We start from the raw sequence: 72089 nt of genomic DNA on the forward strand, positions 1-72089 counted from the left end.
TCGAAACGCAGCCGCCGAGGCCGGGATTCGATCCCGCTTCCTTGGGCATAGTAGTCGAGCACCCTAACCACTGCGCCACCCCTGCGGGGCGCCGGATGAATTATGTGATCAGGCACTTGGAAAATGTAACATGACAATTAAGCGTTCTTCGGGTTTCAGTAGCCTTCAAGCACATTTTTGGCGACCTAGAAAAACGCCTTCGGTACTGGGTACTTCTTAGTAACGCCTGGGCTATTTCGTCCCAAATAATTGTTTCTATAGGCCTACAATAAGCAGGCGAGAAAATGAAGGAAAGAGTTAGTTGTCACTATTTTTATCAAGTGAAATTCTTCCAGTGATTTTCTTCGACATGAGTTTGAGAGATAGCTCTATAAACGAACTTTCATTCGGCGTTGGTTATGTACCGGAACTACGGTGCACGGAAACTACCGCAGGGTAATATCGCCTTTTCCTTTAAAGACGCAATGTGTTTCCCGGCCCGGCTGTATCATGACAGAAAAAAATTTGCTTTTAAGTCCTCTTATAAACGACGAAAGTTTCGTTGTGCTTGCGTACTGTGTAATACTGCTGGCTGCATAGGCCCTTTTTGACGCAACTTTCTGGTTTAAATTTAGAACTTTGCGAGCAGTATGTCATGTGTAATTGTAGGCAGGCTCAATTCTTAGCCAACATCATCCTACGTTACGATGGCTACCTGCGCTGATTGCACTACTAGCTACAGCGTAGGAGGTTGTAGTGGCGTAGGGTGTCTCGATGGAAAGCGCGGTGAAAAGTGGCGAGCAGGGCACTCCAATGCCGCATGTGTCACACAGGGTGCTTCGAGGCTAGAGTTGACATCGAGGCACCCTAGGCTAAAGCACTTCACGGGTCTGATTTTCCGTCCCCGGACCGGCCCAGGCTCGCAACGTCAATCCCGAGAAAAGCCCGGGTCCATTGCAGGGGGGAGAGCGAAGGCAGACAATCAAAGGCTATCTTTGAACACATGACTGCCTACCGAGCAATCGATTGCAGGTCCTCCGGCGGCTCTTATGAGGCTTCAAATGTCCAGTCTTCAGCTGAAGCACAAAACTGAGATGTAGAGCGCCTAACTAAAAGTTCTACCGGGCAATAACCTACAAAATATCACCAAATCGCTTAGCCTCTCATACGGTGGACATCATTATCATAAAATGTTTCGCATAATTTATGATAATGTACAAGAAACTACGAGATATTATGCAATTATATGCGATTTGTATGTGATTTCTTATGCGAATTGAGTGAGATTGGGTGAGAAAATGTGAGGTTATTGCCTCATACAATTTTTCAGTAGGGAATTCTGCTAGATCCGACGGAGTGTGCTCACTGATAGCCGAGAAATCCCAACCTAACGGTATTGTGTATATTTTAGTCGGTTATTGCTTGTGCAAACGAGACATGTGCCATGCGTTACAGCGTTCCATAAGACTTGCGCTGTTTTACAGCACGCTGCTGGGTTCACTTTTCCTCTAACTTTTTCGTTTGTGTCGTTGAACACCACCAAGAGCGCTCATCCTAAGGTACTTGGACATACCACTGAATGGCGCTGATTAAATTCTGTCTACAAATGAGTTCTGATTCGGCTTTAACAAAAATACTAGTGGTTTATTGATAAACCACTGGACAGTATTTTGCGACGGGATTCCTTCATTTCCGAAAGCAGCTGTTGCACACAGCTACCGCAAGCCCGGCCTGGGCCCGCCACTTCAAGCCTGGGCCCGTGCCAGGCCCGCAACGTGAGGCTCGAGCCCGGCCCTGGCCCGAAAAAAACAGCAATTTTCCGACCCGGTCTACCCCGCGGGCAGGGCCGGCCTGAACCCTTGCAGGCATCCTAATGTCGCAGCGCTGCTAGCGCCCTTTAGAGGAAAGCTTGCATATTAACAGCACCAGAGATCCTCCTGTAGGCGAGAGATGGCGACATCTCCTCGCACGCTCTTACCGCTCTGTCAATCAACGCTCAAAAATGAAACTCCACGCATGTGAGCATGGAGGAACGAGAGAATGGTCTCCTTCCGTACAATGAAAGCTAGGTTTGTGGTACACTCTCCTGAACCGCGGGCTCCACACCGGCGTCGAGGTTGGCTGAACCTTGCCAGCCTATTGCTCGACTTATGTGGGGTGAAATCATGCCAATGAAACGGGTCTGCTGCAACGCCAGCTACAGCAAATAAACAGCTTGTGCTATGTCATTCTTCGATAAAAACTGTCACTACGCCAATGAAAATTCATCATCACATTTTGAGAAACAAACTGTCTCCTGCGGAGGAAAAATACAGTAATATTTAGAGCTGTACTTATCTATCTCGCTTAGTAACAAATTTTACTTTCCTGCACAACTAAGCTCCGTGCAAATACAACGTCTTCTGTTATTGTGTTGCAATGTCTACTGCGGCTACTTCAAGCTGTCTGCGCAGCTTTACGGCTTTCCGCTTGCACTATCTTTCCCGGCACTCTCAGAAAAGCGACCGCGTATTCGGCTATGACTGTCCTTTTTGTTTTGCCGAGCAACGAAGTAAAATAAAGGGCATACTGATGTGCAATAGCGCCAGCAGTTCGAATCGAGCGCCACTTAAGATTGGAAACATTCTTATCGAGGCGTTTTGTACGCACACTGAACTTTCCGATCAACTAGTACGCTGCGTTTAAATTTTGTGCTTAGAAAAGCACTACAAAAGCCACCGTCCCCCTACAGCCTCCCAGAAGAGGTTTACAAACAAATCTACCGTTTAAAGGGAAACTCCGATGCTTTTTTCATCATTTTGTGTGTTTGATTGCATTACATTTTCGGCGTGTCCTGACTCCAACACAAAAAGACTTATTTCGAAATTGTAATTAGAACCATTCTTAAAAAGGAAAAACAGCAAATCGAAACTGACTCTGCTTTCATGGCCACAAACGACGTTCCAGTTGACGAAATGGTGACGTCACACACAGTATTAGAAAAACACTCATACGTGCAATGGATGGTAAAACTATAGTATGGAAACCATGAAGAACTAAATAAAATATCTGAGATAGTCCAATGCTAACCTAAAAATTTTACAAACATGCGGGAACTGAACCGTAGCGCCGATATAATGTTTGTGACGTCAGAAACGCAGTGTTGCCCGCAGAAATTGCCTCAACGAAAGCCACAAAAGCTGACCAGTTTAAAATCGTGTTGCGCGCGAATTGACCATCGCATGGCGCCGAAATTTTGCAAAATGGGTCTGGCGGAGAAGATAATCTAGATAGAAATGTCTACTAGAATATTCGGATGTCAAAAAATCTCCGGAGTTGCCCTTCAATACCTAACATTGCACTTGCGTACACATGAGCACGAGATCGCCATTGGTCCTTTCACCGAAGATTGAAATAAAAAAAAAAGTATGTTATAACGGCAAACAACGGCTCTTTTTTTTTTTTTTTTTAATTGCCGATATCCACGGGGGTTGAAAGTCCGGCAAAGTTGTTTTTTTTTTTTTTTTTCTGACAACATTGCTCTTAAGAATTTTCGAATGCGCTCATTGAAAGACCAGGTATGCGGGCACACCTTTTGCAAGGAGTCGTTTACATCGGCCTAACGACTTTATTAGACGCTCATCTGCCCTGTAATCACACATCAAATGTTATTGCTTCACACAGCTACACGTGGCAGAATTTCCCGGTTTAATCGTAGCCGTCCTTTTCTTGTCATTACAGAGAGGTATATAAATGTCTGTATAGTTATGGTTAGCGACAACCTAAGTAGCCCTCCCCCCCCCCCCTTTTTTTTTTTCTTTGTCTGCATGCATTGCAGTGCATGCATTGCAGTGATCATTAGTTCTTATCTCACAACGAAGCCTAACGCGAACAGCGAACATGTTTTTTGACGACGCAGGAAGCGCACCTCCTTCCGATGTGGGAGAGATCAGCGACAATCTTTATTACCGTGTTTTATCGACAGGCACCGAAATTTGCCATAAAAGAACCCCAATCATGTTCTCAACATAGAGCATCGCACACGCGCCAGCAAGCTCCTAAAATGCGGAATAAGATTAGGTTCGCATATGAATTAAAACCAGTCTGCAGCATAAAAAAGAGCTAAAGTTTGCAACCGATACTTCTCCTTCATAACTTTGCATAAAGAGAAAGGCACACTAATATCCCTAAAGCGGTAATTTCAACGTACTTTTGTCGTCAAACGCTGGACAGAGGAGCTTTTCATAGCTGCCTAAAGCGTAACATTTTTTAATAGTTTTTCTTCCAGCCACAAATTTATTTGCTTTGATCAGGACTAATATGCCTTGAATGAAATCTGTGTGGTGGCCTTTCTCTTTTGATAGACGAAAGTGGGGTGCTATAAGCCTGTTAGGAATCTGGCGGAATTTTTGCCAGTAAAAGAGACAGCGATAAACCTCTTTTCCTCCTGTTTAACATATAGTGGTGAACAAGATGTTATAGTTTCAACTTTCGTATGTAAATTCAAAATCATGAGATAATCAGATACCATTTTTTCATTTCTTCAATACATTAAATGCAATAACGCCCTCTTCTATAGTCACTGGGTGTCTAACTGTAAGGTTTCATTTAATTTTCCGTCTTTTTTCTTACATGGCCGCTTCCTGTAGCTTTAATTTTGCGCCTTTTCTAAACTATCAATAATTGGTTGTCACTTTGGAGTGGCATGATCAGCGAGAACTTATGTCACTGCAGATTTTATAAACAACAGGCGGAGTGAAAGCTTAATAGAGTCACCATAACTGCTTAAATAACAATTATCCAAGGTCACAGCTATAGAATAAAACCGCTTTCGGGGCTCATCAGAGTAAAGCATTCGGTGGCCTTCCAAGTTTTGAATCGCTATAGATTATGAAGACATTTGGTTCTTTGATGTTCATCTGGGCAGTCCAGATCGATAAACTAAGTTGTCGAAAAAGTCATCGTTGGCGTTAACCGAAAAATGCTCTCGATACTCTGTTATCAACATTTGCGAAGATTTTTCTCTGGCATGTAGACCTGAAGTGGCCCCATCAACTGGTCAGCGTCACGTGCTATGCACTGAACTAAACTACAGGAGCCCAGCTCGATATCTATCTTATGGATAAAAATACAGAGCTTCCAGAATTATAATTGGGAAACTGGGAATCGGTAATATACGAAAAAATAGTGATTTTAGCTGGCTGATTCAAATTCCTGTATGTGAAAATAATAGTATATGTTGTGTACATTGCCCCAAATGCACATTATTTGGACTTGTTGTCAACATTCTAATATAAACCATAGAGGCAAGAGCTTTATGGCACAGGACTTACTGTCCTCTCGTTGAGTTCGTCTTTTTCGTAATATGCACTAACGGGTTTCTCCGGCAATTGTTGAAATTCTCACGGCTCCGCATGGAAGCACGAGTTTTACCTTCGGATATGTTTTATAACAGACTGAAGGGTCGAAATGCTCTTGAAAGAACACTTACAAAGAGGACAAAACTGTAGAGTATGAAATTTTAATACATTTCGTGCATCGCCGGAGGGACCAAAATGCCAGAAGCATAGAGGAAACGATACTCGGGAAACAGGCTAGACGCTCAGACAGCTCCTTCGACTCCGTGGATCGTCGGTGTCAAGCAGTGACCGACACAAAGGCTCACATACGAAGTATACTGACAACGTAAGGTAATTGTGAAAATTGATTTTGAAAATCGCTGCCATGTTCTAGTAAAAAGGAATAATTGCTACCGACACCTTCGTAGAGTGCACAAAGCAGCTCATCAATAACTTTGATGGGGACACTGACTGTGGCTTAATATGGCGATACATATAGGTTGTCATTGTGCACAAATTCTAATATTATGTTTTCATTGGTGATGCGCAGGATTTTGTGCGTTTAAATGAGTTGAATTAGAAAAACTGATATGTCATACCTTATCTTCACTGCTGCACACAAATTTAGTCAATTTGTTGTGCTGGAAACTGAAACGATTCCCTAAAATGTTGCGTTTTGCAGACCGCCATTGGACAAGGAAGTCGCTTGAAGTAAGGCTCGCAAAAACGCTCCATAGGGCGGCGAGGGGCTGGTCCGGAGGGTGGGGGGTGAAATTGAGTTGGTTTACTCAAATAAATACCTCGAGGATCCCATAACAGCAGCCTTGCATTAAATGCAGTAAGATTGCAGGATGAAAAAAAAATACAAAATAAAGCACTCATTTTTAAGCTTACCAAGCTGCGCGGGAAGAAGGAAAAAACAAATCTCAGGATAGTGTCTGAATCAACGTGACGTAAGAGGCAAAAAGACTACTCGACATCAACGAGACAGACCGAATCATGCATACTGCCCTTCAAGGCACAGTACGGCCGAGACATGAAAAAGTAGTAATCTCCGTAACCTTATTTCACTATGAAAGATCGATGCCCATATTCCATAATAAACTGGTTCCCTCTCCCTTTGGGGTTCAGAGAAGCAAGAAACATAACTCAGTTATTGAAGCATATCAGAGTAGGTAATGAAGCACGCGTTTAGGCCATTTTTTCTTTTTTTACACAGACAAAACGACTTACAGCTGCACGCAGAGACAAGCGAAATTACTTTATGCGTCCACATTTATAAGCGCATCGTTGAATACGTCGAATACGTGACTAGTGAAAAGAAATTTTCACCTGAAAGACCGTTCCAAGTGTCTGCGATATGAGTCGAAAAAGAGTGTATGCTAGTATTTCTGTGGCGCAGAAATCGTGTAAGGCCTCCAATACGTCCTTGCGTGGCGACTATAAAACATTGACAGCGTCAGCTATTATAAGCAATGCGGTGTAGCGGCTGGTCATCCTCATCAGCAGTAGTAGCAGAAACCGGACTAAAAGGTGAAGGCCTCTTCCATATCTATCCAACAAAATGAGTTCGGTGCTAACCACTGCCACTTAATCACCACAAAGTTACTAATTCCATCCGCCAGCCTAACTTTCTGCTGCCGCCCGCTACTCTTTTCTTCCCTTCGAAAGCACTCCGTTACCATTGACCACCATCGGGTATTGTGCCATCTCATTACAAACCCTGCGCATGACCTTTTTTCTTTTTTGTTCCGGACTAAAAAACTTTTAAGTTTTCTAAGCTGCTCTGCTTGCGTCCGTTCATGTAGCCCTAATTATTACCGAAGAAATAAGGCAGAGGAATTCATCACTCTTTTTATTGCTTTATTTTGTTCTTTACTCAGTAATTATTTTCTTTGCTTCTCCGGAAGTGGGTGTGAAACAACTGATATTTATGGAAATGACTATGTAATTGCAATATTGCTATCCACTATTTTTACTATTTTCAAGTCCTGCACTTTCCAGTATTCCAAGTATGTTTATTTGGCCTGTAGTGGTTATCCGTAGCACCCGTATGTTCGTGCTTCTTTTTTTTTTTACCATACTTTTTATAGAAGTGCAAATAAACATCTACGCATGACTTGTCGCTGTCTTCCCGAGAGAAGACGAGAATGATTGGTGCCCGCTGTGATCCAGACAGGCCGTATTGGCACCCCGCTACTTCTTTGTCAGCTGTATCCACTTCGCCGGAACTCCTGGGGAATCCAGCTGAAAACGTTGCAAATGGGGCTGTACTGTAATGTATTTCTGAATGCAATTGTCAAGCTGAAAGATATTGTCTTCAGTATTGTGTTTAATATATATATATATATATATATATATATATATATATATATATATATATATATATATATATATATATATATATATATATATATATATATATATATATATATATATATATATCTGATTTACATTTGTTGATCATTATCCACGCAGCCCATTATCCATATATATATATGAGTAACTCAGAAGAAGGTTTGCGTGGATAATGATCAACAACTGTAAATCAGATTTTACATGTGTCCGCGCAAAGAGTCCGAATTGCTTATGTCCCGCATTGCCTTAATTTTGCAGCAGAAAATTCTGAAGTACGAGTCTATCAGTATGATGTGCGCATGCAAACCTGATGGATGCTTTAGGGGCGTGCTCAATGTGAAAAAAAGAAAAACAAATATAGCGAGAACAGAAGGAGACGACGTACAAAACGCTTTTCTACATGGCATGTCGTCTTGCTTTATTTTTCATCATATCCTTTTTTGCAGCCTAGCCATTGATGCTACTTTAGGTGCATGATCGGGAAGCCATATATACCGCGGCGTTCAAGGAATTCAAAGTATATGACAGAGTGTGATATGAAAGAAGCATGGTGTCTCATAAAATGTTAGTTTAAAACCAGTGCACAGACAAGAATAGTAGCAGTACAGGCGGCAGCTTAATACCACTTTGCCCTGAATAATACAAACGATAATCCTAACAGTGACTAGAGCATGCATTGCTTTTCTCGTTACAGTCATGACGGGAAGCGTGTCCGCAGATACAGAAGCGCCGGAGACGCCGGGTGTTCGACGTTTGGCAGAAAGCAAGACGACGTCACCACAGACTGTAACGATGCTTTCTACTCCCACGTTCAAACGGCTGCCCCCTAAGCATATTAAGAAGGTGACTAAACGGAAACACAAGCCGTCTCCGCGGGCCATTAATAAACTCAAACGAAAAAGTACCAGAGCCTTCACTTCCGCTACCCGTGGTTCCGGCAGAACCGCAGGCAGGAAAAATGGACAGAAGGAAGAAAGCGTCCGTAGCAAGCCCCCGGAAGGATTGACATCGTCACGAGCAGAAAGCCCCGTAACTTCTAAGGCGACGGATCCTGTGCGGCGAATTGTACCGCGAAACGCTGGTGGCGGGGAAAGCGGTGACAAAGACAGCGATGTGTCCACTCATGCCACAAAGGCGGCCACAGGTGCATTGTCATCGAGAGAATCAATGCAGATACCATCGTCGACCCCACTGCCCAGAATCCTATCTTCGCTACCAAGGACCTCCAAGAACAATTCTAGGGGCCAAAACGGCGACGTATCGTGGAACGATGGTGGTAGGGGAAAGCGGGGACGCCAACGGCAAGGCTTCCACTCTTGCCAGAGTGGCAACCACAGGTGCATTGTCCTCGCGGATACCACTGCAGATACCACCATCGACTCCGATGCCAAGGACCTTATCTTCGCCATCAAGGGCCTCCAATAACAACACATGGAGCCAAAACGGCGACACGCATGCGCATTTCACCTCAGAGGACCCTTTCACGCTCAACGACTTCATCCTGTAAAACAGCGTTGTTTTTCTGATTGCCGGGGCCGGGTGGTGTGGTATCCTTCTTTGAAGAACCAGAAAAATACCCTGGGCGATGCGATCCTTCAGCACAACTGTCTAATTACAGTAGTGATTTTACTTAATTCCACTGGTCCCATTTTCGACGAAAAATATTACTGCAGTTGTTACTTGGGAAGAAGCATCACACGGTGATTGAAGGTAATTAACTGAACTGAACCAAACAGAAATCGCACGCGCCAAAGAATGCGAAAATTTATAGCAGTGTCAGACTTCGCTAGACAAGCAGCATGTGCTGTTTCCCCTGCACTGTGTCGCACAGCTGTAAATACTCTGAGAACTCGTGCTATCATGCAAACTTAGCGCCACGTATGGCTCTACAGCTGAGGCGGTCACTGTATTCTCGATATCAAATCTTGTCGCCCGTTATTGCACAACATAGGTAACAGAGCGCCTGAGGAGAATGTATGCCGGAAGACGCGTAATCATGCAATTTTGTACAGGCGTACGAAGTAGGCGAGGAAGCAAAGGCGAATGTTAAGTATTTCCAATGCGAAAGCATTAAATGATAGAATAAATATCCGGCGTCAGTGGTAAAATCCGCTGATTGGACGACGGAGTGTGTGACGTCATGAGACCATGTGACAAGCACGAAATGAGAGTGCGCTGGTCCAGCGATATAGTCGAAAGTTGGGGCGGACGCAGTTTCAGTCGGTAGCAGCGCTTGGTTGTGTGCATACCAATTCAGGTAGTTCCACCTACAAGGCTGAAATGATCGAGCCAGAGTTAACGCCACATTGTGTATCGCCACGGGGAGCCCGGGCAAACGGTCAAGGTGATCACGGAAGTATGTCGCTTAAAACGGAGTCTCGGCAGCAGATTCCAGCAACAATGACAGAGGAAGGGAAGCAAGCCGAGCTGACTTCATAGTTCTATGCTATCAAATTCTTAACACGTAATGTAAATAAGTAGCTCCAAAATGCGGCTCTACTTTTCTACAACCTTGAAACCAAAATATCCAGGCTGCTAAGTTAAATCAAGACGCCTCGTTTTATTTCCTCTTGTGCGAACTGATACGTCTTACTCATGAAAGCATGATATCAACCACTCATGCAAGTTAAATTGGTAGCTGGTCGCACCACTTTCCCTCTGCGTCCTCAGCAGTTTAATTCGTTCAAGAAGAGTCGCAGAGGCGAAAAATTATTTATGCAAATGCATTCCTTGCCTCATGAGCGGCGTGGGCTAGAATTGTCGACAGAGCGTGCCAGCACAGTGCGTCCTCACAAAATGTTAATAACAAACATTGCCGCAACTAGATTTCTAGCCCGCGCCGAAACTAACAGACCACCTTCCCTAGCCCAGGAACGATAGCACTACATACTATCTTCGCAGCCGATAGCCCCTCGTTTAAAACTGCAACACACTCTCCCATTGTTCTGTGAACGTCATCATTTTCATCAATTTCCAACTGTAACAATCTCGCGCTGTCATCTTAACGTAGAGGTGCGCTAACAAAATACAAAGGCACAACATGCCACAACATATGACACAAGGGAACATCATTGTCCTCAAGGAGTTCTGCGTCGCTCTTTCATTTAACCTAGGTAAGTACACCATGTACGTACGCCATCTGTGAGTGTAGGTGAGGTCCGCGACTATATGTCGGGCGAATCCACCAGGCAGCGTGACACAATTCGTAATACCTTTCTGCGCGTAAGAAGACTCAACTAGAACACCTGTGTTTTTTTTTTAGGCTGCTAATTGAGTGCAGTAAATTAGGCATTGGTTTTGTCACATGCATGTTTCACGTCGGGGGCGTCCCGTTACTTGGTCGCCATGGCACCTGCAACGCCATGGAATCCATCGAAGATTTTGGTCTTCGGTATAGTTGTCCCTGCGGGGCCCAGTCCCGAGACCGCAGCTGACGCGGCGGCCTCAATAGTGGGTTTACTTGAAGTTTACTGTGTACAGCCTATGGGCGCCCATACCTTTCAAATGACAGTGAAGAGCATGGCATCCATGACTCCGACGCCGGCTGCTTCGTCATCGGCAGCGAGCGCATCCCAATTGTTCCAGTATAGGGCCACAAGTGACCATCGTGGCTTGGCGTTCCTGCCGTCATACGCTTCTAACGAAACGCTCGTCCAGGTTCTGAACCAACATGGCAAAGTCCTGTCCGTCACTGCTGGCCAGATGGGCTCTCGTAAGGGTGTTCTTACTGGGACGAGGTATGTGCGTATGGAGATGTCATCCGAGTCACCAGTATCCAACTACCTACGCGTCACTGGCCATCGCGTTACATTTGACTACAGAGGTATGTAGCGTGTTTGCCGGAGGTGTGGCTCCTAGTATCACTTTAGGGCGCAGTGCTCAGCGCCTTTTTGTGGTCGCTGTGGTGTCCATGGTCACCAAAGCGAAGGTTGTGCCCTGCCCTGCCGACCCCGCGGTGATGACCATCCGACCGTGACATGCCCTGTGCGCCGTTCCTATTCGGACGCAGCGGCAAGTGCGTTTCCCTCGCTCACACTAGTAAAACCTACAGTGCCGGCCCCCTTTGCCAACCCAGCTGGTTCAGCTGAAGGACAGAAGGATAAACAAGTAGACTCTGTGGAGGGCGCCACAACAGAAACAGAACCGTGTTCTACTCGCAGTACACCGGTGGAAGAAACGGCCAGCAGTGGTTTGACAAGCATACGGCCGGTCCAACCGAGGTTGTGGTTGCATGCGCGACCACGGCTGACGCCGCGCTGGACCCCGGATCCTCGGATGAGCCTTCTGCTTTCGAAGTATAGCTCCCTCCACATCGTCGCCGGAATCGTTGTACACGTCTAAAGTTCGCGGCGTACAGGCCAAGCATGGAGTTCGGGGAAAGAAGCTGCAGTCGGCATCGAAAGCTTTGGCACCACCAAAAATCTGTGGTGCCCTCGGAACGCCGGCTAGTCGTGTCACGAAACTTATGGTGACGCCCGCACTGCTGGCGTCTCAAAGATTCGTGGAGCCTTGGAGAGGCAAAAGGGACGCGTGAAGAAGCTACGGCATTACGAAAGGACTTAAAGGCGCAATCCGCGGCTATGACAAGGAACGGGATATGTACGATTCCAGCGGCTCTTTCATCCTTGGTGTCGACGCTCCCCGATGCTTTCTACACTCAGTGAGTATGACATGGACATGGAGCTCCAGCGAGACGGGAATAAGCGGTCTGTTCCGTCGCCCTCAGGATCGGACATGGCACGAGAAGGTTGCCCGGAGGAACATCCTCCCAAGAAGTCCCATCCACCTACTGGAGCAACGGGAAGCCCCGCTTAATATAAGTGCAAAACACCTTCGTGGTGCCACCTCAGGTCACGCATCTGTCTTATTGGCTTCCTAAACTCAATACCCGATATGGCATTAGGACACAAAATTGTTTTCTTTTTTAAATGCCGAAGGGTCCGTAACAAACGGAAGCAGACAGAAATAGTAGATTTGGCTTTAAAAACAGAATGCGATATATTGTGTCTTTAGGAAACAAATTTTACTACTCTTTTTGATGCACTGGCTTTCAAGCGCCAGTTTCATTTGGAATTGTTCTCTTCGTTCATTCGTTCACCCCTTCGCGCTCGAGTGGCATAGGAATTGTGGTGCTGAACACACGACTCTTACGCGTTGATCACTTTATATATGACGGGTTAGGGCGTGTGCTAGCATTCTATGGTTCATTTCCGGCTGCGAGGTTGCGCGTCTTGTGCATTTACGCGCCGGCGGACGCAAGCCTTACAAATAACTTCTTGAAAGGGTTGGATGTTTACTTTCTGGATGGCATCCAAGTAATAACAGTTGCCGATTTTAATTGTGTCATAGACTCACGCGTATATGTTCAAGGCCCTGGTCGAGGGCGACCGACTAGGAACGCACGTGAACTGCAGCGTCTGGTTCAGAACTTTGCGCTTCTTGATGCGCACCAACTCATACATGCATGGGTGGCGTTTCTGTTGGCCATGGCGTCGTGGTTTATCGGCGAGCAGGCTAGACCGCGCGTATGTGCCCCAGTCACTTTTTACATGTGTGACGGTTATGGATGTTCTGGCCTTGCCTCCGACGCCGATTCACATTTCTGACCACCGGCTAGTATTGCTCACTCTTTCCATTCGTAGAGCTGGCTCATTTTGTCCGTGGCGTTGTGATGTGCGCACACTTCATGATTCGCGTTCGCGAGAGAGCTTGTCTCGAGCTTAGCGCGCCTCTCTTAGTGACTGTGCTGAAAATGAGTGGGATATGCTGAAATCAATTTAGCGCATGCATAGTTCGGTAGAGGGTCGCGCACTTAGGCGTCGCCTACCTCAGGAGCTAGCAGATACGTCAACGAAGCTCCGCATTGCGTACAGGGCGGGTTGGCATTACCCTCTGATGCGTGCCTGGTGTGACGAGTTACATGGCCGGTATCAGTGCCTTACTGGAGCATCGTCCCTTTCGGCGGCTGCGTGGCGTGAGAGGCGTAGTGAATCTGCGCATCCCGAGGTGCTTCAATTTGCGCGGACAACTTACATCTGTAGCTCAGCATTGAGCAGAGCGCTCCCCTCTGTGTCCAATCAGACTCGTGACTGTATGCGTTTCTTGGCGCACCTTAAAGAAATGGCGTCTTCGGATATCACGATTGATGTAGGGGCTTTAGAGACGCGTCCAATGTTAGCTGGATTGCCACTGGTGAGCCCTGAGATGCATGATGTGCTTTGCGCACTTCCCACTTCAAAAGAAGTCAAGACAGCCTTAGAGTCAATGAAACGCGGGTCAGCTCCTGGGCCTGATGGGCTCCCTGTAGAATTTTATTTAGGTCTCTGGGACGTTGTCGGTCCAGTACTGACCAATGTTCTTCGCCAGTATTTTGAACATTTAGATTTTCAGCTAGTTTTCGGAAAGGGCGAATAATTCTGATCAGAAAGCGTGATTCTGGGTCATGTCGCCCAGAGGAATGAAGGACGATCACGCTTCTAAACGTAGACTACAATTCACTCGCAGCCATCGCCGTTCGACGCTTGAGGGATGTGATGGCCTCCTTTATTGGTTGCTATCAGGTGTGCTGTGTTCCTGGCAGGGAAGTACATAGGTTATCGTATGCCACGCGTGACGTTATTGATTACACAGAGGCGCTTAGCTAGGGGTATCCTTGTTTCTTTAGATCAAGAAAAAGCTTTTGATCGGCTAGAACATGGGTGTTATTCGGCGTTCCGGATGCTTTTCAGTTTCCGCAAAATTTCGTATATTTAATTAAAGCATCTATAATGGCACACAAAATACACTGGCGATGGATGAGTGAGAAAGTGCTCCTTTCCCTGTGACCCGCTGTGTCCGACAAGGTTGTCCCCTCTCACCTCTTTTGTTTGCTCTTAGCTTAGAGCCTTATTTGAGGGCCAACAATACAAACCAGAGTATCCGTGGCCTCCCTCTCTCAGGGTGTCAGACGCTGCGAGTAACTGCTTACGCGGATGACATCATGTTGTATCTGCGAGATGAAGCAAGCCTGCAACGCTGCCTTCATCTTTTTGGCAGATACGCCAAGGTATCTGGGGCTGCTGTGAATTTTGGCAAAAGTAAATATATTTTAATTGGCGGGCCAGAAGCACGCCTCAAAGGTGCCCTACAAATTACACAGCGACATAATCCGCATTCTTGGCATTGATTACGACGCACATGGGATAGCATCTTCGTTATCGTGTTCTGTCTTAGACGAGGTACGCAGCAAGGTGGCAACCGCTGCTGCTTTTGAACCACCCATGCTGGAGAAACGCTACCTTGTCCGCACTGTTTTCTGCAACCGAATATGGTACCTGGCACATGTAACGTATCCTCCCCTCAGGGTTTTACGTTCCCTTCAGTCTGTTGTCCGCTCATTTTATTGGGCAGGGTGCACGGAACTTGTATGCCGTGCGGCACTCGGCCAGCCGCGTCCGAAGGGTAGATTCGCCTTCACTTGTTTGTCTGTCTGCTGCCGGCTGCTGGCTCTGTGCTACCTTCTTCGTTTGGTTCAAAGAGATGAGTGCCCAGCGCAGGTGCTCGCCTACAATTTTTCAGGCACAAGTGTTAGGGAGCTTGTCCCTGATATACCGCTCAATAGGGGTCCACAGGCTTTCCAGATGCCGGTTTTTCATTCGTGTATGGTGGCCTTTCGGCGCCACGCCGGCCATGTCTGCCCGGATTTAGACATCTCGGTGAACAGAAGGTAGTAGAGTCAATAAGAATTTTACTTCTTCCTCTAGTGCCTGCAGAACGCAACCAAAGGGCGGATTCAATTTCTTGGTTACCATTCACAGCATCATTTCTGCCAGGACATTTGCGTGACTTTGTGTGGCTCTTGGAGTGGGGGGTTTTTCCCACACGAGACCGGCTGCAACGATGGACATTGTGCGGACCGCGCCGTGCCCTAACTGCCCACTTCAAGAATCTAATCGTCACATGGCTTAGCAATGCGTCGCTGCCCCTGTCTTTTGAAGGGCAGTTCATGCCGGTTTCAGAAGTCTTTCCATCAATCGATTTCAGATAAATGGTAGATATCCTCGCGGTCGCTTCGCCCGATTGCTGATTGTAGCTGGTGCGTTCGTGTTATGGCGCAATTGTTGTGAGGCTGTCGCCTCAAGCCGGCGTCGACGTGCGCTTTTCTTCGTTCTGGCGCGTATGCGAAAGGAGATAGTAAGCTTTCTGGCTGACGAACTTTTCTACCTTGGGGAGCGAGAGTTCCTTCATCAATGGTCTTGCCCTTTTGCTTCCGTGTCTAATGGACGTGTCCGGGTAGTTTTCAGTCCACCTTGGTACTTGTAGTATAATGTAAATATCTATGTCAGTTCACAGCTGTATATATCCCAAAACACATGGGTAATACACACTGTGCATGTGATTATGTATATGTTTGTACCTATATTTGTTACCAAATTATTGTACATTGTATAATTTCATTTGCAATGTCATTCACAACTGCATATATTATTACGATCAGCCACTTATTAATTTTTTTCCGAATGTAAATAGTGATTTTTGATGTATTTCCTCAACATAAGGTATGTTATGTGCAGTGTCTCTCGTTGTTAACCGTGTACGTTTTCAGTTTTGGTCATTTGTCATCACACATGTCAATGTATACTGTATAGTGTCAAATAAAACTTCTTCTAAACACATGCATATCCTATGAGGACATACAGCGGAGCGATAAAATTGGAAGAGACTGGCATCAGGAGCCAAACTAAATTTTCAAGAATAACTGCCAACATTAACGCGAAGGAAAGCGACTTTTCCCACCGAACCGTCTTCACGAGTGGAAAGGCATTCGAAGAAGCAGAACTGCACAGAACAAACAAAGGCATTTTAAGGGCACGACGTTGGGACGGGGGCCATTTTGGGCAGCTGAAGCGCAGCAACAAAATTTTCTGATACCAAATGCGCCCCGAACAGCTCTACATAGCTATCTGGCTTTATAGCCATAGTGTACATTGGTATAATTTCATACAGGTATTTCCCATAATTTAACATTCAGCTTTCGTAACTCATTTCACCGAGAAGAGGCATTACTTCTTGTCACAAGTGACATATATTTTGCGTTATATATTTCATCTTGGTCTAAAGCTCAAGGATATTCCGATGATAAGCATCTCTTCATTCTGAAATCAGAGCTTTTTGAATCCCATGTACTCATCAAGGAAGATGAATGCTAGTCGAATAAGCTATTGAGAGCCCGTTGTTTTCTTGCGCTGTATCTCAGGTTTTGTGAAGGCATCGCAAAGTTTACATCAAACAAAGGTTATCATATACTTAGTAAGATGGAACTGTGGTCACGTCCCCTTATTTCCTTTATACTTTATTCAATGATTCCCCAGCATAGCACGAAGATAAAGGCGTAGCCAGTAGGGAGCGCAGAAGGGGGGGGGGGGGGGGGGGTTCGGTGTCCGAACAACCCCAGAAATTTTCTGACCGCCGCTTCAGCATCACCCCCCCCCCCCTCCCTTCTGTCTCTTCGGCCTTTTTGCTCCACTTTCTTTTTTTTTTTCGGTCGCAGGTGTAGAACATCTCCCGAAAACTATTTCTGGTTACGCCACTACGTGACGGCGCTACAGCAACAGCAAAAGAGGGGGGGGGGGGGGGGTTACAGGGTGCACAAACAGAACACAGCTTTATATCTTTATTTACACGCTACGCTTGATGCCGTGAAAGCCGACTTCATCCCTGATGAAACGAACAAAAAAGATATTGACATACATGATAGCTCAAGCACGGTATTGCAATATCTTAAAACATGACCTGTGCAAAATATTTTGTTCCTACACGTGCAAAAGAGCCTTCCTAGTAACGTCAGTATAGAGAGTCCACCTTATTGCCTTTTTTAGAGCGCAGCTCTTTGACGCCCGTTCCTGGCTTTCGCGTCGTCGTTGGCGTCGGCCGCGTCGGCCTCGTAACAGCTCCGCCCCTTTTCATCCCCGCAGTTCGAGCCGGCGCTTCGATAACCGGAGCCTCGCAGGAAGAGGGGGTGGGGTACACTCAGCGGCGACAGATGGGGGCAGGAGCACGCGAAGAGGAAAGGAAGGAGGGGGGGGGGGGAGGGTTCGCCGGAGGCAGCGCTAGCAGCGATTGACTGATGCCGATGACCCCGCTAGCGAGTCAAGACAACGTGACTGCGTAGAACACCGTCGCCGCCATGCAGAAAGAGGAGGTTGGAGTCCACCCTTCTTCTTGCGCGGCGGTGAGGGTGATCTCCGGTTGCCGAAACGCCGGCTCATTATCAGCGGATCACGGTGCGTGCACCCCGTTGTCACTCGCATCACTCGCTAGCGGCGTCAACGGCATCAGTCAGTCGCTGCTATCTGCTCGTTGCGCAACATTGATAAGGGCCCAACGCTGCATCCCGCAACCTCCCGATAACTCAATTGCTCTCTTCATTTCTCTGACCACAAAGCTTCTTTCATGACAGCCAAGAACTGTTAGTGGAGTGTTTCGTGAAGGAATACGTATGAGAAATTGAAAAACTTTGTCTGTAATTGTACATACAAGTCTTGCTCGAAATCTTTGCCTCAATCTATCGTAAAGGTGGAACAGCTGACGAGCTGCGCTCAAATTTCGCGTTAGGAAGTAACGTAATCATGGGCAATTTCTTGCGGGACTTAACCATGATGGTGTAAAATTAACACCCTCTCTTACTAGATGAGGCTTGTTTCCGGTCCTCATGATTCTCGGTGAGCATCATTGACTTGACGCCCCAAAGAAAGGCAAATATCACGAAGTTTTCGACGTCTCGTGAGAAATGAAAACATACAGCATTTTAGTGGCAGATAATCGACTATCTTATTAGAAGCGTGCGCCACTCGGTTATTGTCAAGAGCGCACACAATGTGAAAGGCGCCTTATGAGAACGGAAGATTTTATCTGATAGCAGCAGGATCTTTTGTTTTCCTCCTGTTGATAAAGACAAACAGAGTCGGCGGCTGTCGACACGTGGTATCGGAAGAGCGCCGCCACATCGGCAGAACTCTACAGCCATTCGGCCGCTTATCGTGAGGGACTACAAGTGTGCACGTGGCCCTATAATATTTTCAACTCTGAGAGCAAGTTTTTGTGTCCGAAGCTTGCAACGACAACTGAAAGGTGGACTGTCAAGGTCATTCTTCAATCATGCTCTCTGCTGTGCTGATCCTTTTCGCCGTTGTTCTGCTTTATCTGGTTAGGTAAGTGTTTCGTTCTCCCACTTTGCAAGAGCGAAATTTTCATAGGGGCCAACTTTCTGCAGCGTAACGCTTTCTACATTGCATTACTCAGTCGGAAAAAACTACAGAAAATATTCTGATGTTACGACAGAATTTCTGAGCGGTTTTTGACGGGAAACCTGTTGTGACAACAGAACATTCTGTCGTAACATCATAAATTTCCGTAGTTACAACAGAAAAGTGCTACAGAACTACAGACAACAGAAATATACTACAGAAAACCTACAGAACTACAGAAAAGGACTACAGAACTACAGAAAAATCTGATGGTTACGACAGAACTACAAGATATTTTGTCGTATTTTTGACAAAGTTCTGTAGTTTTTTTCGACTGGGATAAACGGCAAAACGTATTATGTTCAAAAGCAACTGTAGCATTCAATTAGCGTGCCGCTGCACTATCACAACAGGCAAGGTCGCATTTTGGTGATTTTAACGTATAATAAAGGAGATTGGCCATATTTTTATTCAGTGACTCTATAGTGAGATGTTCTTATATGAATAAATGAGGCTAACAACGAAGGAAACCTTTCTCTTTCACGATAATGTCTTCCAATTACAGGAAATATCATTCCAGTTGGCAAAATATACGGAGCTGAAAATCCTTTTCTTGCCAAGATACTGCGGCACGTTGTGATTTCCTTTTTCCTTCCGCTAGGCGATTTTTAGACGAATTCTTCGCTTGCTTAATGTCTTACTGTCGAATGTATTCCGGCCTTTACTGTGTGATATCTTCTAGAGGTTTGAAAATACCTGTACTCACTTCTTTCCAGTGGGTGTTTTACGACATGTTCTTCCTGTACAATCAAACTGCAGGGCTGACAAGATGACATTCAGCTTCTGGGAAGGCAAAGGAGTGCCGTATTTATCCCTGACTGAGTACCTCCGAGTTATTTACGATACTTTCACCAAGGTGAGATATCTCCCCGCTTCTAGTACATGCCCAATTTGCAGTATATATATAGTTTAAGGGAGCTGACAGTGTACGAGTCTAAGGCAAACTTTCAGGATTTTGTTATATTTGTTTGTTGGTATTTGACATGAATTAGTCTTATGGTGATTATCGGGATAAAGAATATTAAATGAAAAGCTGAAGAAAAAACAACGCGCCGATGGTGGGAGTCTAACGCACGACCTCCGAATATTGCATCCAGTGCTCGTCCAAATGGACTACCTCTAGAATAACTCTGTAGTACCGAACCCTTCATTTCCCTTTCAATTATCTACACACACACACACACACACACACACACACACACACACACATATATATATATATATATATATATATATATATATATATATATATATATATATATATATATATATATATATATATATATATATATATATATATAGACGGTTTCATCCAGCGCCGACCGTACACTGGCAACACTGTGCCCCCGTATCCGGCGCCCTTAGAAAACTTCCGGTTGTGGTTTGTTTTGCTGGCGTTTTGTGTGCTCTCGCGCTCGCGCTGTGCGCATTTTGTTCGATTTTTCCGTAGTATATCTATATTTGTGCGGATTGTGGCATTCCGTGCGTTGTTCAGTGTCCAGTGGCTCGCCGGAACAACGCCTTTCTCTCTTTTCGATCCTCTGGCGGCGGTATCGCTTGATTGTATGCGGTTGCTCACTGGAAATGTGTTCAGCGTCGTACAAGTCACCTGTGAAGCGCTCAAGGATGGGTTCGTGTTGTGTTGTACCTGGGTGCAGCCTTCGCTCAGGAACAAACCTTCTTTCGGCAGTGCGAACGTTCAGGTTCCCCAGCGAGGCCGGTAGGAAAAACGCTTGGATAGCAGCGGTGCGCCGAGACAACTGGCAGCCTACAAAGAGCTCTCAGATTTGCTCTGCTCACTTCATCCAAGGTATGTTGCTACTTACAGTAGCGCCGGCGCTGTCATGTGGTCTAGTTATATAAAAGTACTACTGCCGCCTATACTTTATTAAGGTTCGTGTCATATCTTGTGTGATCCACGCGCGAGCAGTTTGAAATCTAACCAGCTCCTTAAGTTCATGAGTACAGAAGCGTGCAATGTAAAGTTTGCATCTGCTAAGCGCAACGCCACAGGGTAACGATATTTACGTCGGCGTGTAGCCATACAGTCGCCGTGTTTTTTTTTTTGTTTTTAGTTTTTATCTGGAGCACTACTGCTCTTCTGCAACTTCTCTTATTTAGACAGGTGTATCGCTGCCTACCGGCATGTAGACAGCCGTGTCGACGATAATACTTTACGCAGATTATAATCCCAAAAATAACTAGTGGTATCCATACATACATGCAGGGAGTTTCGGCCACTATCCGGGCGTATTTACGGCTTCGCAGAGGCAGGTTATGTGTTATTCTCGTGAACTACAGTTTTTAGTACCTTGCAGGCGTGGCAAAAGTTGATTCCCTTTCAATTGACCTTGCTGTTTAATATTACAAGGACGTTTGAGAAATTCATTTGTGTGTTCATGCATATTAAGAACAAGCCATGCTGATATCACAGAGTGTGCGTATGTGCGCACATCATCTCGCCCTTTTATTAGTGTGTACACACAAGTAACTCTTTTCACTAATTTCATCCTTTGTCTAGCAGCAATGAAAGTGCCATTAAAAAAATGTTTAGTTGCAGATAGTCCCAATGCGTGTCATAATTTTTATCCTTCTGTATTGCAGGCCAGCCATCTTCTGATGCAAACCACCCAGACTATGTTCCTTCAGTGTTTCCTTACCGAACACAAGGAAACTCAAAACAGAAGATTGCCAGATTCGAACGTGCTCAAAGAAAACTGCCTTCCGAACAAAGAGATGGCATTGCCGAGTCCTGTATTTTGACCTCCCCAGGTGACCCCACCGACCATGGCGACAGTCCAAGGAAGACGTGTGATGCTGGAGCACAAACAACCCTCACTACAAAGGACATTGAAGCTCTGCTGGAAGAAAATGAGTTGACAAAAAAACATCTCACTGAAATGAAGCAAAACTTTCAAACTGCTGAAGATAGACCTGCTGCAAAGGAGAATAAGCCCATTAACCTTCCAGAGATCACACAGACTGTGGTGATGCAGTCAGATAAAACTTTAAAGTTCCACACAGGGCTTGTATCCGTAACAATGTTCAGGGCACTGCTGCAGTTTGTGTTGTCTATTTGGACACCAGCCCAGACATGCCTGGATGCTGAACAGCAGCTTCTCCTAGTGTTAATGAGGCTCAGACTAGGACTGCTAACCAAAGACCTCGCATGTAGATTCAGCATTGCAGTAGGTTCTGTGAGTGCAATTTTCCACTCGTGGCTTGATGTGCTAGCCAAGAATTTTGAGCAATTCATCATTTGGCCATCGAGAAAAGCGCTGCAGTCTCACCGCCTGCCAGCTTTTCAAGACACATTATTTGATAACCTGAGGGGTATCATCGATTGCACTGAAATATTTATTCAGCGTCCAACTTCAATGGAAGCTAGGAGTCAGACATATTCAAACTACAAGCATCACAACACCGTCAAGGCACTTGTTGCAATTTCACCTTCAGGTTCAGTTACATTTGTATCGAAGGCATGGGGTGGACGGGTTTCTGACAAAGAGCTCACACTGTGTAGTGGCCTGATTGATAAGGTTGAGGAGGGAGATTGTTTTCTTGTGGACAGAGGCTTCCGGTGCGAGGACATGTTTGCTGCTCGAGGTGCTAAAATACTAATGCCCTCATTAACAAAAAAACGCCCCCAGCTGCCAGGAGAAGAAGTCACAACATCAAGAAAGCTCTCACGGGTCCGAATTCATGTTGAAAGAGCCATTCAACGTTTGAAGCTCTTCAGAAGTCTCCAAAGTGTGCTGCCAGTAAGCTTCGTGAAAAGGTCGAACGATGCAGATTGTGCAACAATCGACAAGATTCTGGTTGTCTGCTGTGGGCTTGTCAACCTACAAACACCAATCATCAACAACCTAGCTTCCATTGAAGTTGGACGCTGAATAAATATTTCAGTGCAAATTCTTGGCTAGCACATCAAGCCACGAGTGGAAAATTCCACTCACAGAACCTACTGCAATGCCGAATCTGCATGCAAGGTCTTTAGTTAGCAGTCCGTCTGAGCCTCGTTAACACTAGGAGAAGCTGCTGCATAATGAGCACTTCCTCCATTGTTCTCGTGGATGGTGACATTGTGGCGTGATGTGATCGTTTCAATGAGTGCAAGACTGGACTTTTTTGGAAGTAACATTTTTATGAGAGGCTCAGTTTGGCAACATTGCACCCGTATTATCTTATTTCATGCCAAGTAAAAACCAAGACTGGAGTTATTGCATTTGAGCGCTCTGCAGTTTCACTTTAAAATTTTTGTATTGTCCTTTCGTTCTCTTTATTATTGCACATGTTTATTGCACTGAACAATCATCATTGTAGATGGGAAACATGAAGCTGTACTTGAGCATTTACAGTAAAAGAATGCAGGTGCCAAATAAGATTACAGCATACCTGCAATCCAGTAAACAGACAATATGAAATCTAGTAATCATAATGGCTGCTCATAATGTCACGGCATGTGTTTAATATTTCACTAATCCTAAACATGGTGTCTGAGCCTTCACTGGCTCCGTGATATCAGAGAAAAAGCGACATATATATAAAATTGCAAGAAAAAAGAAGCAAATCCCACAATTCTGAATGTGCCGTCACAGCAGAATAGGACAACAGATCGAACAACACTTAAACTGTTTCATTAGTCTGCTTACTTTTGACACTTTATGCATGTCCACAATTTTGGTGTGCGTTTGAGGTTTACACACTTGAGGTGAAAACCGTGTAGGCATTGAGTGCACTCTACAATGCGTCCAGATTTGGCACCGTGGCAGTGGCACGTGGATTTCGCACTTTCTATCTTCTTTAAAATTTGCTTTGAGTGCAGCTCTGGGAAGATGTACTGAAAGAAAAAACTTTCCGCTCTGGCTTCTGTGTCTGCCCAGAAGTGTTCATCAAACGTCATAGCCCCAACCAGCACTGAATGTCCTGTGTACACTACGAAGTAGGCTCGACGGATTCTGGTAATAGCCATTTGGGCTTGTATTTGCGTATAGTATGCATGGTCATGCCTCAGCTTTAAATCAGCATTAAGATAAGCCAGCTTAGCAGTAATAGAAGCACCTTTTGCCGATGCAGGACACTTCACCTCCAGCACAGCGCTCTCACAGCATGCACAGGAAACAATAGCGTCTGGAGTTGCTGCCAGGAATGGCAGCCTTTCCAGCACAAACAGGCCACAGTCTCTTATTTCAAGTTGGCTGTGATGCGGTGACTGATGAGTAATGAAAGCTTGTTTAGCTTGAGGCTCTGCTTCACAGCCCCAGCGCAGGTTTGGCACATGTGGTGCCTTAACATAACCCATAATTTCAGCAACAAGACCTTCTGCCCCTGTTTTACATCTTGTTACACGGTGTAACACAGAGGCAGTAATCCTGCCTCGGCGCTCTTCCTTCCATGTCGTGTTCTTTGACTGGCCACGAGTTGTCTGTTCAATCTCAATGCATGCGACATCTGCACTTGTTTCGCTGTTAGCAAGTTACTGTCACCATACACAGCTTGCAGTGGAAAATGCAAGGCTGATTGTTCGGACACGGCTGATTCTTTGGATTCTTGGGCAGCGGCAGCTTCAGTTGACTCGGGGGCAGAATCAGTCTCTTCACTGTCTGTCAGTGAATTCAGCAGCAGTGTGTTTGGTGCAAACCTCTGTAAGAGCAGATAAAGGAATCAATGTAAACCAAAGAAGACAAAATAAAGGATATTGAATATAAGGATGCACCTTGACTTGCTGCATGAAGCTGCGAACCTCATCATTGCTCCAATTTGGTATTGTTTTTTGGGGTCTTGGGACAATCTCAGGAGCCGGATGACCCACTTTGGGCTTGAAGAACTTGATGTTGCTAACTGGTGCTGGCTGCAAGAAATTTAGTGTTTAATCCTTGTTTCTGCACTATTTGTTGATGCAGAGGAAAGGAAAAATACCTACTCTGCTCCTTCGTGTCACCTCAATCCACTTGCACTGGACATCAGTTGGTGATGCATCACTGTAGTGCACATTCGCTTGCTGAAGAGCAGTGAAGCAACATGCGTGCAACATTCTCCGAGGCTGCAAGTTAAAGTAGTGGACACATGCTTATCAGCAACTCACAAAGCACAAGGAAAAAACTTATCAAGAGTTGTTGTTAGCCTCGGGTTGTTAGCGCCTGCGTTTAGTTTTCCTGTTTTTGTCCTCTGTGTAGTTCTGTGCTGTTTTCCATCTTAGAGAAAGAAGCCAATAACTTGAAATGTGTTAAAGAAGAAGCATGGCGAATGGCAACGATAGCAACATGCTAACAGCCATGAAATCACCAGCAAAGCTGTGTCCTAGGTTGACTGGATACGTTTCCTAAGATGGAAACATTATGTAGAAGGGAAAACAGTGCAACCCACGGGACATGAAAAAACACGCTGGCATAACGCGCTGCATGCTATGGGACATTACAGGATACTGAATTTTTCCCCCTTGTCCCTTAAACCTTTCCTCCTGTACGCAAGAATGATCCCACACTACGGGCAGCATGAGCCAAGAATAGCCTAAAGTGCTAATGAAAACAGTGCATTTCGGGACTGAGTTTCTTGCAAAGACCACTGCAGAAAAATTTGTGACAGGACTATGGAAGCACTCTAGTATTATAAATTAGCCGCGGTCAATGCGATATTCTCGTCACGTTATCTAAGTATTTTCACTAGCGCGTTATCGCGCCACAACTTTGTTTCCGCGACACAAAGAAACAGACAACCCGACACCAGCACTGTCAGTAGGAAGCGGCCGAAGCAGCCAAATACGGAGCGTGTAGTACTTACCCCGCCATGCAGGTGCAGTGAGCAGTCTCAACATTCCCGTCATCTTTGACAGCACACCACGCTTCGTAAGACTTTGTAAGCGTTTGGCTTGCGTCCACAGTGGCCGCAACGAGAACCACACCGCCGCCACGCTCGCCTGCTCTGAACGACTTCAGCCGCTTCACCTTTCCACTTAGGAATGCGTTGTAAGCTGCACTCATTTTGTGGCTTTTAAACTGTTCCTTTGTGTAGAAACAGACTCCTTCAACCAGGTATACGAAAATGTCTGTCACTGTGACAGGTGGAAGGTTGCGCGAACCTGACGTGAACGCGAACCGCGCGGCATCGTCGAGTGGGTCGGGAAGCTCTTCGCCCTTGAACGTCAGTTTCTCTCGATATCGGTTCTGTGTCTGCGTGTCAAGCTTCTTAAAATACTCACTCGACATCACGGTACACCAAACTGCTGCAGCGTCGCGCACGGAAGAAAATAACAGAGCCGCACGTTGCATCAAGCAGCTAGTCGCGCTGCGAAGGCATGCCGGAAGTACTTGTGCCGGAAGTTTACTCGGGGAAGCCAATCAGCGCCAAGCGCGGTTTGTTTACAAACATTGAAACTGTCTATATATATATATAGCCTCGTAACCAGCTCCGCCCCCCTTTCATCTCCCAGTTCAAGCCAGCGCTTCGGCAACCGGAGCCTCGCAGAAAGAGGGGGGTAGCGAGGAAAGAAAAGGGAGGGGGGGGGAGGAGGTGTTCACCGGAGGCAGCGCTAGCAGCGACTGACTGATGCTGCTGACCCCACTAGCGAGTCAAGACAACGTGACTGCGTAGAACACCGTCGCCGCCATGCAGAAAGAGGAGGATGGAGTCCCCCTTTTTTCCTGCGTGGAGGTGAGGGTGCTCTCCGGTTGCCAAAACGCCGGCTCGCTATTAGCGGGTCAAGGTGCGTGCATCCCGTTGTCACTCGCTAGCGGCATCAACGGCATCAGTAAGTCGCTGCTATCTGTTCGTCGCGCAACGTTCATATGTGCCCACGCGTTGCATCCCGCAACCTCCCGATAACTCAATTGCTCTCTTCATTTCTCTGACCACAAAGCTTCTATCATGACAGCCAAGAACTGTTAGTGGAGTATTTCGTGCAGGAATACGTGTGAAAAAATGAAAAAAGTTGTTTGTATTTGTACATACGTGTCTTGCTCGAAATCTTTGCCTCAATCTATCGAAAAGGTGAGACAGCTGATGAGCTGCGCTCAAATTTCGCATTAGGAAGTAACATATTCGTGGGCAATTTTTTTTACAGTGCGCTCAGGCGCCTTTTACAATGACAGCGAGAGTAAGCAGAGAAAGTAGCGGCTTTTTCATGGACCCAACAGGAGCGGATTTAATCAGTTGGGTTGAGCTATCGGGTCGAAAACCGGTTAACGGGCTCATGTAAACCCCATCGGGTCGGGTCGAGTCCAGTGAACTCCCGCGAAGGGGGTGGGTTGACTGGACTCGACTTCGCTGCAAGGAGCATATAAACGCTGTCGAGTTGAGTCGAGGCACAGTGGAAGAGGAGTAAAGTATGGAAAACGCTAGAAGAGTGCGGTAGGAAAAACCGGAATTGGGTGCCGTCTGCTAGTTCTTCGCCTCAAGCAGTCGCAGCCACATATGGTTGCTAGTCATTCCCAGCCACCTACGCTCGCATGTCTGGGACTGCTTCCACGCTGACCCACAAACCCACAATGTGGCCATGCGGGAGTGCTCAAGACATACCATCGGCAACGCTTACGGTGCTTCTGGAGAGGCAACTTCGTCCTCAAATACGTTCGCTCATGCCTCGCCTGTCATCGTCGCAAGTCCCCTCCTCAACGTTCTGCTGGCGAGTTGCAGCCGTTACCTTGCCCATCACACCCCTTTGATCGCGTCGGTATTGATTTATACGGCCCGCTGCTGTACACTGCAACTGGGAACCTTTGTGCCATCGTCGCGGTTGACCACCTGGCGAGATATTCAGAAACCGCTACCCTTCCATCTTCCACAGCGTCAGACGTAGCCTCCTTCATTTTGCTGATGTTCGTCCTTCGCCTCGGCGCACCTCGTTAACTACTCAGTGACAGAGGTTGTGTTTTTTATCTGGCATTGTTAAAACTCTGCTGAACAATTGAGTGCCACATAATTCATCGAACCTCTACCGCCTGTTATCATCTGCAGACTAACAGCCTCACCGAATGTTTTGACCGTACCGATGGCGGCATGCTTTTTACGTACGTCTCCTCCGACCACTCAGACTGGGATCTCATCTTTCCATATCGGACGTACGCGTACAATACTGCTACACAGTCCACTACCGGTTTCTATCCGTTCTATCTTCTTTATGGACGTCGCCCTTTTGCTCCGCTGGATACCATTCTTCCATACCAACCAGACGCATCTGATTATATCGCTGCTTCTGAAGCTGCCTGACACGCAGAGGAGGGTCACCAAATTGCTGGGTCTCTCGCGACAGAAACCCAGCCCCACCAGAAATCCCGCCACGACAACCATCAGACGACACCGAAATTCTCTTCTGCCAGTCTTATGTGGCTCTGGATTCCGTCAGGTACCCCGGGACTATCCTATAAGTGTATTTCCAAGTATCACGGCCCCTATCGTGTCCTGGAGCGCATTTCTCCTGTAAATTACACTGTGGAACTCCTGAAACCCTCGCCTGATCTCCGCTGAAGCGGCCGCGAAAGTGTCCGCGTCCAGCGCCTTAAGCCCTAATACGGCCCTGCCATCTTGTCCAAGCAGTAAGTCGCCAGGTTGGCTACTCTTCTACCTGTGGACCCAGTAAAGATGAAGATGAACATGCAAAGGTGAAGAAGGTTTCGTGCGCTGTCTCCAGTGAGATCTCTTCCAGTGTGTGCGCTGGACCTGGTTGTACGCTGACGTTTCCTGCCGATCTAGATCGAGTCCCGGTATCTCTAATAAACACCCATCCTATATATATATATATATATATATATCCTTTTTGAATTTTCCTGGCCCATTAGTCAACAGCAAACTAAGTATAAATATATATATATATATATATATATATATATATATATATATATATATATATATATATATATATAGGGAAATTCAAAAAGGATATATATATATATATATATATATATATATATATATATATATATATATATATATAGGGAAATTCAAAAAGGATATATATATAGGTTGGTTGGTTTGTGGGGTTTAACGTCCCAAAGCGACTCAGGCTATGAGAGACGCCGTAGTGGAGGACTCCGGAAATTTCGACCACCTGGGGTTCTTTAACGTGCACTGACATCGCACAGCACACGGGCACCTTGCTTTTCGCCTCCATCGAAAAGCGGCCGCCGAGGCCGGGATTCGATCCCGCGTCCTTGGGAACAGTAGTCGAGCGCCGTAACCACTGCGCCACCCCGGCGGGGTAGGATATATATATATATATATATATATATATATATATATATATATATATATATATATATATATATATATATACAGATATAGATATATATATGTGTGTGTGTATATATATATGTGTGTATATATATATCTTTAGCCTAGGGTTAAATGGTACATTTGAGGTAGGCTAGAAAAAACCACTTTATACAGCTGCCAGCTATCTGGCGCACCACAGGCATTTTTTTTATTTTGCAGTTAACTAATTACTAATTAAGTTCGTTTTTCTAATTTACTCATTATTGCCTTTAGACAATAAATTCGAATCGCAAAGTTGGAGGGTACCTTGTGAAAACCCTTTCTATTTATTTCCGATAAAGAAAGCTTCACTGAGTGTATCATTTTTTCAAGCTCTAAAGAAAGCCCGCGAAATACAAAAATTATCACGTGACTAACGCATTCGCGCGCCACGATTGTGATGTTCTCAACCGTGGTTTGAGGGAAGGAAATTAGCTGCGGCCGTGACTCTTCAGACCTGTCCCAGCGGTAAGCTGATATGTTGGCGATGGTTGCAGCGAGCGCCTTGAGTTCCCAGCAACTTGTACTGTCCCATGCGGTGACTTGCTGAAGCGGACGAGAAAACCATTGCAGAGTAATCGGCCTGCCGCTGCAGGCCATGAAGCCACGGTCGCAGCTGATTTCGTTTACACAAAACACGGTTGAGAGCCCCACAATCGCTGCGCGCGAATGCGCCATTCACTTGATATACTTTTGTATATCGCGGGCTTTCTCTAGAGCTTGAAAAAGAAAGATACACTTGTGGCTTTCTTTATCGGAAATAAATAGAATGGGGGTTTCAGAAGGTGCTCGCCAGTTTTGCAAATCACATTTATTGTCTAAAGGCAGTAGTTAGTAAGATAAATTATATCAATTATTAATTAGTTAATTGCAAAATAACGAATTGCATGTGATGCACCAGACTGCTGGCAGATGATTACAATTGGTTTCCCTGGCATACCTGAACTGTTTATTTTTTTTTCCATTGGGCTAATGTTAGCTTGGACACCATGTATATATACACAAGCTGCACTTCGATATCAGTGCTTATAAAGTATAGGTTTATGTGAAACGTGTCCAGGTCTCACCTCACCCGAGAGACGCGGAATTCAGCATTTTTCGTTTGTAAAGGCCAGACAAGATATATAAAAAAAAAAACACAAACGCTGAATCAATAAAGCGCCAGAGAAGAATGATAGTTACATGTGCTATTTAGGGGATGCTGGTTGAAGTTAGCTTCAGACAAACCTTATACATGAAGAAAACATCTCTTTTCTGATCACGAGCCCAGCTAATGTATACATTTTCATGGGGGCGTCGGACCGTGTTTACTCACCTGAATCTTAGGTGCGCCACTATGGATTCGCCTAATGGAAAATGACATCACAGATGGAATTATCGATCTGCACTTAGCTGCGGTGTGTCAAGCGACGCCACGTCACGAATATGAGGCACGACTCACGTCCATGATCGATTTCGACTGTAAAATCGCGATATCAATGTTTCTTTTTATGATAGACAAGTACAAAATTTCGAACAAAGAAGACTACACGTCAGGCAGTGAACATTTTCGTATTCTATCTAACGGAGAGACCATGTAAATGAGAACCATTTCTAAACAGGACGATTTTTTTCCTATTCGCTGTAAGAAGTATAATTGTTTCACGTGGCAAAGCACTTAAGTTGGATCGGCAGTTTCGCATTCTCATCCAACTTGGAAATGAGTTATCGTGGTGCAGAAGACCTTTCATGGTGTAATGCTATGAATGCATGCTAATATATGCTGTGGCTAAAATGATATATACGCAGGGGGGGGGGGGGGGGGTCGAAAAACATTATGGAACCGTATAAAACTTCTTCAAAGATATTAAGTTCATGCCAGCCCATCCACTCAAAGGTGCTTTCTAATCTAATCGATATATATGGGACACTAGCTATCCGAACATGAAATATAATAGCCTTCTGGAACAGGAATTAGGCGCCGGATCCAGTGAGACCTACACCAGCGACTCCCGCATTCAGTCAATATCTTTCTACATTCTTGGAACATTTCATGTGCTGCTAATTGGCACCATCAACATTAGATCCATGGTTGGCTAGTACCATTCTGGTGATATATATATATATATATATATATATATATATATATATATATATATATATATATATATATATATATATATATATATATATATATATATATGATTGGATGAATGACAAATATAGTAACGGATGAACCTAAAGCGGCAGTGGACGTCCGTAGCAAACAGATGCCCCTTCCCCCATCTCGTGAATAGGGTGCCGCTGGTGACTCTCCGGTGAGGCAGGGAGTGGATGTGCCGTCCGAGCAAAACCTCAGCTCACGGCGAGGTTGGCGGCTCTCACCCTGTAACTACCCTTAAAGGTCAACTCCGGTGGTTTTTCCATTATTTTCTGTTTTTGGTTGAATTACATTCCTAAGCACGTCCTAACTCGAACACAAAAAATCGTTTTTTCTAAATTCCAATTAGAAGTATTTTTGAAAAGAAAAAACAGCAAATCGAAACCGAAACTGCTTTCACGGCCAGAAACGGCGTCCCAGGTGACGAAATGGTGACGTCACACTCAGTATTAGAGAAACACTCGTACGTGTGTTGGATGGTGAAAATAAAGTATGGAAATCACAAAGCCTTGCATAAAATGTGTGAGGTAGTTCAATATAAGCCTCACAATTTCATAATCATGCGGGAAGTGGACAGAAACGCCGGTATACTGTTTGTGACGTCAGAAACTCAGTGTTGCCTGCAGAAATAGTCTCAACTTAAGCCATGAAAACAGCATATTTTGAAGTCGTGTTGCGCGCGAACGGATTATTGTACGGCGCTCAAATTTTGTAGAATGCGTCAGGACGGAGAGGAGAATCTACAGTAAAATTTTTATTAGGATATTCGAATGTCAAAAAACCCCCGGAGTTGCCCTTTAAGCCAAAAGGCCCATCGTTTTGGTTACGTGTGACCAACCTCTCTCACGAGAGAGATGGAATCCTCCCTCGTCTGGATCGTGAGGGTAGATGGGAGAGAGGGAGGCCACGTGCGTATTGCAAGTACAGACGGGCCAAGGTACCTGTCCTTAGACAATATGCAAATTTTGTCTATTTATGACACAGTATCATTGTTCAATTTTAGCTAATTTTTCGGATTACAAGCATAATTCCTGCTCTTATCTCTTTCAGCCATTGCCCGATGTCGTTCGAAACAATCATTTGAAGTATGGAAAACTTTACGGGTACGTACACTAAGAGGTTGAGAGCGCTTTTTGTTGAGCCACACTTATTTTACTCTACAGATGTGTCCAGAGGAGACCAAATATAGAGCAGATGAGTGGAATGCGTTCTTGACCTGCCGCGTCAAAAAGACCTGAGTAGGTAACTGACGAGACACGGACGGTATGCAACCCAGTTGCGCGGAATTCCGATTGAATATTGAGAAAAACGCACCCGCAGCCAAAAAAAAAAAAAAAATCAACTTGGCAGCGACTGTAAAAGCAAGTAGAAACTTCAGTCGTAGAAAAATGAATGCACATCGCTAAGAGCTTTATTTATATATGGTAGCTGACTTTCAAGATTGGGCGTAGGCACCCACAAAGTCATTCTCGAGTGAAAGTTGTTACGCGAGGTTGTTACCATCGCAGTGTATTTTGGTCGTGCGCTAAGCTAAGCAATAATGGCGCGAACTATACCGACACTACTCAGACAGCATAGCGAAGCAAACAAACAATGCTTCGTGTCAGTACATATATATATATACTTTTTTTTCGTGACATACGTACCTGTGTGCCTATCGTCCTCCACCGTGAACTATGCCGTAACGTCATGATAGGCACTCCTGTTATGGCAGCTCTTGCTTTACGTTGCAAACCATACCTTATAAAAGGGGAACTAGTTAAGACAAACTCGGGACAAGACAGAAGAGATTGTATAACACCGTTGGACCTACAACTGATCTATTCCTAAGAAGAAATAGAACTAATAACAATCACATTATTTCCCTACGCAGGCACGTGTTGCACCAAAATTTCGTCCACTGCGCACCCTCTTTGCAAAGCGTACGCCGGAAGTGACGTCAGTAACTCCACATCACTGGGGAGGAGGGTGGCACTGGCGAACACTCTCAAAGATAGGTTCACAACATAAGCAGCATGGTTGCTGGTTCCCTTCTTAAATGTATCACACGCTGTAGTGCCACTTCTCGCTGTCCATGCCTAAACAGGAGAGAGGCCACATAACAGATGAACCAGGCAGTGACGCGCAATTATTGACATCATTTCGCGTCTCGCCGAAGAGGCGCGCTTTTCCAAAGGGCGCTTGATTGAGCCTCAGCGCCGAGGGAAGGTACGTTTTAGAAATTTTAAAAAGAAATTTACCTATTAATAACGGCCCTCTACATTTTTTTTTATTACATTCAAGTACCTTAATGTACAACTAAAGTATCAGAATTTAAAAATCATTCTAGTTAGCATGATTCAATTAACCTGCTTTCTGGTGTCAGAAAGTAGGTTAAGAAGTGTATTTCAATTACTTACACGTGTAATTATTCCATGTGTACTTCGCACAGACATTGTATGCAGCACTTCGACTTCTGCATTAAAAGAAGTTGTCTGAACGCACGTTACTGCAACAGTGTCATATTTGCTTCCTTTTAGTGAAAAGACGCTGAAAACATGGTTTCATTTCGTTTAGAGGGTTCAACGTTCTGAAACGACATTGAGGAAAGCCGTAGTGGAGTGGTGATTAATTTCAATAACAGGGGGTACATTAACATGCATCGATAATATAAATTTTTATACCTTTATTTTAAGAACTTCTGGCGTTGTATAAATAGGGAAATCTAGGGCGCGTACAACCGCGTATATCTGCTTCATTTTCTTTCTTGGTACCAGCAGTATACGCGGCTTGCTTGGCTCCTATTCACGCGGAGGTTATAATGAGCGCTATTGATTACATGCGTCCATAGAAACAACACACGATGCCCAGCATCTGCTGTCGCTATGACGCAAATTCGTATTCTACAGTTTAAGCTCCATTTTCTATTTCCATTTATCAAGTTGGTGGAGGTGATAACGTATCGAAGACGTCATGGAAGAAAGCACTTGATGTATTTGGCTGATGCTAGCATCCGCGATAGCCCGCAAACAACAACGAGCTACCTTGGCGGTACTTTATCTTTTCACACCCCAGCGATTTTAAAGCTGCCCTGCACCGGCGCCCACCGAGTTTTCAGAGCGGTGAAAATGATCAATTTCATTACTGCTGTACTGCGACGTGTTTGTAATAACGTTCTAGGTTTTCATACCATTTTCAGGCCTTAATGATATAAAACAATGTGTTTCAACCTTCCACTAAGAATGCCCCCTCCCTGCCCTCTATTCGCGCTGGACATTTTGCGGACAGACACCAGCGCCATATCTGGAGGAAAGTGATGCTTTCAGCGACATGACTTCGTAGGAGCGTTGGCGGGAAGCCTTGGTTATTCCATGCGTCTGACCCTGCGCACAGCATCATTTACTGATAAGCGTGACATAACAAAGATGGCAAGAAATAATGTCGGGTTTAGAGCACCAAATATTCGCAGATGTCACTAAATGGTCGTCACGCGGCAACAGCGGCGAGAGATAGCACTAGAAAGAGGCGAGCTTGGGACCAGGTCATTTGCTTGATTCCAGGACTGGTCAGCCGTTATTGTCGCGTTTTTGTCGTTAAGATATTTTTCTGAACGCTCTCACATGGTCATTTGCGCGGCAACACAACAGAAGGGCCGCTATAAAATGCCCCCACGAGTGTTATAGTTTCAGTAATAAAGATGTTGCCTGGGAAATTGAAACGGTTAGTGACCACTTTGTAATGAATCATTTGCAGGGCCGTGGTAGAGCGGTTGTTATTGAGCACTGTATCTATAAAAAAAAAGAAAAACGACTTGCCTGCACTAAATTACCTCTGTAACAACGAGACGCTGTTTTATAACAAAGCAAGTGACTGTAATTGATACATTTAAAGCACTAATGTGACTGGCTTTCTAATGGGGCCATTAAAGCAAGGATGTATGATGATGTATACTCTTATGTTATTACAATGACATCATGATTTAATTCGAACTTAATTGCTTTTTAATTATTTTTTAGTCGCTGTCACTTAGGCCACGCGCTATAATGACCGCGCTCTCAGTGAAATCAGACATTCAGGCGGGCAAGAAATGAGAATCTAATAGACTAGAACGAAAGAATATGTATCGTAGTGGCCTTCATGAAAGAATATCACGAAGTTACCACCGCGCAGACTTAGCTTTGCGTGGTATTAGGATTAACAAGTGCTTCAGTAACTAGAAAATGAGGAGTTTTTAATTTAGGACAAGATTGCGCTCTGTTGGCTGATATTTTTTTTATCTTTGCTTAATACTCAGATCATATCAAGGGTTTGTTCCCTGTCTTGTGGTTGGAGACCCAGATGTTCTTGGAGTTGTCTGTGCCAAAGATTTTAAGTCGTTTGTTGACAGAACGGTGAGCCCTAGTGCATTACTTCTTATCTTAACACGCCAGCATGTTCAAAATTATTTTAAGCGTATTCTCTGCCTTTTTACCCGTAACTATATTGTCCAGTTAATGTCTCAAAATTCGTATGAACAGCTTAACTTAGAGATGAAAAAAACATTATGGAATAATGCAGGTCTCGACGCACGTTCACTTCATGCTGTTCTTCAGCAGTGACCATATTCTCGATCAGTAATGAGCAGTTGCGTTTCCGTACTTTCATTTTACTCTTTTAATAAGTAATTACGCTCTTCTTTAACGATGTTTTACACACCTGTACTTTAACTTAACATTACTATTGCGACCTTAAGGGCGCTACATTTCAACCGCGCTTGTATCCAACCTTTGCCCTGTGAAGCCTTAATCGCGGAGTGTGCACCGCTTCATTTTACGAGCACGGTACCCAAACTTTGACACCGTTGTGGCTCCGCTGCCCCGAGAATTAGGACCCAGACTCTGTCGCGTCCAAACTATTGCCACATGACAATGAAATCTGGTAATGGTTTATGACGATCCTGCTTAAAAGACACAGTTTAAAAGGTTATGAACTCGCAAAGATCTAAGATTTGTTATTACCACCGTTTAAAAAACATCATGTCTAGTTGTCTCAGAGTGGAAATCTAGATATTTCCTTCACACGAAGCATCTGATTGTCGGTTCCATGGTTTACATAATTACTTGCACAACAACGTCTTTATTTCGTTCATCACTTCGTTACAAAGGCAAACGGTGCTTGTTCAGTGCCCTCCCCAGCCTTCACAGGTGGCGACAATGACGAATGTGGTGAGATAATTTGATTGAAAATAGAATTTCCGCACCATTAGTCAAAAGAACAATCATAACAATTGAAGCCGGTCACGACTACTTTAACACGGCTGGCTGCAAAGTTCGCCGCGTGGTTTCACTCTTAAGCAGCGGGCTACGCTCTTCACGCTTGAATGCCATGCGACCCTCTATCCCCACTTTTTTTTTTAACGACTTGCGTCTGAAGCAGCTACTTAAGGCTCATAATTGGCTGCTGTATGTTTCAGGAACACGACGTAACTGGGAATGCCCTCTGGGACAAGATGTTGCTCAACATGTCATCGGACGTATGGAAGGATGAGAGGACGGCACTGTCCCCGGCGTTCACTCCCAGCAAGCTGAAATCGGTCTGTACTTCAAGAACCTTGGCTGCGAAATACAGCCGTAATTATTTCTCAACCTTGGCTAATACCGCTAATATATATATATATATATATATATATATATATATATATATATATATATATATATATATATATATATATATATATATATATATATATATATATAATAGGCGTAACCTAACGAACGTCGGAAAATTACAGTGCAGCTTCCTCAGATGTTCTACTGGCACTGCTGAAAAATGTTTTTTTTTTTTCTCGAATAATCCTGTAAATCAATCACTAAAGAGATCTCAAGGTTTTCAGGGACGTGCATGCCGCATCCGCACGTAGCAGTGTGAGACGCTTGCCGGGCTATCAGCGCTGCGATATAATTTCCTTTGATCAGGAACGCAATCCGTAAACTTTTTTTACCTGCATGTCTATTCCACATACGTAGCAAAGCTCCTCGCCCGTGGATGATGAAAAGAACAAAGCACGTGCTGGATATGATAACGTTATCGCGGGTAGTTCTTTTTGATCGGTTTCAAGGGACGTCGCATGTATACAGCTACTTCTGAGAAATCAAGGTGCATGAGTGTCAAATGTTATTTTATCTGTGAGTCACGCTGACTGTCGATTGACAACATTCGATATAGCATTGCATCTCAGCATTACATCGTATCAGCTGCGCTCACACTATATTACTTTTTATGCAGTGCGTCTTAGATAAATCGAGGCTGCACCTTTTCACACTGCTCGTGCCATCTGCATAACTGTATAGAGGAGACCATAGCAAAAACAACAAGGGTACAGAACTGCCCAAATGAAATTCATAGGCGAGCCATTGGTTTTCTCATTGTGTTGTACGTAACCGTTCGCTTCAAGCCCTGAAACAGGTCGCGAAACCACAAACAGCACTCGTGGACCTTTTCCTTCTTTTTTTCTACAGATATTTCCAAGGTTTGTGGAACTTACAGAGCGTCTACGCCTACGGTTTGTTGAAGAAGCGCAGAAGAGCAACGTCGTGGAAGTTCAAAGGTGACACCTTAGTGCTCTAAATGAGGCATGCTTTACAGTGAACCTCCTCTCACTGTTTATAAAGAAGAAGACTTTGCGGAAGCAACTATCTTAGGTGCCATATTCCGACATAAATCTTCAAGCTAGAGCTCCCCTTGGAATTATTACGCCATGGGCGTTTTAGTTATCTACGTATTGTGCTGAATCAGTCTCGCAAAGTATGACTGACAAGACAATTGTGATTTAACCCGTGTTACGTCTAGATTATGAATGGCTGCTGCGACAAGCATTTCTTTCATTTTTTTCATCATCATCATTATCATAATCATCATCAACCTGACTAAACTCTCTGCAGGGCGAAAGCCTCTCCCATATTTCTCCAATTACCCGGTTCTGTGCTAGCTGCATCCACTTGACCCCTGCGAACTTTAATTTTTTGCATATCTTGAAGCTACTTTCTGCTTGTACGAGGAAATAGTTCTGTTGGAACCAGTCGAAGGACACGTGCACACTCCTTTTCATTCTTCCTTTAGTTGCAGCAGCGGCAGCGGAAGCATCGCTATCTGCTCATGTCGATGCGAATTCCGCGGGTTCTATTCTCTTAAGTTTGTCTCGTAGTGAGAACGGACGCGCAAAAATCTGCGGAACAATAAGTGGTTAAAATATGGCCTTTAAATGCAGTTATCCTTTTAGGAAAAAAAAAAGAAAAAAAAACATATATTCCCTTTCCGAGCAATCTTTTGATTACAAAAGAGCGCACGTGTCGAAAAACGGTCTTTGATCTTTTGGTTCGGTGAATTTTATTCACAAATTGTTCCGGCTCACAACGTTTTTCTTGTTTATTATTTTACAAAATAAAAAAATGTATATCGCTACAATTTTTACGCCGTAATTGATATCTCGTTTTCTATGACGAGTAAAAATATGTCATCCAGTCCTGGTTACAAAATGCTGATCCAAAAGGGCAGGCTCGTGCAGCAAGATCCACACGGATGCTGGCACGTGTGGAGTTTTGGGCCCGTTATTAAAGAAAGGCAAAAAATAAAAAAAAAATAAATGCTGCAGACTATTGGAGAGGGGATTATTGAGAAGACGTCGCTTAAAAACATAGAAATGCCTAATTCGACAATGGATAAAAAATGTGAAGATTTCAAGGTATGAGGCACTAAAACGCAAACCTCAGCCATGCAAAGTCTACGCTATTAAATTGACTTTTCCTTTTTCTTTATATCGGCAGGCAAAGAGAAAAATACTAACACAAACCTAGCTTAGTACTTGTAAACTATGCAGCACATTGACCAGCCCCTTGAGGAAGAAAATTTCGCTTTCGCTGATCCAGTTGTTCTTTCGACAGTATATAGGCAAAAGCAACGTAGTACATGCTTTCATCTATTGAATTAATTTTATGCATGGAATATATTTGCTCGTTACTTTGGAATCCGCTTGCTCGCTAGGTGTTTTATATTTGCCCGCTTATTTTTAAATAAAGGCTATTCGAGAAATGCTCGATGGATGGCATGGCAGCCTTCTTGTTCGGCCTTGACCTGAACACTGGGCAAACGCCCAACCATCCCCTCGTCACCTGCTGCAATGGCTTCTTCAGCGCTATCGGCGGATGGAAACCCGTCATGCTATGTGAGAAGAAACTTCGTTTTCTTATGGCCCCTGTCTCTACGAGAAAAGCCAGCCTTCTCAGTTGCTTCTGATGTTTCGCTGCGCCATGGTTTCCGGGTGACAATTGAGATTACTTTTAGATATTTTATTGCTGTTTATTTTAAATACATTCAATTGTCGCCTGCAGACTAATTTAGTGCGGTTGTCCATGCCCACAGTGGCCGTGGCGACGAAATAATTACTCTAAATTTTTAAGTTTTTATGGCTTATATGCTGTAGATCCCACAGTAGAGTTCAGGGTCACGTGGTTAAACCAACCCTACAGCAGCTTTCACTGCAACATTTTTAAACAAGCCGTTTTGTGGCCTCAACGTCTCCACTTTGAACAAATTTGTTTTTGTTTGCACATTTTGTACACATTTGTACATTATTTGTGAGGGAAGACGGCCACTACTAACATGCATCGGCACGATAGATCGACGCGATTGTAGGGCCACCGGTGATGATCACTGACGTTAAGAAGTTGCAGCACCAGTGGGCATGGAACGGTGAGCGAGCCAAGGCCACTAGTGAGCGACACCAGTGCTTTCGCAACTATCATAGACCAGATTTTATTCCCTCGGGTGCTCTTAATTACTTCAAGAGAGAAACGCTGTGTGCACCTTATATTAGCTAGCGCAGATGCGGAATAACGTAGACTATAGCTTATTTTTGTTTTATTCTCGCAAAACACAGAGATAACGAAATGTTTGGACGCTAGCACTGGCCAGTTTCAATGTACAAGGTCATCCACTTCTACCTATAACACGGTCACTGCATTCAAAGAGCCATTACATAAGGCCTGGCCAAGTAATAAAGCTAAGTGGCCGGCCGTGCGAAGCACCACCTCCGGGTTCCTATGCACCGTCTTTGCCAAAAGTAACCAGGCTGCTGGGTCTGTTTCTCAGTTGTGTGGTAGTAAATTCATATCGCATCTGAAGCTTTAAATCTGTGAAAACTAAGGGCCAGTGCCTGTTCTCACTTCTTACTGAGTTGTGATTCTCTGGGAATCTTCGTTGGCTTTATAATACAAGTGAGAAGCAAAACATGCAGCCTGGTTACATTTGGCAAAGGCGGTACCTGTATAGCAATGCCAGCGCAATGTGTGTGTCTCTTTCTATCTGTCCGTGTTCTACCGTTGTTTTAAACTAATGTAATTTGCCTGTATACTGCAATATGCGCGTGCGTCAAACATAATGCTACTTTAAAAGCAGTAACCGTGTTAGCTAGAAAGGGATGGCCCTGTACGTACCGAAATAGTTGGATTTCTGTTTCAGATTCTAAATGGGCAGGGCTAACTCCGACAAAGGTACGGACACTGAAAAAAAGAAAACGGAGGAGTCTTTGTTCCTGTGTTTGTTGCGCCTTAGTGCTCTCCGCTCAACACGCCCCCATCTACTGCCAGCAGGCCCCAGGCGTCAGTATTCTGTTTGAGCCAGTTTGCAGTGAACGGTGCCGGTGCCGTTTCACATTGGGCGCGACCATGCTGACAGAATACAATGTTTACATCACTCAGTTTGAAAACCACCACTAGTGCAGGGGAAAACGTGATCTGTAAGTTCGTTACGATGCCGAACTGCTGGCTCACAGTCAGTTGCATCGTGTGGTACGCGAGAACTTTTTTTTTTCATTTCTTTTTGTTTTTATTTGCATCACGTAAACCAAGAAAAGAAACAACAAGTGCTTTTAAGCTCCTGCTCTTTCTTTTGCACTATAACACGGAATTGCCTTCATTAAGTCTCTGAATAAGTTGAGAAAATTTTATGAAAAAAAAAAAGAAATAAAAACCAGCAGGGAATTATATCACTCCAGTACTCCGAGGAAACAAACGCCCGCCATATCATAGAATTTCTTACTCTTACCTAGAGGGAAAGCTGTGCTGCCATCTATGGGAGTTTACATGGAGTTTCCTGACAACCAGTTCAGCTACCATGGGCGCTCAAAGCATCATGGGCCGGAGTGCTATCGAGTGCAGAACTACAACTTTTGGCCAAAACTAATGCAAAGATAAGCGTTGTTCTACCGTAAATAATATCATATCATTCGATATTGTGACTATAAATTGCAACAAGAGAGAGAAACAGCATGGTCAGTGTGAAATTTAACCAATATAAGCGATGCTTCTTCCTCATATTGGCTTAGTTTTGAGTAGCAAAATACGAATATTGCGCACTTAATAGGCACACTTTAAGGAGAAAAAAACGTTTTGGAGATATATATGGTTGTGCAATTACTTAAGGAAGTTTTTAGTGGCATTTCGGGAAACAGAAACCTTTTATTGGCGACGTCTGCTTTTGCGCCTTCGCTACTATGGCTTTTGCAGTCTATGTACGCACCTCGCGATAATGATGATGATAAAAAAACATCATAGTAACGCCACTTCATGCACCCGAGAAAAACCGACTGTCCCGCAACAAGTAGCACACCGGCCCATGATTCTTAGCGCGCCCATGGTGGCTGAACTGCAGCGCCCTCAGCCTTCCCTCTAGTTAGTGTAAGAAACACTATGCGCCATACATATTTAGTTGAAAACAAACGTAGACGAATGGATTTAAAATTTTGGTCCAAGTATAAAGTTTCAAAGAAATTTATGTGCCAAAGTAAAACATCTTGCACAGAATATTTATGTTTGTAGTCCTAGGTTTCCTTGTATTAATTTGTAGTGGCCTGTTGAAACGTCATCAGCAGATGCGCTATTAGTTACGCTAATTTCGGGAATCGAGGATTCGAGCTCTTCACACGTATTTCGCATGCCACAAATTGTTATCTAAGGTTGCTTGAATTCCTTGCTATTATGCTAGTTTCTGAGTTAGAAGGGCTAGTTAAACGGCAAAAGGAGAATAATTTATTGTGTTGAAAATGTTAACGGTAGTGTCCACAGAAATGTTAACGCTTTCAGGTGTGCATAGAGTTTCTTTTCTTTTTTTTACGCAACAGTTTCTTCTTGTTTATTTGGGAGAGGGAACTCCACTCGAGTAAATTGAACTGATAGTACGGAATAATTACGCTTACGTGAATGCTGTTAGACTTATTGCGAATGGACCTACACAACAAACTACTTTTTTGCGGACGTAATATGCGGGGTCAATATTTCCAAGCACGTGTTTCCCAAGAGTTAAACAATATAATTTCATTTTGGGCAGCATCTTTAAGTGTTGGTCCAAAAAAGTTTTCTATGGCTCTTGCTCTGAGAGCCAGAAATTTCGTTTCGCTAATATTCAGTAGACGTCTATTTCAGTTTCAAGTAGAAAGATCGGAGGGCAGCCATATTTGCAGCTGCTTGCATCTCCTAAACAGAACTACTGGAAAAAAATACATTCATGTTGTTACAAAGTTTACCTAATTTGTGTTGAACATATCTGCATTGTTGAAATTTGGGCTTGTTGGTTCATACTTCGGAGCAGTAACGCAAAAAGACAAGGGACTTAAAACGAGTATAGACACAAACAGCGCTAACACTTGGAAGTTAGCTCTGTGTATGTCTACTAGTTATTAATCCCTTGTCTCTTTGCGCTATTGCTCCGAAATATCTGCATCATTGAAGCGCAATAGAAATATAATTCGACCTAACTGAGCTCTGTGGTATTCCTGTAGAGATGATGCAACATCTTAATTTTATGCTGTTGATCGCAGAACACTGTTTCCGACTGCTGATATTGCTTATTATTGGTTCGATGCAATTATAGCTCCCTAGAGGTGCAGTTTTGTAACCAGTAATCAAGCACAGCAGAATCAAAGGATTTGCGCAAGTCTGAACGATTCCAAATGTTACTAAGTTATTTTTGTGGTATTTATTATCTTGAGTTCACATTATTCTTGTTCGATCATAACACTTGTACGATCGTCTGCTTATTGCTTGTTCCGCTAAAAACAGACGACTCTTCCTTTCGACATTGTTCCAGCCGTCGAAATGATTTCATTTCGCGCCTTTGCTAAACACGTGTTCAAGCATTCAACGCCAATAAGCCAGCAAGACTAATTATATGGAAGTGATTCAGGCTAACTTTTGGGCCTAGTCTACTTCATCTCCTCAGTCGTCATTTCGATGAGCAGCGCTTCGATCCGATGTTGGAGCTTTCAAGGTGCTGAACACATGAAATTCTGGGGAGAGGTGACAAACATAATTAAACCGAGGGCCTCTACCTCTTCTCTCACAAAGCCAAGCAGCGCAGAATATATGTCTTGCTGAAGAGCTGCCCAGCATAAAAATATGCATACGATCACGTCCGTAGCAGGGTGTCTATTCAGAATTGGTATTTTAATTATGGTGCAAAGCTTAATATAAAGTAACATTCTATACGTCCGCACGTCTGGCGTATAGGTAACAATCTGGCTAAAGATTTATTGCAATTTTTGTATTTAGTGTGACAATCTGTGTGATGAGTTAATTTTCCTTTAATCTTCAGACGCCATGTCGAGGGTTTTTAAAATGCTGCCAATTGAATTTCCCAGCGCATATGGTTCTCAGCAAGTGTTGAATTTCGCTAAAGTGATGGTGGAAAAACGACTCGCTTCCAAAGAGGTAAGTAAAATGATTTTCTAGATTATTTTCTCGATTCTATAACGCCAAGCTTTCAAGTTTCTATTGAGAGCAGGCTGCATTTTCAAAGATTGCACACACGAAACAATCGCTATCACACGTATATAGTCATGAGATGGGGCTTTTCTTGGTTTGAGAGGAAAGCGTTATCGTTGGATGCTGCCGCATTATACTGCTGGAAGGTTCGCTAACTTGTCGGACACAATTCACCGTGGTAAGCTCGAATCTCGGCTTTCGAATGGCCGCCGCTAAATCCTAAGTTGAGCTAGCGCGTGAGCATCTCTGTATGTTAATCCTGAAGTGGTGTAATAGGCATTGATTCATGCCAGACGCTGCAAAAAAAACAAAAAAAAAACAATCTGAATGGTTTTGTTGGTTCTTTTATCAGCCCTACTCTGCTGCTACCCTCCTTTATCTATTTCTCTACCCTCCTCTGCTTTCTTGCAGAGACACAATGACGTCCTTCAGTTATGCTTAGACGCCGTCATGGAAATGAACAAAAGTAGCGAGAAAATCCTCACAGGTAAAAAAAAAATCTTCCCAATTTTTATCCTAATACCAGTACTTGTCATGTGATGAACGCTGCCTGGAACTTTAACAGTGGCTCGAGAGAGAAGGGAGTTAGGGTTTTTGTAGTTGCCCTATTTTTTTTAAGACAACAGTTTTCGATGAGTCTTAGCCTACATTACTTTAGTAAATGAGTGTTTAAGAAATATATTTGTGCAAAGAGGGACTGTCCCACAAAAAGCTTTTAATCAATCAGATTTGGCCTCGGCCACCTTGGAAATACCTGCAAAGCCGTGCAGAAAAGTAGAATAACTTATTGACATTGCTTATATTTAGTTTTTCTTATCAGTATACGAGCAGCGCAGCTTAACGATACACACGAGAAAGGAGACACGTGCGCACACGGGCGCTGTCGATATCTGTCTCCTTTGTCGTGTGTCTCATTAAACTGCGCTGCTCGTATATTGATATGCAATACCAACTAGCCCGTCATATCGCTCTTACTTTTTTTATCAAGGAGAGGCCATTGACAAGAAATGTTTAAAATAAGGGACAACTCCGTCTTTTTAGCCCATGCACACTATCCAATGCTACGACTTCCTCAAAAATAAAGGCACTACAACTGAGCGAAAGTGGAGAGCTGCAGTATCAAGCGTTGACTTCGGCCCGTGTTAGCATTAATAAATTACCGACTTTTTTTGTACAGTTTTATAGCTGGCTTTCTCATTTCTCGCCAAAAGCCACACTGTTGTAATCGAAAAACACCTGTCCATAGATAGCTGCCCCTGGCTACACGTAAATAACCTAGGGTCAATGCTAAGTTCAATTGTTCATCCCTTCCAGCTTAGCCTAGTTGATTCATTTGTGTTTGTTAGAAAAGAATGATGTACTTAGCAAGGCCCTTGCCCCATGCTGAAAGCCAGCTAACTACATGCTAAAGAAGCTTGGTGACCATTCTTGACAAACTATTTTTGATCTTGTTTCAGAATCAGAAATGAAGGATGTTGCTGCCGAAATTATGGTATTTTTCATCGCTGGCAGTGACGGCGTTGCCATTGGGGCGACATTTACAGCGTACAACTTGGCGCTCTCTCCCGAGTATCAGGACAGACTTGTTGAAGAAATAGAAGAAGCCTTTGCAAAAGTGAGCTTCACCTGGTCGCGTGTTTTACTCATATTTTTAATGAACTTACGGATTTAACTACTAAATCAGTGCCATCGCTACTACACATCAAAAGGGCTTCAAATTGGGCTTATTTGTGATTAACAAGTTATACGTAGAAAACGACACGAGACACTGCGCTCAAGTGTCTCGTGTCGTTTTCTGTGTCTAAGTTTTCAAAAGCGCAACGATGTTTGAGCTGCTATCCCCCCCTCCCCCCCCCCCCCCCACACACACACACACACACACCCTCCCATTAGGGAATATCATACCTTTTGAAGTGAATTGGCCCAAGTGAGGATCTCCACCATCATCTCTCAGAAGCACCACTCATCAACTGGCATTTTAGTTGAAATCGAGACGAAATGGGCTTGTGCAACGGATATAATGAGAAGGCTAGATAACGACTGTGGCTAAGGGTAAAGGCGCGTGTATCAGGAGGCAGCGGAATGTTAGGTAGGCGGATCAGGTTAGGAGATTCGGGGGTGACTATAGGAACGCAGCTGGCAGAAGAAATGGGTTACGATGGGGGGTTACGACAAAGGCCTTTGCTCTGCACTTAGTATAGTCAGACTGGTGATGATGACGATGACGACGACGATATATGGTTACAAAGGTTAGAAGGATACCTACTTTCTAACAATGCAACCCTGTTTTTCTTTTATCGTCCTCAGCAGTCTAACCTCTTTGTTGCACTGAGTTCAAGCAAAGCAGGGCAGGCTTCAAATAAATGATACCTCTACCAAACGAAAATACCAACAGACGGCAGAAATGATGAGGCACAGAAGCGAGAGCCTAACTATGAATAGCGTGCGCACAAATGAGCGATGCTTAAAACTATTGCCTTAATTCTCTTCTCTCCAAATCCAGCACGGGATGACGTTTGAGGCCGTGAACGCAATGCCTCTTCTGGAAGCCTGCGTCAAGGAGTCACTACGCATGTACGCACCGGACTCATTGTACGTATATGTTCAGTCACTGCTTTGAAAAGCCGATTATTTATTTGACGGGACAGCATTCCATGAAGATCCTTCTATAAAATATAAATTATATCCGTGATGGCGGTCATGGTGTGTCATATTTTAACATGGTAACGTTAAAGGCCCTGTTCACCTGTTCAACAGGCATTGTGTAAGCGCGCATAACCCTCGAACGCATATGGGTGGGGCGCACATTCTTTTCGTGCCGTTGAGGCACCATAGGTTGGCACACAGAACTACTACTAATAGGGGCACTACAGGCTTAGACTTCAGAAAGACACCATTAGATACAATTAAATGAGAGAGATACCCAATAAAAAGATTAATAACCTCTGAGAGTCTTAGTATAAGCTTGGCAGGGATGTGTCCATCGAGTAGTGAGACCGATACTGCGCCTTCCTTGCCTACAAAACCAGCTTGAGCAAAAAATATATAATACAGCTTCTCTCTGAAAAAGTGGGGTTAAAGGCACTAACGCGTCTATTCCTAAGGCGAAGTTTGAGGGCCCCTCAACTTTTTTTCCCCCAGACCTTCAGCAGACACAATATTGTGGCTTCTTAGGTTCATAAGAGCGCATCAGCGATATCGCATATGTACAACGTACTTTCTAATTTCTGCTACGTAAGGCTCATCACATTATGATTGCCAAAATGCGCTCTTAATATGATCAGCCCTGCCCTTCCCACCTGTACCTAGTGTGCATTCGCAGAAAGCAGTAAATGATTACGAAAACTTCAGGCATTGATGACCCCATTAGGTCTTAATGAAGTTGCTTATGCAAGTGTGGTTTTAATAGAACGGAGCTTCGTAATATTAAGAAGCATATGGGTTACGAGTATTATCAGTTCATCCAAGCCGCGCTACGCGTCATGGAACAAAAACTCGCGCAGTAAAGTGGCGCGTAATTTTCAAGCTATACGCTCTCATAGCTCGAAATAATAGCATTTGTCGTGCTTGGCGTGCTCCATTGGGTTTAGAAACCAGGTGAACATATCCATTCTTTTCTATTCCGTTTATAGTGATTAGGTATTCGCTACAGATATACGAGATGGTGGATGTTGCGAAGTTGTCCGTTTCCTGCGGTTTCTTTTCTATTTCTTGTGATTTTTAAATGTGGAAACTTCTTTTCCTGTCTGTGATGATGCGCAAATCGCATATATTTAGGAATATTATAGGTTTTTTTTTTATTTTTTATATGGTATTTATTTTGCATGAGCAATATAAATGTATCCGCTTTAAAATACATAGCAGTTGGGTTCTAAATGGACCACCCGTTTTCTGTCGTTGCTACCGGACAGAGAAGAATCGGTTCCATGAATTTATCTATTTTATTTCTATTGCACAGCCTGACAAGACGCTGCAATCAAGAAACGACTCTATACGGAATAGACTTCAAGCCAGGAATGTGCATCGAGATCCCTTTGGCTGGCGTACATTACAACCCAGAATTCTTCCCAGATCCCTACACTTTCAAACCTGAAAGGTATACAGTTGTATAGCCTTCGCAAATTTCATCAGAAGTATTGCTTAAAAAAAACGCAAACATTTGCCATTTGCAGCTACCACTGAAAACTGACCTAAAGAAAAACTGTACTTTCTGCGCTAGTGGATGACCCAGCTCTGCCCATTCAATCAGTCATCATAAATGATAATCCCCACTGATATTTGTAGCCAATGACAACTATGTGCTTTTCCACTAGCCTACTAGCGCATAACAAAGTCAGAGCAACTTGAATACATCGATCGCCAGCTCATCGAGGCATTAAAATTATCCACGCAATTTTCGCCCTTATCGAGTGTGAACGCGCTGAAGAATTTATTCATTTCATTAATGCCGGTAGGCGAATGTGTTGAATGCGCAAATATGAAATTGGGTGCGTGAAAACGTTCGCTCGGGAAAGATGTAGGACGTATGCTTAAAACACATTTTACGTGTCGCAGCCATGTTTGAGCCCTAGATGTTTGCTGCCCCGACCGGAAAACACAACGGCCGAAGTGGATTGCAATACGGTCGGGTTGCGGGCGAAATTTGAATCACGAAACAATTTGCACGCATGCCAAGTCGCTCCCATTGTGGTGCCAACCCTAGGAAATCTGGAAATGCGTTTGTAACTTAGGCAGCAGCAACCACGTCCTACTTGGCACTCAGCAGCGAAAATTACTGCTAATTAGAGGACTTTAGTTCACGCCATTGATTTCATTTACTCACCAGTGCTCATCCAACTTTGCCTTGCCGGGGTGGCGCAGTGGTTACGGCGCTCGACTACTGTTCCCCAGGACGCGGGATCGAATCCCGGCCTCGGCGGCTGCTTTTCGATGGAGGCGAAAAGCAAAGCGCCGGTGTGCTGTACGATGTCAGTGCACGTTAAAGAACCCCAGGTGGTCGAAATTTCCGGAGTCCTCCACTACGGCGTCTCTCATAGCCTGAGTCGCTTTGGGACGTTAAACCCCACGAACCAAACCAAACCAACTTTTCCAGCCGTCAGCACACTCTTATGCAGCCTGGGAAGAGGGAGTGCTCGGTATCATGCTCTTTGCGAAACTTATTTGCGGGGACTTAAGTTTTCTCTTAATTAGTATAGAAAATATCTCCATTCAATTACTCGGTATTCCCTATTTGCGGCCGGCAGATGACGCCAGTTGGTCACCTCAAGGGACACGGCATTGATAACCTCCTGGAGGTCACATTGCATGTATGGGTGGGTGTAATCGGTAATACCCTTACCTATAACTCCTCTGTCTGGCCTGTGCAGATTTTTGCCCGAAAGGAAAGACCTTTTAAAGCCGTTCTCCTTCCTGGCTTTCGGCGCCGGACCACGGAACTGCATCGGCCTACGTGTGGCTCTCATTCAGGCGAAGACAATGCTTGCGTGCATCTTGAGGGAGGTCCGTTTTGAGAGATGCGCCGACACTCAGGTGAACACTCGTCGCATTGTACTAAATTCGGAATACTGTTGCAGAACTATTCGCAAGGCTGTAATTAAATCTGGCTAAGCGAATGAAACTGACTAATTGAGAATCTGCCGAGCAAATTCCATAAGATGCACTTGATGCACATGTCTCCTCCACACTGGCATTTCCAGCGTGCAGGCTTCGGTATTGTCTGTTGTGCATCGTCGTTTTCCGTCTTCTGCTTTTTGTTGCTTTCCTTGCTTCTACTCACTGCTTTCTTCATGAGCGAAAGAATACATGATCCCATATAATATGCCTTGTAAGTGTTGATAACGTAAATTTAACTCTACTTTATCGACATTCAAGTGAAAAACGAAAATAAGCTTGACAACGCAGCTATCTGACATAAGGGAGGGGGGAGGGGAGCCGATACATGTAGTGCATGCAATACATAACGAGAGGCGTCATGCATTGCGCCAACTGCTGAGTGGGAGAAACATTCCATTGCTATGACTTCCGCTCTGTATTGCTCATTTGCTCACATATAGCTTAATGCTCTCAGTGCGTAGTAGTCGACGTTCACAGATGCAGCGCTGCATGGCAGCCCTAAAGCCCTTATGTTCTAATGGCCTATATGTCACCTAGGTTAGTCTAAGATGCTGTAAATCCAAACTCACGCATTTTCGTTTGCTCGAAATGGAACACCCTCATGATCACTACTAAAACGCCAACTACCGCACCACCGAATCCGGGATTGTTCACTTCAAAGCCACAAGCTGCGACTCACTATAGGAAGCAGGCATTGAAGAGCAGGACGTCGTGAAAGCCCCTCGCGAAAGAAACCTTTCGAGCATAGGGTGTGCGAATCCGGCTTTTTCACAAAATGTGGCGCCCTCTTGGAGTGGTTAAAAATTCGTCTGCTACTAGCTGAAAACGTCCTTGGGAGATGCAGCCGTCAGCGAAATGACGGCGCATTTTCGTGACAGCTACCGCCATCTGTCGCATACGCCTCTCACGAGTATTAACTACACATGGCCTCCGAGATAAGCTAAGGCTGCGCCGGTCGCGGAGGTCAAGAACTGCGCATGCGCAGCTTGGGTAGGTGGTTTGTTTTCAACCAGGGGATATGCGCTCATGTGCAGAGCGGCCCTGTGAAAAAGGCGGATTAAGCATCATAGCTGGGTTTGCTGAACATTCCTGAGCCCGCAGCGTCAATGTTTGAGGGCGTTGTGAATGTCTCCACGCGAATGAACCGCATTGCGCCGCTGAACCTTCCAGCCCGCACGTACCAATCTTTATTCGAAACATCAGTTGTTTTCGTGCGCCGTTTCACTTGTTTGTATTTTTTTATCAGTATAAGTTTGTTTTTCAAGTCACAAAGTAGCCGCAGTACACACATATGTAATAACTGCATGGCATAACAGGTTGCACCTTCAACATGTTCTCTTGGATTTCATCCGAGCCGCCGTTTAAACAGAGTACGCCTTTCAGAAAAACAGCCTATTTTTTATCTTCTAGATAACATACACACTTAGCGTAGTGCGTACGTACCCCGCGCCGCCATTGCTCATGCGCAAATCTGCCCGAGGCAACCGAGTGGCGACGGATGTCGACCAGCGGCATGGCGAAGCTGTCGTGCCCAGACCATATGCGCGTGCTCAGTAGCGCCCCGCGGTAGGCAATAAGCAAAACCGGTGACAGTACCCGCTATGCTAAATGAATCTAATATTATGCGCAACGCAATCAACTGTAAATACCGTATGTTACTCCTATCGTACAAACTTGTGGCGCTTAAGAACTGAGAGGTGCTATCCGCATTCTTTAGTAATGAACTAGCCTTGGACAATATTACTGACCGCCATGTGCTCATTGTGAAAGATCTGGAGATTTTTTTTTTTTAATTTTTGTTGCAATATCAACCCGAATGCTCATAATCTTCTAAGCCTACATTTGATTGTAACGGTTCTTCTGCCAATTTTTTCGCAGGTACCTGTGACGTTTGTTCCCCAGCGTCTTCTTCTCGAACCGACCACCCCAGTGAAGCTGCGTGTTGTTCCTCGCCACAGAGAGATGAAGCAAATGTAACGCGCCTCCGAAGGATATACATAATAAGTGAACGGAAAGTATATCGATACGGGACAGAAAGAAGTGGCAATAAAGGAATAGAAGGAAAGCAAACCACATTGAAGTTCTGCGGTTCGGAATGATCACCTGGATTATTCACTATAGGAAATAAGATATGTGTGGCTAGCTTAAAAAAATCTCCTTCAATGCTACAATGTTTTAGATTGGCGCTAAGTTATGCTCTCAGTCCACCAACAAATTTATGCCCAGTCTCTCGGTATCATTCAGCTGTCCTCCCGAAAGCAACAAGAACACACGTCGACTATGGCAGCACGAAGCACTACAGCAGTATTTTCTTCTTCGCTTTGCTAAGCACTCTGGCGGTGTAACTTTATTACACGTATATGTTAACGCCTGCAAGGGCCTCTTTGCTGGTGTTTCACGGGTGGACATTTACATTATGTTGATGTCGAGATAATCAATCAGGATGATGGATAATGTTGCCACATTTATTCGCAAAAGTATAGAGCTCTTTAATTCATTTCGATATACCTCATTTCAAACAGCAATTCCCTGTAGCAAAAGTAACACCTTGCGGAAATTAAGTCATGTTTTGTTCAAATTTGTTTAAAAGGCGCACAATTATAGAATAGATCAACAGACGCACTTTCAAACATTACCTTAGCAGGATGACTAAAAGAAATTAAAAAAAAAAACACTTTGTCACGCACCCTTTGTATATGTTCCTGTGGGCTTAAATCACCTATACATATAAAAAGGGGACATTATTATATTTTCTTTTGCACACAAGCCAACAAGGCCACTCTTTTCAAAAGCCAGTCTGAAGTAAAAAATACCTCTTATGTTTCCCAAGAAATTTCTAGCGCACACACAAAAATGTATACATAAATTGAAATTTGGATGTAATAGTTTGGTCGAACGTCTAGCGCTGCCAGTAGTTCGGGCACAGCAGGATCGAATTGACAGTCGCAGGGCACAGCTTCAGCGCGAGAGATGGGCGCCGGAGACCAGCGATGGTGATGGCAATGCCGCAGCGTTGTCTGTTCTTTGTCTTCTTTACAAAATAATACAGTTTAAATAGCAGTATAGACAAAAAGCATCCACGCCCATGGTACAGCCTCTCTATCGACTATATAACTGATAACTTAGTGGAACATTGTTCTTGCAGCCAGGATGCAATTATCGCGCTGACGTTCGGATCAAAAGAGGGCAACCATGCCCCTATATACAGTTTATCTCTCTTATTTGCTGTCCGCTTCTTTGAGACAGCAACCGTGTTCGTGACGCCTCTCACGGCTAACTTTGCGGCCAAAGCGCTGTAGCTTCTTTTCACGATATCACAAGTCATCACAGATTGGAACGGCACAAATTTCACCACCTGACAAAACGTTGGATAAGGCACAGGAGACCGCTTGGAGGAGACTCCAGACAAGATCCTTTCTTAGCCCTTACTTATTAGCAAAAATGTACCGGGATGACTTTAATCCCGCGTGCAGGTTCTGTGGCGAAACAGCCACGTATGATCACATACTATGGCAATGTAAAGAAGAACCTCCACCGGAAGATCTCAGTACAAATTCCTTCTCTTGAGTGATGGGAGGCCGTTCTGGTCAGCTCGGATCCGGGAATTCAAGCCTTGGCCACCGAGTGGGCCACTAAGGTCGCCACCAGCCATGGACTGGAGGTCATCTAGAGCGGACCGTCTGCATCTGCATTCTGACGAAATAAATGTTTTCCAATCGAAATCAGCCTTGATGAGCTTCAAAAATAATCACTTCGTCACATATCTAAAATTGATTCAGCCAGCAATCGACTTGTCGAAAAGAAGAGCACTTTTCAAAGTGTTTTTCAAGTTTGGTATTTTGCCAGGTATTCTCAGGCTTTTTGAAGGTTTCAGTAAAATAGCCACTACAACTTAATATTACAAGAAGTTTAAAAGAAGACGACTTAGTTGATTATTCAGTGTACGGATGAGCCCTCCGCTCCTAATTTAGTTTCGAAAAGCTCTCGAACAAAACAAAAAACTAAGTTTGACTTCTGACGTTATTCTTCTAAATATGTTACCATCGCATCATGCCGTGTAACGGCGTCCAATGCGTCAGCCTTATCTGTATTCAAGCCTTCATGTTCAGCTTCTCTCCTTTGCATATTTTTTTTGTGGGCCTCTATGTTATTTGAATGAACATCAAAGCTGCTCAGGGAATCATTTGCTGTTAACTCTAAAGGACACCTTTGGTGTGCGATGTCACTTCTAATATTTTTTGTCTATGAATAATTGTCTTGAACAGTTTCTCAATAAGCAATAACACCTCACAATGCAGCTGATAAACGTCAGACATGATGAGAAGCACTCATAAGCACCGTTTTCACTTATATCGTCACCTGGTGGTGACGATAAAGTGGGCACAAACGAACAGACATGCGTGGAAACACTGAAACCAACTTTTCATTGAATTGACTTGCACCTTCAAATAACTAACCAACTCAGCGGCGATTAAAACAGCAAATTTTCATGCTTGTATTCAAACTAAGAAATGCTGGTTGCTTTTCATTTGCGCACAATTTAAAGTCGATGAGGAAGCATATAGATAAACACACGAAAGATGACCAGAACAACCTGGAACACTGTGGAGACGGATGTAAGCAGCTGGAATCTTTCTTGATATATAGTTTGGAATACAAAGTGATACAGCCACGTTTCGTGACACTCGGCATGAACAAGCAAAGAGCGCAGGATCGTTCCGTGCGTTAAAGTCACAGTGATAAGGCCGCATGCCGGCGACTGTTGAAAACAAGTAAAAATTTGCAAGCTTCGCGGATATTTCATAACGCTCGTCTCCGAAGTCTTTGGGGAGACAAAGGCTTCGTAAAGGAACGAATAAAAGAGGTCACGAGCGTCACTTCTCGTTACAGTCATATTTCTCGACTCATCATAGATAATGTTTTGTGTAAAAACTGCATTGCATCGCAGTGCCCCTTCCTTTACACCTGTTTATAAGCTATTTTATTTATTTTTTTACCTGTAAATAAAGACGGCGATAAACCTTTGCTGCAAGAACTTTCCTTAAACCAGCATTACGCTAATGAAAGTACGTTTGCCCAGGATAGCAGTTCGGCACTTAATCTCCGGTTGAACTTTTTTCACAGTAGAATCAGAAGGGAGTTACTGCCGCACATTTAATTTACGTTATGTTTAATGAACCGTCGCCGACAAGTCTCGTCTGAGATCAAGCTTTCGCGAGCACTTGATACAAATGGTTTTCGACAGAGCGCTTTAACAAAGATTGTTCAAATTTAAATCACCTGTTCATAACGTTGGTAATGAAAGTGTCCGCGAAATATTTTGCCGGAAATTGGTTCCCTCGCGACGTCACCACCATGTGATGTCATGAGTCAATGACAAAATTAGTGTGTACATCATGGTGTAAAGACGTAGTGTATCATAAACGAGCCATGCATCATTAGTTATGTGACATGAAAACGTCGATCCATGTCCACTACTTGCAATATTCATGCGAGTCATGAGTTACGAGTAATGTGGGTCATGTGACATAAAGTGCTTAATCATGTCACGTGGGTAAGTGCATGTGAAAATGCGTCGACTGGGAGCCACCAACGTCGCGCCAACGCTAAGGCTTTCGCCATCTCCCATTGCAGTTTCTGCAGAAATCTTTTTTATTTAATTAATATCTTCACTGACAGATAGAAGGGATAAACGTCTATAATAATGTTGTTTCATTGGCCCCGTATTTCTTTATAAAGATAGTTCGAATACTATGATTACACTAAAACGCAAATACAATAAGCCGTCCAAAAAAAAAAGACAGCACAGGAAACATGATTATACATTCTTCAAGCAAATAAATTAGAGGGGGGATAGCACGTCAAACTCTTAATCCCTCAATTGTGCCTCTGTTATCCCAAAATACTTTTAGCATAGTGACGTAACCTACCTTATTATATGTAAGACAATCCGACATAAAGTGGAATAATTTTAACAAATTGAGGTGTTCCAGAATTGTGACCGATGCCATGTTTCCAATATAAAGACTGGCGCAGAACACACTAGCTAGGAAGTTTATTATTATAGAGTAGCTAATTAGGGGCCTATCCGTGACAACTGTCATCTCCGTTCAGGTTCCCTCGGCCCCATAGATTTGGTTCAGAGGTTGATTTCACACACATATCCTCGTCTAATTTTATGAAAACTCAGCTTACTACGATCACACTGTACAACCTACATATATTTCGGCAGCCTGCGATATCACAAAGATTGTAACTGCAGCTTTGTCGTGTTGTTGATGGTCTACGATAGTGGCCGCCAACGCTACGGAACCTACTGAAGAATTTCTATGCTATGGTACACAGTGCGACTGCGCACTGTGTACCAAAGCATGCTTTGTCTTTCACGAAAATTTACTGTGTGCTCAATTGCCGTTTTCTTTTCTTTTCTCTTTTTTTTTCTTTTTTTTTTTTTTGTCTGAGATCTGCATTCAGTGCGGTCTTGACCCCTGAATGTCGTACTTCTCAGGTGGTACTGGTGTTACTCTGATTAAACAGCTTGACAGTGCGTTCAAAAGTATGGCACCCTTCACTGTACTCGGGTGTCATTCATGCAGAGGACGAAGGGAACAAGCGCTATATTACTGGGGTCTTTTTTGCATTCTTTGCGCAGCATTCGAGAACGCGGTTCTTCATACTTGCTCCTATTTTCAAATATCTCAACAGTGCATGCTCTAAGTTTGGGAAGTTTCTCACTTTATATGAACGCCTGCACATCCTGCAGGTGTTAAATAACCAAAGCAACTAATTCATCACTCGGTCAGCCTCTGCAGGCTTAATTACTGGTTCAAACTGCGGCATCACAACTTTATCACAGCAGGCAGCCTTGTAACCAAAGGGTCTGAAAGTAGCGTTGCTTGGCTTAGAATGCGCATTCAAAAAATATGGTTTAGCTCTGGTTAACCCGAGGATTAACGAAAGGTAGAGAGCTATGGTTACTCTTGGAAATTGACGGTAACTTAGCTCAGCTAGGCCAGGATATACGTAGCGGAAGCATGCGTGCCTGGCGCTGGGCTGCCTACTTCTCTCTAATCCAATCTAATATCATTCAATCCAGTGTCATCCAATTGAGTCTAATATGATCCAATACAAAACAATCCACTGTAATCCTATTCAGTCCAATCAAGTACAGTTCATTCCAATCAAATACAATCCAATCCAATCCTGTCCGATTCAATCCAATCCTGTCCAATTCAATCCAATCTTGCCCGATTCAATCCAATCCTGTCCAATTCTCTCCAATCCTGTGCACTTCAATCCAATCGTGTCAAAGTCAATCAAACCAATCCAATCCAATCTACTGTAGTTCAATCCAATCATGTCCAATACGGAGTACACGCTCTCCGAAATGCGCCGCTGACTAGCCTATCATCATCACTACTGTCATCCCCACACTAGAGAAGGAAAATTAAGATGCGCTATTCACGATCCCAGGCGGAGGGCAGAGGAAGATTTGCTTAAAAAACCCCAGGAATGGGCGCCAAAGAGCTGCGCTATAAAAAAAAAAAAGGCAATTACAGGCTCAAAAGGTCGCCAATTTGCCAGTTACTCTCTTGCTTCGGAGGATGAAGTTGAATAATGCATGTAGAAAAAATAGCGGGGGTCACAGCTTTTGAGATCGCTACCCTCAACGTTAGAGGCTTGTGGAATCGACGGCGCCAGTACCAGTTAAAGTAACTGTTTAAAAGCGGTCGTGTGAGTGTAACTGCAATTCAGGAAACTAAATTGGCTACGGATGAGGATAGAGAAACTGCTCTTGAGAGGTTTGTATCGCCATATAATATTATCGTCAGCCATTCGAAAATATTGTCCGGAGGGTGCATGCTGTTTCTGAGCAGTATACACTAGACATGACTGACTTGTCATATTGCATTGATGATGCGGGGCGGCTAACATGTTGAGACCTCGCCATTTCGGGTCAGCAGTGGCGAATTATTTGTGTGTATGCGCTTGTTAAGCAGCAAGAAAGGAAAGTGTTTTTCTTGTCATTGGAAAATCTCCTGCGCGCAGATCGGAAAATTTCATTGCTGGGAGATTTCAATTGTGTATGTAACAATGAGGATCAATCCGTATATCGCGGACGTTATGACCCCAGGGTTGCTGTTCTCGCTGACTTAGATTGTGAGCATAACCTTGTTGACATTGGCCGACTAAAAAGCGACAGTATATATTCCGCGCACTTCCAATCGTCTTCGAATGCCCGGCTTGACAGGATCTCGTTTCGGCTGGCACATTACCTACTGTGCATGGATACTGGATGAGACAGATATTTTTTAGCCACCACTGCATGGTATCAATTCAGATAGGCAAGCATACTAGACGTCTACTCCAACCGCAGTGGGAGCTGTGGAACCTAAATAATTCCCTTCTTTCGCATGAAAATTTTCCAACGGTCTGTAGTTGCGCGCTTCAAAGACACATGTGCTCGTGCCGATCTATCAGTTTTTCAAGAGTGGGATTTTTTTTAAGCAGGAGATTAACACTCTTGCAACTGGAGCATCATCGCGGATCACATTTTGAAGCGCCTTCACATTCATGAATCGGAAGCGCACCTTGACCGAACTTTATGAGTTGGAAAGAATTTCTCCGGGGTCGTATTTTGATGACATCCACAATATTAAAGCGCAGTTACAATAATTTAATGCAGAAAAATATCAGGGTGCCTTGATTAGGTCGTGAACATGGAGGTTCGCTAATTGCTTTTAGTGATGAAAGGCAAGCTGCTCTTTCTTAGGAGGTTTTAGAAATTCGTTGTGGAAGTGATACGCACACTAACACGCCAGGTATTCTGGGTGCCTTCTTTAACTATTAAGCGCGGCTCTTCGGAGGTAGTAGTGACAAGAACAGTGGGTCTGATTTAAGTCATTTAAAAGAGGATTTTCCTCGTCTTGAGGAAGAGCAGCAGGCAACAATTGAGGGATCTATTACTTTAGATGAGGTCAACCCGGCCTTTTGTTCACTACAGGGCCAGAAGTCTCCTGGCCCAGATTGTCTAAGTAGTGAGTTCTATAAAACGTTTATGCCAACATTAGCACCTGCTTTATTGGACGTTTTCAGTGCAGCTTATGACATATGCTCTATGCATCCCACGTTCTATACTTATCACACCATACTAATCCCAAAAGCTACAGTCGCATGTCTGTTGAAAACTGTTGAAGGGTACCGTCCTATATCCTTATGCAACGTGGATTACAACATATTTGTGAAGGTTTTTTCTTCTCTTCCGCAGCTTATGGCATTAGATTTATTAGGGGCAAACCAAGTGTGTGGGATCAAAGGCCGTAGTATTCAAAACCATATTCATATTGCGCGTTATGTGATAGAAACAGTGTCAGATGACGTCAATCAAGTGGCCCAAATTCAGATTGATCTGGCAAAAATGTTTGATAAGGTGCGTCATAATTTTTTGTTTGCTTTATTGGGGCAAACAAAGTGCGCAAACATTGATGATGTCTTGCTTAAAAGCATTGAACTATGTTATAAAGCGGCCACTATAAGACGGATTGTTAATCAAAACTTTACCAAACCTATTCTGCTTAAATCATCTGTTCGGCAGGGCTGTTCGCTATCGCGTTTGTTATTCTCGTTATATCCTGAGCGCCTCTGTCGTAGTATCATCAAGAACAAAGTAGTTCATGGCTTCTCACTATACCGCAATGTCGAATTTAGATTTTGGCTTATGTTGATGACATTTTTCTTTTCTGTACTGGTAAAAAGAGTGCGACCGAGGTTTTGCGCGTAACTGAGCGTTTTTGTGATAGTTCGGGGGCGTCTCTTAACCTTGAAAAAACAAAGGGGTTCTGGTTAGGTCACTGGGGTAGAAACCCTAATCTTTTTGCCGGCATCAGGTGGGACTCCGAAGACTTACAGTATTTGGGGGTTCCTTTGCATCAATATCGCAATAGTAGACCTCACTGGGATTCTCAGATCTCATCAGTTAGGCGACAAACCCAGGCATGGAGGGGTAGGGAGCTGTCACTATTTGCACGAGCACAAGTTTGCACTGCCTTCTTGATTTAGAAGCTTATCTACGTATTTTAGGTGTTGCATTGTGCAAGAAACAAAGTGCGGTCCATGCATATAATTTTTGCTAATTTTGTGTGGCGCTCTCAATGGCAGCCTATGCGTCGAAACAATTTGTTTCTCCCTTTGGAGGCTGGTGGAGCTGGTCTTCAGCACTTGTTTCTTCATCAGCTTGTTTCTAGGTTTTTCTTTTCTAAAACAGCAAGTCATCCCTTCCTCCTAGCTGTGTTTAATAGATGATTAAGTGCCCATTTGCTTAATTTATTTGCGCCCACTGGTCATAGGAGTGAAGATTCTTTGTGGGGTTTTCTTAGGGAAGTTGCCGACACATTCCATTTCCTCATCGTACGGTTTTCCTTGGAATACCAATACAGTCTATCCAGAAGACAGATGACAAAAGTTCTTATTGAGACATTATTTCCTTTACCCATGAACTGGCAGCCTTACCTCACCTTTCTAGACAATAGTGTATTAAAGCGGGTTCAGCGGATGTATATACAATCAGATGGAAAGACTTTCTTTTTTAAACTTCATACATTAACCTTACTTGTCAAAACATGGCTTCGTTTCGTGCTGTGGTCAGTGCACTGTCGCCTGTGTCAGCAGCCAGAAACTATAGATCATTGCTTTGTGTATTGCCGTGATGCAGTTTTTTTTTTTTGTGTGTGTGTGTGTGTGTGTGTGTTTTTTTTTTTTTGGGGGGGGGAGGACATTCTTCTACGGACTCTCAAAAAAGAGATTGATTTTACGCCCTATAATATAAGATTTTTGCCTACAGGGGAAGCTTCTGAGGCGCCATGTGGCCTTTTTGTGCTCATGGGATTTTTTAGCCCGTGGAAGAGTGGCATGATAGATCGCCACGCAGAGCCACCACATACATCGAAGTCTCTGTTCTGAGAACAGTGTGCCGTGGTGCGGGGGGGGGGGGGGGGGGGGTATATGCTGCGCAGGATCGACCTCCTGCCTGGTTACTTTTACTAGATGCATGTAGTCTCCCAGAATTTTGATGTGTGGCCAAAGTGAGAGCTCGATGCTGGTGTAACTGTGTGTTACAGGTTCCGGTGTGCGACCTGGTTAAATTTGCTCGAAGGACTTCCATTCAAAGAAAAAAAATCCCGGGCAGGGATCAGATGGTTAAAGCGCTGGGGATCCGAGGGATGGAGGTTCGATCCCCGGTAGAGACAAATATACATTTTTTTTTTCATAAGGAGACCGTATCTCCTCTTCACGGTGTAGCTGCGGCCACCAGAGGTCTCGCTTTCGCTGTCAGAGTGTTGCTTTTGCAACAAAACCAAAGAAGGTGCTTTGCTGATCATATTTTTACTTATATATAGGGCATCACTGACAAAACGTACACCGCAGTATGTTTGCCGAGTGCCATGAAAAATGAACCTAAACTTGTTGCGTACTAGCAGAGCATTCACCTCGTTTTTCTATAGGTGCACCATTCAGCATATATAGTGTGATAAGTGCCATTTTGAAGCGAAGGGGGTTATCTTGCACGCAAAGGGGCTTCTCTGCTCCGGCTGATAATAACATGGCCCTTCAGCAAGTCTAAAGCCACTCTTTCTTGCCCAACAGTACCTAGGGAGAACACAGCCGCTAGGCTTCCTAACATCAGGTATCGCATCAGGAAGGCTGTAGGTATATTTTCAAACTTCAGAGGGTGGTTGTTTGGATTGTAACTTTTAGGGACAAAAAGAGAGTTGAGGTGGAGTACCAAGGCCGTTTCCTCAGATATGTATCTGGCTGCGCTGCTGGTCGTCTCAGTGATTCTCCTTTACGTTCTCAGGTAAGCCAGGTCATAATTTTATTTTTATTTTCCGAAAAATCTATTGCGCACGTTTGGTATTTTAGCACTAGAAGCCCATATAAAATGCTTTTAGGTGCCTTAGTAGCACGCAGTAGGGCGCTTGAAATGACATGCTTTTTTTCTTTTTGTAACACTAATAGTGTAAAGTATTGTTTAAGAAGTGTGTAGCTTGTCTAGAACGTTGCATCATTACCTCAATATATAAAGTCATTGTCACAGAGGGGGGGGGGGGGGGGTGTAATAAACAGTGAGGTCATTACTCCTTGGACGAACTCCGCTGCAGTGGTAACGTTGGGACCTGGCGACATCAATGAAACAAGTCAGCACTGTTTTTTAACTTATCGCAAAAATTACGAAAAGCTTGGAAAGTTCTTATTACTCTGAACTAATCGATAGCCAGGACGACACTGTTTGAAAATAATATTTCCCAGTTAGTTGTTCTTCCCTGCCTAACTGTCAAAGTGAAATTATTCTTTAGATTTTACTTTGATAATTGTTTCCCCTTTATCTCATGTATGCACGTGCTAGAAGCGACTGTATAGACGCTTGTTCTCGAAAAATTGCTAATCGAAGCAGACTATCGGGATGCAGCTTTTAACCACATATTTGTGCATTCGAATTGCAGATCAATTAAGAAGGCATTTAGTTTTTGGGAAGGAAAAGGGATACCGTACTTGTCGCTGACGCAATACCTCAACGTTCTCTATGGCACATTCACCAAGGTGAGTTTCAGGGTGTCATTTTTCCAGTTATGAAAATATGTTCACATTGTAGTAAGCTGTGAAAGCACCGTTAATTTCACTTAGAATATCTGTCCTCTATTTCTCGCCGTATGTGAGTTGAGATTTATGGTGGAGAAGGAATTCATCAACAATTAAAAAACACGAAAAGAACAAAATTTATCATTGCTTGGCACAGCTTGAAAGTATGATGTGCCACACAAAACTTTCTCTACTTTTGGGATCCTTTTAGTTCACGCCTGTGTGCCCAGAAACCTCACCAATCAGCGTTGTTGGTTTCCTAACAGAAACACTATTGAATCTCAGCAGTCACCACTGAGTATTCTTCTCCCTCAGAACAGGCCATTGTGTATTCGCTTCAAGCAAATCATTGCTTAAGTTTGCGGACGGCATTTTACTTACCTTAGGTGTGGGGTTCGACTCCTAGCGGCGCCGTGTCGCCACTGAATTTTGTTTCGACACGGTGTCTGTCTTTCTTGGGCAGATACGCCAAGTTATTCTTTAGTTTTCTGTGGATGGAAAACCCCAGGACAGTAGGGAACACAAATCTGACCCTAAAATGATTTAGTTCCACCGATGTCCATTCAAGGGGCCTCTTGAGTTGTAATCAGTGTTTTGTTTCTGTTCCCTTTGCTTCTTTGTTTGCTCTCTTTTGACTATGTATTCGTGCTCCAAGATACTGTAGCGCAACAAGAGGCGAGGACACAAGAACATAAAGGAGCACAACGAGCGCTAACTTTCAACAAACTTTATTATTTTCAAACAACATATTTTACGCCAAAAAAACACGTAATCAGTTTTGCACATCAGTATTCTATTCGCAGAAATCCAATCTCTTTATCACTGAGGAGGATGAAAGACGTGCTAACACACGTGTTAAAGAGCTTCCTCAGTGATAAAGAGCATTATTCCTGTGATTGGGATAATGATGTACAAAACTCACTACGAACGTGTTTTTTCTGGTGTATAAATGTGCTGTTTGAAAAGAATAAATTTTGTTAGAAGTTAGCCTTCCGTAGTGTTCCTTTCTGTTCTTGTGTCCTCGTCTTTTGTTGAGCTACAGTGCCTTAAAGCTATGAACCAACAAGCATAAAAAACCACCCTACTGTATTCGTGCATTCGTCTACAATGTAAGAAATTCCAAGTCAGATTGCATCTGATGCCGGCATTGTGAACTTGACAGATGAGCCCTAATCTGGTGGCAATGAATTTCATGGCTGCCTGCCCTCTCTGCTTTAGTTCCAGACTTCTATTGCATAATGAATTCATTCCAGAAGGCTAGGTTTCAGCTATAGTTGTTACCTTTCAGAAACACAAGCGTAATTATAGAAGCCCTATTTACTACAACGTTATTCCAACGCTGTCAGAGTCGAGTATGTATGCGATGAGTATGTAGGTATGTAGGTACGTAGGACGCTGGTATAACGTTTTACCAGTATTTACATTTACAGCTCAGTTTACAGTACAGTACAGTACAGTTCAGTTACAGTTTCTTGTTTATTGTTTTTGAATTTTTTTACAGCCATTACCTGAAGCTGTACGGAGCAATTATCTGAAGTACGGAAAACTTTACGGGTGCGTACAGCATGGCCTTGAAGTGTACATATGTCATGGTTAGAAGGACACGTACGCTTTTGGAAACTATTTGGGCCGAAATAACGACACACCACAACATTGTTCAGCGGAAAGCGGAATACTAGTTGAGCTTGCTCACTGCGTGAAACCTTCACAGCTCGAAATTTTATTTGCTTCCTCATAACCAGGCCACCCTTTCCATTCATCGATTTTCATGCAGGACGTTAATGCAGGCACTTTTAGTGGGGCTGCTTTTTCGGCGACAATTTTTGCCGCAGCGTTTCACAGTAAACTTGAAAATCAACAATTTTTGCGATCCTCCGTAGCAAGAGAATCAAGCATGTTCCCAGTAGAAAATGTTGGCTGTTGTAGTGAATCATCCTGTTTACCCGCTTAATGTAAACAATTTTGCTTATTAAGAAGCAACAAAGTGGACGGCCGAGCCAAGTCCACCTTTCCTGGACATAATTTTTATTCCTGAGGTAAATGTAGAATATTATAAGATACAGGTATGAAAATACTATCGTGTGTCCCAATGTTCCGATGCACAGCAAAAACATTCTTTTAAACTTCGTCCCCCGATCACATAGATCTCTTGAGATTGCCTTAGAAAACCACTGAAGAACATTTTTAATACAAGCAAAGCCATTTATCACAAAAAAAAAAGCGAGAAAAGAAAACAAGCCTTCTAAAGAAAGATCTGCGTATATGTGGACAGATTCTTTTTGTTTGTTTTTTTTTTTTTTTTCGAACCTTATGATAAGGTAATTTGCGTTCATAAAAAACTGCCTTTAGCAAACTGCGGTAGTCCAGAACCTCTCGGCATGAAAGGCAACGATTGTTATTATGTTCTCCCATAATACCAGCCTGTGGCTTGCTACAACACCATCACACTGATATTATACTGAAAATGAGGCGGTTGGGTCAGAATGCACGAGAAGGACAGGTCACTGCCTCATTCTGATTAGAAGCACTTGCACGGACGAAAGGGAACAATGGAAAAGAAAAAGGGGCACTAAGAGAGGAATGCTTGAAGAGCTCCTCTGTGCCATTGAGGTTATCGCGAGAATCGACTACTCGCAGCGGTGCCTAACAGAAATGGGATCAGTGGCCTCTTCAGCGTGTATTGTCAGTAAAATGTAGTTAAGCTTTGCTTTCGAGTGCGACTACAGGAGGTAAGGGTGATAATAGGTCGCTCTCGAAATGGCAGATATGTGAGGAAACGCTTGGCTATCGCCGACCAAACTGCTTGACTGACTGCACTATTCTCTGACAAGGAGAGGCGTCTCATTTCTGCTGACACCTGAGCGACTATTTAGCGCTTATTGATCACGATTGTCCAAATCCTCGGGCTGCGCTTTTCTTAACAAAACGTTTCTAAAAGATTAGTTGTGGTTTAGCTCTGGTTAACCCTAGTTGAATTTCGAAAGCTACGGCGGAAGCTTCCTTTGCCTGATACATTTCTCAACTACGTGCCTGCGTGCCGTAGGGGTAACAAGAATGCAAACGGTTCTGGGTGACTGATTCTGATATCACCCTTCCGTATGAAAGGAGCGACCCGAGTTGGCAGCTCCTACCCGTGGCATAGGAGTAGCGTAAATTCAAATGTCATGGCAGGCTGATTTTTTTTATGAGGAGACCGTAGCTACACCTCTTCACGGCGTAGCCGCGGCCACACGAGGTCTCGCTTTGGTTGTCGTAGTATTGCTTTCGCAATAACAAACATTAGTTGTGGCTTAGCTCTGGTTAACCCTAGTTTAATTGCGAAAGAAACGGTGGAAGCTTCTTTTACCTGCTATATTATTCTCCTACGGGCGTGCGTGTCGTAGGGGTAACGAGAATCCAAACGGTTCTGGCAGATTGATTCTGATATCACTATTGTTAAATATTGTTAAATACATTCTATTCATGTTGCATTCGGTTGTATTACTACTGAATACACGTTCGATTCGCTACTTAGACTGTTAGTTTTGAACGTTAACAGTGTGCCCGTGACGTCATGACTATCTCGACCAACCAGGAAGTTTCACGAAATAAAATGCAAGTTTTTTCCCTTCATCAAAGTCAGCCTAAATACCATCACGTTATAACGAGTTGCTCTGCCTCATCCCAGTATTTCGCCGGGGCGGAATAAATACCACATGGAATGTTAAACGTGTGGCAGTGTAGTAGAACTAACCGTCAAAGCGGCAGCAGAAGCTTGAGGCGCATTTATTTAAGAAAGCGTCATTATGGATATGTTTCTTCCCCTGCTAGTATGACGTATTCTCACCGGCTACGTCACCAGTGGTTACGGTCACTGCCAGAGGGCCAAATGATGCAAAACAAACTGAATGGTTTGCTTCACGACAGGCGAAAATAGCAACTCGCACTATATATATAGAGGGCACGTTTCATTATATGCGATTTTTTTTTTTTTTCAGTATTCTAGAAGTTGTCTTCTTTTGTTCCCTGCGAGCACTGACTTGGAGCAGAACTATAAACAGCTCAGCTCATGGGGGCAAGCTGCACTGCAATTTAGCCAAATCTTCCATCTCCGCGTGTATACTGTCCTTTGGTTCGATACAGCCGCGAGATACATATTTTGTATCCAGCTTCTCCCTCTAATTTTACCCGCCTAGTTCTGGTCACGTGACTCTCACTCGTCGTTCGCCAGTTGCTGGAGAAGGCCACTTATTTCCGTATTCTACCGGCGCGGAATGTCGAGATTGTTTGCTGCTGAGTCGGCTCGTTGCTCGGCACTTGTCGTCGTTGGCGGCGTCATCGTCACTCGTGTCATATTTTTGTAGTTACCTTTACCACTCTTTGTGACTCCGAACAAGAAAAGAACAAATAAATGGAGGGAGGGGCATACAGTTGTCTACGATTATGCCCGTAATGGCGATCTTATCTGAAAAGCCATCTTAAAGTATAGCAAGTCATAAGATAGCCTGTTGAGGCGACAATCGTCAACATTATCATCTCGAACGGAGCGTAACCTTGCAGGTCACTCAAAGCATTAAAAAAGGCTTTTGTACCAGCGTTAACTATAGTACTGATAACATACTACCAGAGTCTTCCTTCTAGTCATGCAAAGTTGGCGCTTTGAAGCGAAAAGCAATTCGAGATGGGCGCTTAACCTAAACGAATTCATGACATCATCACGGGATAATACTTGCGAGCTTTCCATCTGCGCGGTGGACCAGCTCACCAGTTTCTAAGGGCGGTCAAGACCCCGTTTTACGAAAGAAGGGGTTCGACAACAGCCCGCTTAATTGCCCTCCACCAGCAAGGGAGAACCTTAGACAGAAATATTAACAAAGGGAGCTCACGAAGCTTCAAGGTGTGGAGAGGGCGTCACAATTAAAGGCGCCAGGGTGCTGGACCGCGGGACAGGTAGGCCACCGCCGCTGGCGGCGGGGCTAGCCTGTTACCGATTTTTTGTCTGTTGTAGGCCGTCATTGCACTCGCCTCCGCTTCGGTAGTGGACGGCGGCTGTTGTTGCGGCGCGCGTCTTTATCTCCCTCTTCCTTTTCTTTCTTTTCTGTTTTCTCTTCTGTCTGCACGAGGCAGCGGAGGTGGCTCAGCTACAGAGCCAGTAGCAGGCCCGTGCATTTTCTTTTCCTTCTTCACAGGGCCACAGCAACCAACAAGCAATAAGTGGAATGTCTTTAGACCATAAAATCCCAAACTCAATACTGCTGCCGTATCAACTAGGCCTCTCAATAGTAGGCAGGTCCAAAAATTCGGCACGAAAATAATCAGCCGCGAAAGAATCAGTAGCTGTTACTGAAAAAAAAAAAATACGTCATGCTTTGCTGGCCAATACATTGCTTTTTTCTCTTACATATCAGGTCCTATCAAGGGTTCGTTCCTTGCCTCGTTGTTGGAGATCTGGACGTGCTACGCATTGTATGTGGCAAAGATTCCAAGTCTTTCATCGACAGAACGGTAAGATCCAAACGCCACTTCTGAGCTCTGAAGCGCTCGCACGCAATTATTTTTTTTCCAGTGCATGCTAATATATGTTATCATTATTAGTTATGCCTGATCTTTTCCGCACAATAACAGGCGCGCGAATTTTGCGAACAGATAAATATGATGCGCGTGTCGCGCCCACATACATCTAGAGCATTATTTCGAGCACGAGCTCCGTGCTTGCCGACTAGTGCATAGCGTATATAGCTTTCACGCTTCAATTTTTATAGTAATTATATTAAGCATCAATTTCTCGCACCCTTTTTGCCGGTTCAGGTATTAGAGCGTACGCACGAACTAGGAATATCCTCGCTCGTTTTTTCCACTCTGGTATTTGGTTCTGTGTTAAATATAAAGCATAATATGAAATAATATTTTGACGTTGACATGCTTCAAGCTTGACAGCACACTACATCTATTGGGACTGGGAATGACTTGCAGCCCGTCTCTTGCTTTTACCCGGTGACAATGATAACATGATTTCAGAGCTTGCCATTATGCTGCGTTTTCGGTGCCGCAAAAAGTTACGAGTGCACAAAGGAGATTCCCTCGCTTGGTCCGTGCTAAGCACAAAATATCTCATAAATCTGTTCCTCAGAGCGCGTCGTATTGTTGTATTAGAGTAAAACATGACTTTTTTAATGACAGCAAAACCCTTCGAAAAGCCTATAATGTAGATGATGTAGATGAATATTCGCATCACTAGATTGTTAGCGTCCCCTCATCACAAAGTAGTCAACGATGAAAAGCAGCGCTGGGCGTTCGTGGAGATAACGCTATTTTACTGTTTGCCGGTCCCAGGCTGTGCTGTTTTCCTACTAAACATGAAGCGGCCATGAAGTATCACATAGTATATAGTACTCGTACGTACCTGTTAAGTTACAGACTAATATAATTATTCGGTTATTTCCCGTTTCAGGAGGACAAGGTAACTGGAAATGCATTATGGGACAAAATGCTCTTCAACATGCCCTCCTACATATGGAAGGATGAGAGGATGGCACTGTCACCTGCTTTCACTCCGAGCAAGATAAAATCGGTCGGTATGCCCAGCGGAACGATGTCAATGTAAGGATGAGCAGCGCTGTTAATTTGCCGTTTTAGATAACATATTGTCTTAGTTCGACGAGCCATAAACGAAGCTTTACGTAAGACAAACTAATTGTGAATCTTTCTTAGTGTTTCGTGAATATGAGAAAATTCTTCCTGACTCCCGAAACGAACAAATTCTTCCCCGCTTGCAAAAGCTTCAGTAAACATAGAACAGAAATGGCTGCCGTTTTTGTGAGAGACTTTACTTTCAGGCATCAATTTGTTACGGGGCCGCAAGCCAGAGAACAGAGAATCGAAGAGCACAGGACCGAAGACGGCGAGATGACGTTTTAATGAATACCGGCGGGCCTAGCGCGAGCAATCCCGCCCGCGCCACTGCTCGCTTCTTCTTCGTCCGCAACATTACCCGAGGCCACTGAGCGATCGTCCCGATTTTGGACGAGCAAGATTGTCGAAGGCGATGGGATGCATGACGTGACGATGGTGATGAAGATAGTAGAGGAAGAACAGAAGAAGACAACGGCTTGCACCCACGATAATCCCAGGATGAAGCCTGGCCCAGAAAGCTTTCGGGACACAACAAAGACATGATGGCCAAGGTCCAGGCGCTCATCGCATGGCATGGGCAGGGATGATGTGCGATTATGTGTGGCGGTTTCTTGGGTCGTTGGGGTCTTTGGTCGGCATCTAGGGTCAGTGGGATCATCTGGCCGATCAGGTCTCTCGTCGTGCCTTGTGATCGTGTTGTGACGGCTCGGGTCAGTGGGGTCATTTGGTTGCGTTTCTTCGTCGTGTCTTGTGGTCGGGTTGGAAGGACAAGATGGGGGGGGGGGGGGGGGGGCGGAGAGGAATGGTGACATCCCGTCGGGTTCGGCAGGTTGGGAAACAACCAGGCGATGCCTCCCATCAACCCGTTGCCGACGGCGCGAGCAGACACAGGGTGCCGAGGGTCCGCGCCAGGATGAGCAGAGATGATGAGCGTCCCCGTACCTCCAACCAAAAACCGAGAGAAGATGACCTATGACAGTGAGATGACTTTTAACGAATTTCGGAGGGCCTAGCGCGAGCACTCCTGCCCGCGCCCGTGCCCGCTTCTTTGTCCGTAACATTATGATAGCCAGCTCAACGCGACTTACGATTATAAAAAAAAAAAAAAAAAAAGATTCGGGCGTTTAAGCAGCCTTAACAGTGCAGTGCAGCAACGTCATTGGCTATGAGTTGTGAGGCAGTCGCATAAAGCTGACTGTCTAAACGGAACGAAAGTTATTAAGTGGCCTAAAGGTTGCTCGCATTTCCTGTGAACTAATAACAGTGTTTTCCTTCTCCACGGGTACTACGTAATCGTGAAGGAGTATCGTCATGAGACTGTAAGCTACAAGTATTATATAGTGTCGTCATCATTTCTGTATTTTGTGATTGCTGGGAAGTGTTTGAATTGGTAGTTAATGTGGCTGACATCACGTTGTCATCTACTAATAGCAATCTCTTGAATGAACTGGCTACTTAATGCTGTCGCATTAAATGGCGGATTTTTGTTTTTTACAATTTTCTAAGCTCAAAAAAGCCAGTATTTGAGACAAAAAGCCTTCTTCATGAAAGCAGCCATGGATTGCAAAGCCAACGAATTTGAGAAAGCCCATTAAAGCAAATCAAGGTTCAGTTAGTTAAAAAATTGCATTCTCATGAGAGAAGTTTTTACTTTAATGAAGCTTTTGTTGGTTTGTTGGTTGGTTTGTGGGGTTTAACGTCCCAAAGCGGCTAAGGCTATGAGAGACGCCGTAGTGGAGGCCTCCGGAAATTTCGACCACCTGGGGTTCTTTTGTGATGGACGTCTATCAGGAGCGTTTTCTTATACACCAGATCAGCGATGGATGCTGCTAACATTAAAATTGCAGATTTTGCGGTAAAGGATGACCTCCTCGGGAATAGAGGTGGTGATATGTTGTGTACAGGGTTTAAAGTTCCAGCATCGCACAGCACATGAGAGTTTTTGCACTGTGCCTGCACGGCGTGCATGGTAGAACAGGTCATTGTATCTAGTCACTGTTGAATAAACTCAAGTAGTCAACATTTACTACTACATTTAGGCGACTAAATATAATTTTATGTATGCAGATGACTCTTATACTTTTTTAACACCAGAATTTAGAATTTAGAAAAGTCATTGCACTCAATGACTGGCGCAGTCCTTCCAGCACGAAAAATTACAATTGTTCTACAGCTCAGGTGCTACATAAAGGACGCATGATGATGCGTATGTCACCTAATGATGTGTGCTCATGCGATTGATTGGGTATGCTCTTCCATCACACAGTGTCACACTGAGGCACCAAGATTATTTGTTCTGGCACTGAGACAAGCACATCCGATCTTTGGAAATTTTGGAAGCTGACTTCTTCCAGGGAATCTCTTGTGGATTTCACATCTAAATGACATGAAAAAGAGGCTACTTGCCATTGTCCATATTCTCTCCTTCCTCGGGGGAAAGTCATAGGGCGCATCAGCTCAATCGATGATGCAACTTTATCGATCATTATTTATGGGATAGATACGGTACAGCCTTCCAATATTCAACAACATCAAGAAGCCGAACATTCGGACTCTCCAATGTGTTCAAGCGCAAGCTCTCCGCATCTGCCTCGTTTTGCCAAATTGCACCTCAACGGCAGCAACTATTCTTCTAGCCAGGGAACATCCTGTCACTGCCTATGTTGCTGTCGAGACCCTGAGAATACACATTAGACACCTCGCACGAGTTCTCAATCACCACCTGGCAAATCTCCCAGCAACCAGATCATGTACTGCCTTTTCCAAAGCAATTGGAGCTTACCGCACTTATCTTCCCTCGCTGTTCACCCCTGCTTCAAGACCGTGTGCACCAATATGGAGCCGACATGAACCTCAGATTCACCTATCAATTCATGGCATAAAGAAGAAAGCTGGGGCACCAATGCTTGCCTTGCAACAAATGACGTGGATCACCTTCACTCTAAGCACAATCACCGGATACATAAGTACACGGATGGCTCAGTTACGTCAGCCAGCTCCGCGGGGTCAGTAGTAGTACCGGCAAGGTCCGTCTTGATAAAGCTAAAAACTACACATTTCATCTCTTCGACTGGCGCGGAACTAGCTGCCCTACGGGCTGTAGTCGAATGCATCTACCAGGAACTCCCCC

General features: G+C 44.2%; 3 protein-coding genes and 1 pseudogene across 3 annotated transcripts in view; 3 read left to right on the forward strand and 1 right to left on the reverse strand.

Moving 5' to 3' along the window:
- The first annotated feature begins 19703 nt into the window (after positions 1–19703).
- LOC146196820 (cytochrome P450 3A41-like) lies at positions 19704–51767 on the forward strand. Its single transcript, XM_084596411.1, has 13 exons — positions 19704–19796; positions 32376–32428; positions 35599–35695; positions 36757–36876; positions 37802–37890; positions 39359–39504; positions 43929–44044; positions 44510–44585; positions 45556–45713; positions 46602–46690; positions 48057–48194; positions 49465–49627; positions 51590–51767. Exons 1-13 carry the CDS (start codon positions 19710–19712, stop codon positions 51686–51688), a joined length of 1431 nt encoding a protein of 476 aa, XP_084452537.1. The 5' UTR covers positions 19704–19709; the 3' UTR covers positions 51689–51767.
- On the forward strand, positions 20525–23168 carry LOC146196821 (uncharacterized). Its single transcript, XM_084598545.1, has 2 exons — positions 20525–20750; positions 21545–23168. The coding sequence occupies exons 1-2, from the start codon at positions 20525–20527 to the stop codon at positions 22831–22833; spliced, it is 1515 nt and encodes a 504-aa protein (XP_084454671.1). The 3' UTR covers positions 22834–23168.
- Positions 23184–24598, reverse strand: LOC146196822 (uncharacterized; annotated as a pseudogene).
- A 9604-nt stretch (positions 51768–61371) lies between the features above and the next one.
- The window catches only part of LOC146196823 (cytochrome P450 3A28-like), a 23040-nt gene continuing 12322 nt past the window's right edge, over positions 61372–72089 (forward strand). Inside the window, exons 1-5 of the mRNA XM_084597081.1 lie at positions 61372–61565; positions 62212–62308; positions 63849–63901; positions 67735–67831; positions 68778–68897. Coding sequence (XP_084453207.1) covers positions 61513–61565; positions 62212–62308; positions 63849–63901; positions 67735–67831; positions 68778–68897 — 420 coding nt within the window. The 5' untranslated portion in view covers positions 61372–61512. The remainder of the gene's footprint in view (positions 61566–62211; positions 62309–63848; positions 63902–67734; positions 67832–68777; positions 68898–72089) is intronic.

Source organism: Amblyomma maculatum, chromosome 3, assembly GCF_055883805.1.
Source record: "Amblyomma maculatum isolate TAMU_Amacu chromosome 3, ASM5588380v1, whole genome shotgun sequence".
NCBI classification, from domain to species: domain Eukaryota; kingdom Metazoa; phylum Arthropoda; class Arachnida; order Ixodida; family Ixodidae; genus Amblyomma; species Amblyomma maculatum.

Bases quoted from the DNA above. Each gene is read 5' to 3' on its own strand.
- LOC146196820 (XM_084596411.1), top strand. From the start codon at position 19,710: ATGACATTCAGCTTCTGGGAAGGCAAAGGAGTGCCGTATTTATCCCTG. The intron at 36,877-37,801 runs GTCTGTACTTCA...TTTTTTCTACAG, and splicing joins CTCCCAGCAAGCTGAAATCG to ATATTTCCAAGGTTTGTGGA. The intron at 49,628-51,589 runs GTGAACACTCGT...ATTTTTTCGCAG, and splicing joins AGAGATGCGCCGACACTCAG to GTACCTGTGACGTTTGTTCC.
- LOC146196821 (XM_084598545.1), top strand. From the start codon at position 20,525: ATGTGTTCAGCGTCGTACAAGTCACCTGTGAAGCGCTCAAGGATGGGT. The intron at 20,751-21,544 runs GTATGTTGCTAC...TCTGTATTGCAG, and splicing joins CTCTGCTCACTTCATCCAAG to GCCAGCCATCTTCTGATGCA.